General features: G+C 40.6%; 1 protein-coding gene across 1 annotated transcript; it reads left to right on the plus strand.

Annotated features, from left to right (window-relative positions):
- The first annotated feature begins 20,853 nt into the window (after positions 1 to 20,853).
- muc3a (mucin 3A, cell surface associated) lies at positions 20,854 to 41,758 on the plus strand. Its single transcript, XM_047384912.1, has 11 exons — positions 20,854 to 21,075; positions 25,538 to 25,596; positions 25,769 to 25,811; positions 25,938 to 25,987; positions 29,015 to 29,133; positions 29,241 to 29,300; positions 30,750 to 30,927; positions 31,370 to 31,531; positions 34,552 to 34,646; positions 39,713 to 39,771; positions 39,859 to 41,758. Exons 2-11 carry the CDS (start codon positions 25,538 to 25,540, stop codon positions 39,901 to 39,903), a joined length of 870 nt encoding a protein of 289 aa, XP_047240868.1. The 5' UTR covers positions 20,854 to 21,075; the 3' UTR covers positions 39,904 to 41,758.
- The last annotated feature ends 30,331 nt before the right edge of the window (positions 41,759 to 72,089 follow it).

Genomic DNA, 72,089 nt, shown 5'->3' on the forward strand with positions numbered 1-72,089 from the left:
TGCTGTTAAATAATATGCTAAGTTGGTTATTCTTTATGAGAATGCTTTGTATGAATATTGATTATTTGATGTTGTTTTATACAGTTCTCACGGCATCGTTGGTGACACTTGTGTTCACTTAAATGCCAGTAAACATCAAGAACGCCTTGTGTCCTTTATTCAACTAGGAGGGAGTTAGAGAGAGAACTCGGTCTGCTCGACATGAGGGGTGGAGATGAGGAGCTGTGCATGTCATCCACTAAGCAGCAAAGAAATTAGGAAGATTCATCGCACTCTAGCATCAAATATATAAGACTGTCCATACACCAGTAACCTAAGCACCAAGCAGTTTTGAAGTTTTACAAGGACGATCTGACAATACATTTAAAACTAGTTAAATGTTTGGAAGTGGGTCAACCTTGTTAATTACTTTAAAGACAAAACTGCAAGTACTGAAAGTATTAAGCTCAAGGTTCCATCCATTTAGGATTTGTCCGTCATTATACATATTTGTGTTATTTGGATGCTAAAGGTGTTAAAGAATTAAGTGCTCAGTCATATATGTTGTTTTTTTAAGGACACAGTTCATCACGTTTATGCAATTTAAGGTGGTGTGCATTCACACTGGTACCGGTATGAGCAGAGCCACACCCATTTTTCTGCCATCTGTAAATGTTGGTAAAACACAGTCATTTTTTTTTTCTAAATACCTTGGAGGAGGAGGCTTTAATGTTGATAAAACCAGTGTTTTTCCAGTGTTTTTCACAAATACTTTTGGTTTTACAACACTTTAAGCACAATTTGATGCTTAGGGGTCCTTCAGGCATATCTGAGTCTACACGTAAAATGCTACAGGAAACATAAGCTTTTTTCCCCATCCCATCTTTTTTGGCAACAATGGAAAGTAGGGAATCCCACCTTTGCGGGGGCGTATTGCACATCTACCAGTGGCGATTGCTCTAAGACTGCAAGGGAAGCTCAGCTTCCCCTAAAATGTCAAAAAATAAGTGATCAAATATATACTGTTTTGTGTACATGTCATTGACTAAATATGCGCTACAGCGCACTCAACGTTTGTTCAGAATCAGCTTCTTATCACTGGTAACGACGCGGCTTTCCTCTCACTCATTCCCGCAGCTTCACCGTGCTTTAAACAGTGAGTTCAATAGCGAAGCAAAAATGCTGGGCTTTGTCCCACCCATCGGACGCTCAGCGTCTCTGGAGGTCCAAGGGGCAGTGGACTTGCCTTGGCTGGCCCGGATGCTCAGCTTCTGCATGATGATTGGATGATCTGTTTTGCATGGCAGTGAGCTTGAAGTAGATGTTTCTTCAAACAGTAACATGGATTTTTCAAGTAGCTGAAGATGAGAAACTGCTTCTTATGGACCCGGATCGCTTGTAAGTTATGGTGTTACTTTTTATTTCCAGCAACTTTACATTACATATCAGCTATTTCGACAAGGCTTTACCGTTTTTTACATTTGTAACTACTGTTGTGTGGAGCGTCAGTATTTTTATTCGTGATTGATTCAGCCGATATAATTGATATACTATTCTGAAGGTGTAGCAGTTTTTATTTTACTGTGGCCGCGCACTACGATCAATTAAATGTAGTGGAAACCCTGTAGATGTTATATCATTAACACTTTACCAATACCACTTTACTGTCATAGAATTACATCATTGCTTTTGTATGTTTTTCTATTATTTTTTGTGTACTGTAGGAAATAATTTATTATCTGTATTTTTACAGCCAGGCGGAGGCTGGACAATCTGGCACAGTTGGACCCAGCCTTCCACGACTTGGGTTGAGGCTATATCCTCTTATTCAAGGCGAGAAGTCTATTCTGCAAACTATTATGTTTACATAATAAACCTGATGTGTAACATTACAGTGTTACCATTGTGTTCCTAAGCTTATTATGATTCAATGTCAGATGCTATGGAAGCAAATCGTTACCATATTTCAAATGAAAAAGCATTTTCAGAAATGCTTTTTCATTTTAACAATGTAGCTGCATTGTTTGACTCATAAATGAAATTAGTTATCAATAATCCTATTTGCATTTTAATTTTCTTCTTCAAGACTGCTCATTCTTTCACTTAATTAAAATGAAAAAGAAAAAGACATTTGAGATTTATTTTTCAAAATTTACCCCAGCAAATAGATACCAAAATTCAATTTGAAATGTAAAATTTGAAAATGAAAAAGCATTTCCGGAAATGCTTTTCATTTTAAGAATGTGGCTGCATTATTTGACCCATAAATAAAATTAGTAATCAATCACCCTATTTGCATTTTCTTCTTCACGACTGCACATTTTACGAAGAAGATGAGGAGTATGAGCCATCTGCCCATCAGCTACATTGTGCCTCAAGGCCCATGAAACGCAAGGTAGCATATGTAAAAGGAGAAAAAGGAGCAGCTCATCCAAGCCAACAAAGACAGGTAAACAACCCTCGAGGCTGGCAAGTCAGGCAATGAGGACAAGTGGTGAGGAGCTCACCACCCGGAACATAATCAATAATTCGCATGTGTTAAGGAACAATTTTAGCTGGCAAGAAATTCCTGTGGTCACCAAGTTTATTTATTTAGTTTTTATTGCTAATTGTTCTTGCACATTTATTAATATAGTTTTTTATTGATGGTTATTTTATGCACATTTGTTTATATGGTTTTTATTGGGAATTGTTTTTGCACATTTGTTTACATTGTTTTTAAGTGCTATTTTTTTTTTTTTTCAATAAAATTTCTCCAGTTGGAAATACAAGGATATAATTTAGTTCAATTTTTTTTCATTATACAAATTTAAAGCTGTGCACAATTGTAGATTTTGATGACATACAGGGTAAATGTCAAGACCAAAGGCTATGGCATATGCAGGAGTCCTACAATTGTTCTTTCATATTTATTTATATAGTTTTTATTTAAGGTTTTTTGCACATTGTTTATATAGTTTTTATTGATAATTGCTTTTGCACATTTGTTTACATTGTTTTTTACTGCTAATTCTTTATTTCAATAAAATTCCTTCAGTTGCAGATAAAATGATACAATTTATTTCAATGTATTTTTATTATATTCATTTTATGCTGCGCACAATTGTGTATTTTGATGATATACAATGTTGGGACCACAGCCATGAATGAACATGGATAAACATGAGTGAATGTAGGTTACAACAGTAAAGGCCAGTATGAACTTTTCTGGAACTTTCAAATTGAATTGCATTAACCTACTTCCCGCTCAGCCCTGGAAGAGGTGGAGCCAGAGCTAGAATCTTTGACCCAAAGACACCATTCCGCCCTGCTCGGCTTCATTCTGGCTGTGGAGGGACCAGACCACACATCCGTTGAAAGCCTTGAAACTCGCGGGCCACTAAGGCTTCTACTTTGAAAATCCTTGGATCCAAAAGTGACTACGATTACGGCGATCATATGCAACAAAGTCAAGTAATGATTTGCTGTTTGAGTATCTGGCATTCATTCATAAAGAAGATGTAATAAGACAAGCGTGGCTGGACTTTTCTTCTGAGGCCTCCAGAAGCAGCCCTGATTGAAGAAGATTTTCCCCATAGCCTGGAAAAGAAGGAACCGAAACTGCAGGATCGCACTCCTTCCTGCGTGCACGTCCAGGTAGCGAGAGCTACCCCACTGAAGTTGCAACGTGCCTTTGTTGTACAGTTCTGCCGGCCAGCTAAAACTCCCTCTGATATTGAGATTAGCTGCAATGCTAGTCCCTTTAATGCTCACTTGTTGATTACTGGGACAGCTCTGCTTCCTTCAACCCGTCACTCAGGAAACCCTGTCTTCAGAAGGGTTTACGTAAGAGGTAGTGTTTGGTCAGAGAAGATTAGTTTAGATTGACATAATCTAAATAATTATAAATTCTACTAAGTGCTAGCAGGCTAGCTGCTCAGCTAACGTGTTAGGTGTTGTGTTTTTAAAGTTAAAATAACTTTATTCAAAGGGTGAGTTTTAAACAAAGATCGGCCATAACGCGCCGTCAATGTTTAGGCATTTTGATCCTTTTATTGCTGGCATTTTAAAAGGTACATGTTCGACTTCAAAGAGCTATACACTTTCTTTTCTTAGCTTTAACCGCTAACGGCTAAGGTAACGCGTGGCTTATGACCGTCATCTTATGAGCCCACAGGCTTTGTCGTCACCAAGTTCAGGATCAGAGGAGGGTTGCAGCTCAGCGTGAAGAGCGAGGAAGTCAGTGAGTGAAGGTCTTTAAAACAGAGCCTTTGACGGTGATTGGCTGAAGAGGAAATGCAGACTCAATGCTGATTGGTTGGAGCGGAGACGCAGGGTGGAGTCACTGGACGGCGCAGAGGAGGGGGTGAGTCTTCCAGATTAAATTTTCGTCAAAACTAAATTTAAAAAAAATTATGTTTTATCTGATCTTGCATTGTGAATGATTGTTTGAAGGTATACCAATTATTGCCTAAGTTAGTTCCAAGACTAACTTAACTAATGTGGAAATATAAATGCCTTATTATTAGTAGTGTGGAAACATAAATGCCTTATTATTAGTGGCTAAGACTAAGATATATTTGTGACTTTGCTGCTTATAGATTGATTTTTATTAGGAGTTTTAGTTATGCTTTTGATTGTTAGAAAAAACCTTAACAGTAGCCTCTAGTTATAACACAATGAGTGTTTATTATTCAAGGTTAAAGCTTGCATGTCTTTTCTGTCTGTATCGTGAGAAGCCGGCAGTGTATTGGGGAGGCATGCTACTCCTCTCTGTGCAGACCGAATGTATCTCTGTTTCTTTGATACTGTAACAGTAGATGGTGAAAAGAATGATGATGGATGGGGTAGAGGTCCCTGGTTACCGTTGTCAGATCAGGTAACTGTGCTGGCAGAAGTTATGGAAAAACATGAGAAAAAGTCAAAGAAGGAAGTTCAGAAAACTATAGAAAAGATCAAGGAGGTGATTGTTGAAGGAAAGGGAGGAATGGATGACAGAGAACCGTTAGGTAGATGGTTGAACCGAGAATATAAGAGGCATCTGAAGGATAAGGACAGTTGGTTGATTAAAGCTGATGAGAAGGGACGACTTGGTGGAATAAAGTGTAAAGTTGAAGCAAAAGATGCAAGGAAAAGACAGAATGGGGCCATTTGTTGGTTTGGTGGCAGGGATTGATCCACTGCAGTAAGGACAGAACACAAATGAAGCAGTCAGAAAAAACAGCAGTACCCCCGCCGAGTGTCGCTCCCCCCTATAGTCTCACACTCACATTCAGTGATAGATGTGCAAAATGGAGAAATATATATTAGAGGAGACACAGAATCACTGTGGGGGACTGAGGACCCCTCTAAGTGGCAAGGGATAAGACCCTGAGACCCTGAATTGGCAGGTGAGGGAAGGCAGTCAAGCTACTTCAATGGTGAGACTATAAGAGTAAAATTAAGTAAAATGGAATTCCAGGGAGTCAACAGAGGGTTGATTAATAGGTGTCAGGCCGGGTTTGGCATCACAGCGGTCGGACCAGGAGAGATTGAAAAAGAGAGTCCCGCTGAGTGGAAGAGTTTGAGGCCCTCCGTGCGCACAAGCTATATATATTCTGTTGTATTTCCATTTGTTTTATTTGTCCAACTGGATTTACTGTGCATATGAGTGAGAAGAGAATAAAATTGAGTGGCTGCGAATGGCTGCGAATGGCTGGACTTGAGTGTGAGTGATTGTAGAAGTGGTGATTTTATTATAAACTGTACTACCATAGCTTAATGCACTTGAGTGTGAGTGCTTGTGGAAGCGGTGATTATATTATAAACTGTACTGCCAAGTTTGGTTTTCAGCTCTGGTTATGCTTTTGTTTCATGTTTTTCTAGTTTATGTTAGTTTGTGTTCAAGAGTCTCTGTTTTGCTCCAGCCACGTTTTGTACTTCTGTCAATTAACGTTATCCACCTGCACCTAGTTAATCTGTCTTCTTGTTTCACCTGGACACACTCCATATATACACACCTGTCCTGTTTATTCCTCGCGGAAACATTCTCAGATCATGCTCATCATGCTGGTTGTTTTGTTCTTGCCTCCTGCTGTGAGTGAGTTTTTGTTTTTTTTGGTCATTAAATCCTTTTTCACTTACCATCACGCTGCCTGCTCGTCTGCCTTCTGGGGTCCCGTTGCTCAAAGCCTTAACAGAATGTTTCCGCCACGCATGGACCTCGCAGACAGTATGCAGGAGAGCGCCAGGGATCGATGGGTCCAGCAGCAGATGGAGGAGGCGATGAAACATCTGCCCACCGACCTGCAGGATGGAGAGGGATTATGGTTTATAATCCGAAGTAATCTTGGAAAATGCATCCACTTATCTTCACAAAAAGGATAACAAAGATGCTCAGGCAGAGGATTTTGTCTGGGCTGAGTTGGGCTCTGTGTTTTAATCTTGAGCTTCTCAAAACACAAGTAAAGGCTCTCAAAGAAGTGTAAGCTCTGTGAACAGTTCAAGCATAAGGTCACAACGGTCAAGTCTTTCCTCTTTTAGAAGACATGTGGCTGCAGCAGAGCTGGCTGCCACGAAGGCTACTCTAAAGTGGAAGAGATAGAATGTGAACAACAAGAACTTGAAAACCTTGAAGAAGAGGAATTCGGGATATAAAGAAAGAGACTAAGTTACACTGCAATTCTGCCTAGAATTTATTTGATCTTTTTCTATATTCCTAGGTCTTAACTTTAAACGTTTATTTATATGTCTAACTAGTAGGCAGAATCCTTTGCGGGAACATCATAAATCTTAAAATCTTTTTTTGTCTAAGCAAGGAGCGGAGAACATAAGGGGCTCTGAGAGAAGATTTAGAACCTGGCAATAATGCTGTTTAGGACCCATTCCTATGTTGAAGCTGTCTTTTGAGGGATGACAGAAAACTAGATGTAGGAGGCGTGTGTATGCATGCATATATGCATGAATGATGCATTGATCTGTGATTCAGATTTGGGCTGGAAAAAAAGAAAGTCTATTTGTGCTAAACGAAGTCTGTGTCACAACAGTCCTCCCTAAAGATGTGCACATGCATTGGCAGGTGACCACAGACCCCTAATTACACCTCAATAACTAAATTCACATTTGAAAGAATGCAGAGTGTGTATATATATTGTTGGACCACTTGTTTGCTGAATATTGGACCATTTGCACGTTGCTGGACGCCACTATGCCTTTCCAATGTCATCGGCCATTTTGTACCGCAGGATAGTCTGTCCTACAAAACCCAGCGGCCCCTGCGGCTGATAAGACGGGGGCGTTGCAGCCCTGAGGCCACCGTCAACTATATAACAGAGGATGAGATGACCCACCATTTTGCTTTTTCAGCTGGAGACCAGACCAGCAACTGAAGCGCATCACTTCTGGAGAAGAGTCCCAAGTGGATTTCATTTATTCTAGGAGGTGACTGTGGCTCAGTAGGAAGAGTAGTTGTCTTGCAATCAGAAGGTTGTGGGTTCGATTCCAGCTTCCTCCTGCTATATGTCAATGTGCCCCTCAGCAAGGCACTTAACTTCAAGTTGCCTGCTGACCTGTGTATGAATGTGTGGGGGTTAGTGAGTGTGATTGGGTGAATGTGGCTCTAGTGTAAAGCGCTTTGAGCGGTCTGTATGACTGTAAAAGCGCTATATAGGTTCAGACCATTTACCATTTATTCTCCTTCGTTGGCCAACGAAAAATTCATGAACGAGGTTTCTGGAATGAGAAGGCCAGAAATTTCACTTTGCCGACTGTGCATTTCACTGAGCTACACTTTCTGGCGGGCTGTGCTCCCAAAGCTTTGTTCAACACCATATTCCCTTGTCATATTATCTCTTTACCCATAATTGCTGGTTGATTCTATACGCACTCGCTGCTGTTTTGTTTTATTTTGTTTAGTTGGGTATTTTACCCCCTTTTTGTGTAGAACTTTGCATGTTTGATTTGGTGAAGATTATTAAATCGGAAGAGCGGATTGTATCAGGCTGTGATTTAATAAATATTCACATAGATAAAGAGAAGGTGTTTTGTGTTTATTTTGTGCAAGAGTGATTCGTCAGTCAAATAAGGTTAAAAGTTCCCCACGTTTCGGTAGAAACGGTTGATTAAACAGTGACATCTCTGGTAATAGTTATCAATTATTACTGAGTAGTTAACTGTTGTAATTATCAAAGGCATTGAGCCACACTTACAACACCAGAAGACATCCCTGGTCTTCAATTCATAAATGAGGATTTTGGTTAAGAAAATAATTTTGTCAAATTATGATTGTTAATTATAACTCTTGATAAATATTAATTAATAGATAATCATAATTCCAACAATATATACATACATATATATGTGTATATATATATATATACTGCTCAAAGAAATAAAGGGAACACTTAAACAACACAATATAACTCCAAGTAAGTCAAACCTCTGTGAAATCAAACTGTCCACTTAGGAAGCAACACTGATTGACAATCAATTTCACAGCTGTTGTGCAAATGAAATAGACACCAGGGGGAAATCTTTGGCGATTAGCAAGACACACTCAATAAAGGAGTGGTTCTGCAGGTGGGGACCACAGGCCACTTCTCAGTACCTATGCTTTCTGGCTGATGTTTTGGTCACTTTTGAATGTTGGTGGTGCTTTCACACTCGTGGTAGCATGAGACGGACTCTACAATCCACACAAGTGGCTCAGGTAGTGCAGCTCATCCAGGATGGCACATCAATGCGAGCTGTGGCAAGAAGGTTGGCTGTGTCTGTCAGCGTAGTGTCCAGAGCCTGGAGGCGTGACCAGGAGACAGGCCAGTACACCAGGAGACGTGGAGGAGGCTGTAGGAGGGCAACAACCCAGCAGCAGGACCGCTACCTCCGCCTTTGTGCAACGATGAACAGGAGGAACACTGCCAGAGCCCTGCAAAATGACCCCCTGCAGGCCACAAATGTGCACAAACAATAAGAAACCGACTCCATAAGGATGGTATGAGGGCCCTACGTCCACAAATGGGGGTTGTGCTCACCGCCCAACAGCGTGCAGGATGCTTGGCCTTTGCCAGAGAACACCAGGATTGGCAAATTTGCCACTGGCGCCCTGTGCTCTTCACAGATGAAAGCAGGTTCACACTGAGCACATGTGACAGACGTGACAGTGTGGTGAGACCGTGGAGAGCGATCTGCTGCCTGCAACATCCTTCAGCATGACCAGTTTGGCAGTGGGTCAGTAATGGTGTGGGGTGGTATTTCTTTGGAGGGCCGCATGGCCCTCCATGTGCTCACCAGAGGAAGCCTGACTGCCACTAGGTACCGAGATTAGATCCTTAGACGCCTTGTGAGACCATATGCTGGTGCGGTTGACCCTGGGTTCCTCCTAATGCAGGACAATGCTAGACCTCATGTGGCTGAAGTGTGTCAGCAGTTCCTGCAAGGTGAAGACATTGAAGCTATGGATTTGCCCGCCCATTCCCCAGACCTGAATCCAATTGACCACATCTGCACAAAGTGCCGGGGCCCTGGGCTTCCTTCCCGGTAAGCCCTTGCTAAAGTCCAGACTTTCCTGTTGGTTTGAGTGTGCTTGTGTATAAAAGGTTTTCCCATAAAAATATGCAAAAGCGAGTTTGAGGAGCCACAGACCTGTCCCCCTGGACCTGAGACAGACACGGATGAGATCTGAGCCACAAACATCCAAAGGCCCCCCAGAGCACAGGAATCCCAGGAAAACCACCGTTGGGACTACTGCAACCTCCCCCCCCCCCAAGAGCAGGGGAGAACCACCCAGCAACCACCGTGCAGAAGCCCCAGGAAGCTGCCGCGACTAGCCCACATACACCACCAGCAGCCGTCTACGCCAGAGCAGATCCAATCATGGACCCAAAGACCTGAGACCCCAGGGACACATCACTCCCCAAGCAGAAGCCCGACAGAGCCCAGGGGCCCAGGCCCCGGCAAGCAGCCACCGGGAGTGAGCCGGCACATACCAAAGCACCCAGCTCTGGACACTGAGAACCATAAGTACACAGCGGGCAGAGACACCAGTCACTGGCAGGGACTGTGGCGTGGAGGAAATAGGCCCCACATTTGATGGGGGGCCTAAAATGATCCAGGAGAGGGAGCAGTCCAAGACCCAACCTGACACAAAAAAACAGGCACACACAGTCACAATCACACATTCCCACCCTCATGCGTACACATAAAGACACTCACACCCATGCACCCAATGTAAAGACATACAGCAATGGACGTCATGCATTTACTCACACTCCCCATACATACTCTGTACTCCCAGGTACAGGTGCCGATAGCCCCGGACCCAGGAGGTGGTCCCCTTCTCTCCGCAGTGGAGACAGGCAGACCGCCCCAGCACCAGCCCAGCCTTTGGAATTTCTAGCTGATGCAAGGGCTGGGCAACGTCTAGTTCAGATTACATTATCAGTTATGCAAGCAAAAACAACCGTTGGGGATGGTCATTCAGAGCTCAAAGCCTGAGGGACAGAATAGAAAAGGTATTAAAGTTATAAACACTGAGAAATTTGTTTATATTTAAAGGAAATAAAGTATTCTATATTTTATTTACTCATTGCTTTATTTATTTACTTAATTTTTTTTATTTTGTAAGTGCATTGTATTTTACTGGAAAATTAATTAGCAATTCTTTGATTTTTTTACTTATTGATTATTATTTAGGTCGAGATTTTAATTCTTGATCCTGTATGTTGAATTTAAACTGAAACTGTCTTCATAGCTTTTCTTTTGCAGCTAAATGAAACTTACCATTGCCACATAGCAATAAATGGCAACGTGCTGATCAAAGGTGCTTACTGGAAAATTGGGAACCGCCCAGAGGGAGGTGTTGACAGGATGTACGGACTGATAAGAGTTTATAACCTTAGGAGAAATGCTTTATCCATATTTGTTGCCAGTCGTTGGCTTGATGTTGGATGACATCATTAGTGCAATATCACAACTAAGATACCAGAGAGATGTAAAAAGGCACCTCCTCTCTCTTTATCACACACACGCACACACAGATAAGGCAAATATATTTGCAAGAATCAGCCCTAACTGTTTGTGATATCATGTTTTACTTTTCAGTTCTTCAATTTATCTTAAGAAACCATGAGTCATTGGGCAAGAGGCAGGGTACTCGCCAAAGTAATCTAGAAGAGACATGTTGATAAATTTCAAGAATATTGTACTTATGTCTAACAGTGAATGTCTGTTTAGTAACACAGTAGCATCCATTGCAGAGGTGATTTTCTCAAAGCTAAGCATTGATGTTAACAAGCTTCGTAGCTTCTGTGAAAGAAACAGAAACTTGTTTAGACCAATCTGATGAAATGACTTAGGTGTCTCACACACAAGAGCAGAGTAAAATATAGGATGGTATCACTGCTTTGTTTCTGTTTCACATTCAAAATATTTCAATAATGAGAATAAAATATTAACCCCATAGGCAATTTTCTTATCCATTAGTCACCAACCTCTAGCCACCAACTTCTGTCTGACTAGAACTGTAATATTATAAACAATTTTTGAATTCAATATTTTGCACAGTTTAATATGTGTGAAATACACAATCCTTAAACCCAAAATGACTAAAATAACACCATGTTGTAAAAAATGTTTTAGAACGCAACAAAATAAGACGTGATAAGAAGGGTTGTGTTTGGTCTGGAGAGGTTGGCCTGCCCGCCCGGTTACCCGGTTGGTGCATATTTCCCTCTCATGAACTGATATGCTGGGGCTGCTGGCACAGCTGGGTTAATGTTGCGCGGGGCACTTGCCTTGCGTTGTGTGGTGGGGGGCAGGATGCTGCGGGGGTGCTTGCAGCAGGGTTGTGTGTAGAGCTTGCGCTGTGTGGGCGTGGCTTTTCGGGGATGGAGCTCACCTGTGGGGGTGGGCCATGGGCTGTATGGAGGGATTCATGGTGTTTGCGTTCGGGGGCATGTGTTTGATATCTGTGTCCTGGATGAGGGTGGCCCTGTGGGGAAATTCATGCTGGGGTTCATTGTGGGTATGGGGCTCATGGGGTTAGGATCAGAATTCATTGGGGGATTGGGACTGTTTCATCCTCTGGTTGGCGGGCTTGTTTGGACCATGTAGACCCCTCTTTTGTACATGTGCCCCTCTCTGGATAAGGATGCGGGTCGTTGGGGGCTGGGCTCGGGACAGGGGGTTTTGGTCTGGGCCGGGTCACTCAGGTTCAGGTACCAGTCCAGGCTAGCCCAGCCCATGTTAAGATGCTGGGGCGGTCTGCCTGTCTCCACCCCTGGAGGGAAGGGCACCACCTCCTGGGTCCGGGGGCTTGTTGTTTGTCTTTATGTTGGGTGCGTGAGTGTTTTTATGTGTATGGATGAGGGTGGGAATGTGTGATTGTGACTGTGTGTGCCTGTTTTTTGGTGTCTGGACTGGTCTTGTACTGCTCCCTCTCCTGGATCAGTTTAGGCCCCCCATCAAATGTTTCCTATTTCCTCCACACCACACTCCCTGCCGGTGGTTGGTGTCTCTGCCCGTTGGTGTACTTGTGGTTCTCGGTGTTCTGGGCGTGGTGCTTTGGTGTGTGCCGGCTCACTCCCTGTGGCCGCTTGCTGGGCAGTCACGGCAGCTCTCTGGGGTTTCTGCACTGTGGCTGCTGGGTGGTTCCCCTGAGAATCTCCCCTGCTCTTCTCTGGGGTGGGGTTGCAGTAGTCCCAACGGTGGTTTCCCTGGGATTCCTGTGCTCTGGGGGGCCTTTGGATGTCTGTGGCTCAGATCTTTTCCATGTCTGTCTCAGGTCCAGGGGAGTGGGTCTGTGGCTCTTCACACTCGCTATTGCATAATTTTATGGAAAAACACAAGCACACTCACACTCAGTCCCACAGGTGTTTAGATTCAGGTGTTAACAGATACACAAATGTTCTATAATGAGCCACATTTTCCACAAAATACATCTTGCATTCATAAGTACCATGCACTTTTTGGTAAAAAAGCTGGTAATATGAATGTTTCTGCAGGTGTAAAAGCAAGCAGGGTGTTATCTTGTAATCTCTTCTTTCTTTCCTCCATCTCTCCCCTTTTCCTTTTTGCCCAACCTTTTTCTCTTTCGTGCTTCTTATTTTTTTCCTTTTCGTTTCTGTCTCCTTGTTTATAAACATCAAGCAGAACTTTAAAGCATTAGCTGTAATGCTCCAGTTGTGAAAGAAAATCTGTTGGGCTTTTCTTGGCACACAAGCAACAATTCTGTGCGCCACTCTGCCGGACTGGACACGGTTAAGAAAAAAAACTAAAAATGCACACCACGTGGTCTTCCTTGGATGGTGGTTTTGTGAGCTGTTACTGAAGTGAATGATTTACTAGAGTTAATTGACATAGTATTTCAATGAGTAGGAATTACATGGAACAATGAATGCAGTAAACTTGTGACATGCTCAGTGATTTTTCTTTTTTATAACATGTTCATTGCTCTTATCTCAGTTCTGGAACCTTTGACTTTGCACAACACCTGGATTATGGGTGGGTTCATTGTCATAGAATGTTTATCCTCTGAAGTCAGCCACTTTGCAGAACGAAGTTTCATGTGATATGTGGTCACTTCATGTTGTAAACACTAGGATTTCAGATTTAGGACATTAAATTATTTTCTTTCATTAATCTCTAAAACTGATTGGAATACATTCAGATGATGGAATTTTCTTTACTATTGATGATCCCAGCTTTATGCATTGGCTTTTGTTCTGCTGATGGTAAGATTAACAGCTATTTCTGATTAACGTTTTCTATAATTCCTTTATTTATGTTTGTTCAAGATTTTAAGAAAGGACACTATTGATAATATATGATGTATCTGGAATGATTTCTGTCCAGTAATTATTTTTCAGGTTACATTTAAACCAAGGCCACAGCTAAAGTTTGTTTTAATCTTTGTTTCTTTTAAATGACCTATTAGCATTTAATCAGCATAACTGTGTGACAGCCTATGCAGTGATGTGCCAAGTTTTATTTTTTATTTGTGTTATATAACATTTGCCACGTGTCCTTTGCAGAAAACACGCCTTTTGTTTGCAATAGCATTTTAGCTAATTTATTTAAAGAAATAAAAAAGAAAAGATGTATTTATTGCTGATCATTCCAAACAAATGAGCCATTATTAAACGTCAAAAAATCAAGTTTTATGTTATGTGCTGGTAACAAAAAGTATGGTGTGGAACAGTATAATGTGTATATGAACAATGATAAATAGAACTAAGTTTTATCAACTAGTCTTTAGGTGTTTTAATTGATGACTGGTTGTCCAGGGGGGGACAGGTTGATTTAGTATATAAAGTGAAATACTGGATGGTGGATTTACTGATTGGTTCTAGCAATTCTTTTCTAAACAATTCTTCACTTCATAATTACTTAACCAGACAGGCCAAGGATCTCATTTTACCCTTGTTTAAAACATCACGCCTAGTACGTAGGATTTTCATCATTTGAAAGGAGTGAAAAATTTAATACAAAAACACTTAGATTTTTTTCACCTAAGTGCTTTATGTATATAATTCCTTTACACTTCATATGTATATATTTTTTCTATACTGTATATATATTATAATGCATAAAGTAATAAATTAAACAAAAAAAAATATTGTAGGAAAAAACAAATGTCATACCGAAAAATATTTCCATTACTGATTAAATTGGTTATAGTACTGAGATTAATGTTACTTAACAGTGTTTTCCAAATCTTTCATGTTAGGGAATTTCATTAGGGTAAAAATCAATCAAAAAGTCCCTTCATATATAAATATTAGGTGCTCATATGTACACATACCTTTGTATATGTGTACAAATGTGTAATCATGAGTATGCAAAAGTATTTTCAAACCTAGTGTTTGTGCGTTTTCTGATGGTACACACTGTTTTACAGTACGCAGAAATATATACCTATATTTCACTTAAAGCATCTTCTCCGAAAATATGTTCTAAGAAAGTGTACTAAAATGCAATTGTTTAATGGGTTATTAAACGGCTTAAAACGGCTACAACCAAAGTGTAACATTAGTTATTATGAATTCTGGATTAAACCATAAAAAGCCTACTAAAAAAGCCAACAAAAGACTAGTGTTTCCTCATAGTTAACATTAAGATTTCTAATTTAAAAGCTGGTTGTAAGCTTACACTGGTAAGAAAAAGTCCTTACTTTTAAATATTTCAGATAGTCAAAAAAAGGGCTGCATGGTGGCGCAGTTGGTAGCACTGTTGCCTTGCAGCAAGAAGGTCCTGGGTTTGATTCCCAGCCTGGGGTCTTTCTGCATGGAGTTTGCATGTTCTCCCCATGCAGGTGTGGGTTCTCACCAGGTACTCTGGCTTCCTCCCACAGTCCAAAGACATGCCTGTTAGGTTAATTGGTAACTCTAAATTGCCCTTAGGTGTATGAATGAGTGTGTACATGGTTGTTTGTGTGCTGCCCTGCAATGGACTGGCGACCTGTCCAGAGTGTACCCTGCCTCTCGCCCATAGATTGCTGGAGATAGGAACCAGCTTCCCTGCGACCCACTATGGAATAAGCGGTAAAAAGTGACTGACAAAAAATTTTAAAAACAAAAGGGAGCCCTGGAACAGCAAAACTCTTTTTCAAAATCTGAAAGAATAAAATGTTAACCCTCCTGTTATGTTCATTTGTCAGGAACAGCAATGGTGCTTCCGGGTCAGTTTTACCCGGTGCATGTTTAATTATCCAAAAGATGTCTGAAACCAAAAAAATCCTAACAAGCAGTGTAAATATTTCATTACTAACTCCTATACTAATTATTCTATCAATATTTAGTGCAATGGTGTTCCTTACCTATAACAGGTATTGGTTCAATTAGGACAATTCACTCGTTTTTCATAAAAAATAGATGTTCAAACTTTTTTAATATTTCACTACTTTATTACTTTTGAAAGACCAACATATAAAACACAATAGTTTTACATAACATTGAAACATAACATTGCAATTTTGTTTTACATACATGCACTGTGAACCAGAAATGAACAAAATCGCAATACAACAAACAAGCAATCGCATTATGAACCGCTTTGTGTTTGTGTGTGTGTGTGTGTGTGTGTGTGTGTGTGCATGTGTGTGTGTCTGTACATCTACACAGCACATGTGACATGTCATCACACTGTGCTTTGTGCAAATCAATTTTGCACATTTCGCACAGGTCATGCTTGTCTTGACATCGTCAGATGGCCTGCAGACCTGGCACCTCTTCCTCTTTCCTTTTGAGAGAAGCACCTGTTTGTGAAAAAAATGTCACAGATTATGTTGTGCCCCCTGAGACCCTGTGCCATGTCGAGCACAAACCTTGTGCCCTGATTCTTCTCTGGGGCTCCACCAACCGTCTTTCCAGTGTAAAGCTGCATGTTCAGTGCATAGCAGGTGTTTGCATCACATGCTGTCCAGATTGTTATCCCATATTAGCTGGTTTGGAAGTCATGTATTGCCTAAATGGGCACCAACCTCTGAATGCCACCAGCCTAGAAACAAGTGGAACATGATTACTTCACTATGGTGTCTTTTTGCTGATACCAAGATACACGACACACTCTCATACACTTATACACACACATGCTCAGACACCCACACATACACACACATACTCACACACACTGACTTACTTACTTACCTCATGCACTGGTGTAGTACTTGGTGCAGTCCTCTCCTATATTTCCCTCACCGTGGTTGCAGCGGCTGGGGCCTTGGCAAGTGCTGGCTCTGTTGACGTGCGGAGTCACAAGCACCTTCCCCACCTCCTCAAGAAAGATGTGCCTCTTGTACAGCTTTGACACATTCCAGTCAGGAAAGATCTCAGTCCAGATGACAAATGTATTGTAGGCCGATACAACTATCAAGTTATAAAAGATTACCTAACGCCAGTGCACCTTAGGCCAGTCATTCGTTTGGTGCTGTAGGACCCTGTTACTTTGTCCAAGTTGGTGCCATTGTAATCAAGGATGCTGCTTGGTTTCTGGTCCTCTCTTGTGCTGATTTCAGCATTTTTGTGCAGAGTACTCACGAGCACAGCCTTTTTTCCATTTTTTGGGTAGTAAGACACCAGGACTATGGTGTCTGTGAAGGCAAACATGGAAGATTGAGGGGCCCTGTTCTCGTTTACCAGACGCTCAGCTGCGATTTCTGCGCTATTCTGACCATTGTGAGGTTTCTCTTTAAAAGCACCTGTTTGTGAAAAAAATTGTCACAGGTTATGTTGTGCCCCCTGAGACCTTGTGCCATGTTGAGCAAGAACCTTGTGCCCTGATTCTTCTCTGGGGCTCCTCCAACCGTCTTTCCAGTGTAAACCTGCATGTTCAGTGCATAACAGGTGTTTGCATCACATGTTGTCCAGATTTTTATCACATATAAGCTGGTTTAGAAGGCATGTATTGCCTAAATGGGCACCAACCTCTGAATGCCATCAGCCTTTCATCCACAGTGATAGCAGGGCCTGGGAGTAGTGGAAGTTGCTTTACCCACTGGTCCAACACTGTTCAAATAGCTGCCAGCTAGTCTCTCTCCCGTCGACCAGCACTTCTCTCCAAAAACACGTCTTTCTTCTAGATTAGTCATTTCCAGAATGATTTTCTGTATTGAATCTAGCATGACCAGCTCAAAAGTTGACTTGATGTCAGTCACACGACTCACTGCCATCCTAGTGGGCCCTGGCACTGTCTTTATTATGTTTTCTGCAGACAGTTTTGCCTGGTGCATATTTGGGGATGAAAACCACTGTATTTCAAAATTTTTTGACATGAATGTTTTGGTAGATGGAATAGGAATAGCAATTCCTTCATCTGGTTCAAAATCATAATCATTAGAATCAGGATTTAGCTCAAGATAGTCTTCGTCTTCAGAAACATCCTTCTCTATTTTACTGTCATGATCAATGATAACTTTCAAAGCCTCCTTGACTGTCATCCTTTTGCTTCGGCTGCTTATTTTGTAAAGGTCTGCCTGACAGAGTGTTCTGTTGGTAATACTCCCATGCAGAGAATCTTTTATATGTTTCGCCACTCCCTTGTTGAGTGTCCACTGAATGCGGGTGGAGTTTTCCCGTGAGAACATAAATGTCCCCGTCAAAAGTCACAACATCTACACCTGTGTGTGTGTGTGTGTGTGTGTGTGTGTGTGTGTGTGTGAGAGAGAGAGAGGGAGAGAGAGATTGGGGTAAATATGTCTCACAGTTGCAAAGAAAGAAATACTCTGACATTTCTGACAACCTTTTACCTCCAGTTTGACTGCTGGGTCAGATGTGATATAAATGTGCAGGGGGTGGTTGCAAATATGTGAGATGAACCATTTTCATATTATATGTTGATTACACTAAGGCAAGCAGAAGAAGTTTCATACTGAAAAAATTTTTTTAACTATTTTTCCTAGATCGTCAAACTTTAAAACGGGTCAATTTGACCCATAACATAACAGGAGGGTATTGAAATTACAACAAATATGACCAGAACACCTGCAACATGTTGCTAGAGTGGAGCCATTAAAATGACTAATTAATGAGCACTTATTAAAATTTTCTCTCTTAATTAATGGGGTCAAACAGTCAAGATTGCTTGGCAGGATTTAGAGAGTACACATTTAGGAATACAAAATGTGTTTTGCAATTAAAAATAAATATTGGGGCTGCAGGGGGATAAGGGATCACAGAAATTTAGAATTACAAAAATAGTTTTTCTGATATACCTAAAAAACTATATTTTCTCAAATAAAAAAATTTAGATAATTTGTTTCCCTTGTCTGTCCATTTAAAGGTGTGCCATTATCAATGTGATCCTTAAATTGTTGAGGAAATATAAAAAAAAATTTAAGATCCCTGTCATTTTTTTTTCAGGCACATATTCACAGACAATTGAGACCATTTCAAAGATATCTGAACCTCATGGTACTAACTGGTCACAAGATATGAGTGGCTCAACAACATCTGACACTGCTGGGTCTACTTCAGCATCTGAACCCACCAGTCCCTCGGATACGGTAACATCTGAGCCTGTTGAAACAACGAGTCCATCTCAAACATCTGTATCCCCTGACTCATCAACATCCCAGCAGGCCGATACTACTTTACATTCACAACAAACAACTCCTGCACAGTCTGAGACAACTGAACCTGTTGGTTCTACTTTTTCACCAGAACCAACCACTGTTAGTGGCTCAACAACATCTGACACTGCTGCGTCAACTTCAGGATCTGAACCAACCAGTCCCTCGGGTACGGTAACATCTGAGCCTGTTGAAACAACGAGTCCATCTCAAACATCTGTATCCCCTGACTCATCAACATCCCAGCAGGCCGATACTACTTTACATTCACAACAAACAACTCCTGCACAGTCTGAGACAACTGAACCTGTTGGTTCTACTTTTTCACCAGAACCAACCACTGTTAGTGGTTCAACAACATCTGACACTGATGCGTCAACTTCAGGATCTGAACCAACCAGTCCCTCAGGTACGGTAACATCTGAGCCTGTTGAAACAACGAGTCCATCTCAAACATCTGTATCCCCTGACTCATCAACATCCCAGCAGGCCGATACTACTATACAATCACAACAAACAACTCCTGCACAGTCTGAGACAACTGAACCTGTTGGTTCTACTTTTTCACCAGAACCAACCACTGTTAGTGGCTCAACAACATCTGACACTGCTGGGTCTACTTCAGCATCTGAACCAACCAGTCCCTCGGGTACGGTAACATCTGAGCCTGTTGAAACAACGAGTCCATCTCAAACATCTGTATCCCCTGACTCATCAACATCCCAGCAGGCCGATACTACTATACAATCTCAACAAACAACTCCTGCACAGTCTGAGACAACTGAACCTGTTGGTTCTACTTTTTCACCAGAACCAACCACTGTTAGTGGCTCAACAACATCTGACACTGCTGGGTCTACTTCAGGATCTGAACCAACCAGTCCCTCGGGTACGGTAACATCTGAGCCTGTTGAAACAACGAGTCCATCTCAAACATCTGTATCCCCTGACTCATCAACATCCCAGCAGGCCGATACTACTTTACATTCACAACAAACAACTCCTGCACAGTCTGAGACAACTGAACCTGTTGGTTCTACTTTTTCACCAGAACCAACCACTGTTAGTGGCTCAACAACATCTGACACTGATGCGTCAACTTCAGGATCTGAACCAACCAGTCCCTCAGGTACGGTAACATCTGAGCCTGTTGAAACAACGAGTCCATCTCAAACATCTGTATCCCCTGACTCATCAACATCCCAGCAGGCCGATACTACTTTACATTCACAACAAACAACTCCTGCACAGTCTGAGACAACTGAACCTGTTGGTTCTACTTTTTCACCAGAACCAACCACTGTTAGTGGCTCAACAACATCTGACACTGCTGGGTCTACTTCAGCATCTGAACCAACCAGTCCCTCGGGTACGGTAACATCTGAGCCTGTTGAAACAACGAGTCCATCTCAAACATCTGTATCCCCTGACTCATCAACATCCCAGCAGGCCGATACTACTTTACAATCTCAACAAACAACTCTTGCACAATCTGAGACAACTGAACCTGTTAGTACCACCATGTTACCACAGTCAACCAGTCCAGGCTTGTCCACATCTTCTGGCGGCATGGGGACATCAGGATCTGAACCAACCAATCCACCTGGTACAGTAACAGAGCCTGCTGGCACAGCCATAACATCTGAAACAGCTGCTTCCAAAGATCCAACAACGTCACAGCCGACCAAGGTTCCTGAAGTCACATCAACGTCTTTTTTGACAACTTTAACAGTTACAACAGTGAAGCCTTTGGATTGTCAAAATGGTGGTACTTTTAATGGATACAACTGTACGTGTCTTCTTGGGTTTTCTGGAAAAAAATGTGAACAGGTTAACCCTGTTGTGCCAGGTATAGTGAATTGCAAGTTTTATTCCTCTGCCATAGATTTCACTTAGCTATTCATATCAGATATCCAATAACATAAAATGCAAAGATTATTTCATTCTTTCATTTTTCTGCAGCTGCATTTAATCTGAAAGTGATCGCCAATGTGGTGATCAATGAGGAATATCATGAAGATTATAAAAACCCCTCATCACTGAAGTATAAAGCGTTTGTAAAAACGTTTCAGGAAAAGGTAAAGTAGATCCACATCTATGAGTAATTTGACATCACAGGGAATGCAGTACCATTTTTGAATGTTCAGTTGTTATTCTGATCTGCAAAAGCTAGTTATAGCTAAATATCATTTATGACACTTTCAAGCTGATCATTTAATCATTTTCAAATAAAATTCTGCCCAAAAAGGACATTTTCTAAGCTCAATGTTATTGAATAATTAATTAATGCCGCATGCTACAAATGTACAAAAATGTAGTAAATGTACAAAAATGTAATCATATTTCTAAAAGTTTAGTGGTTTTAGTGAGACTGTCATCTCAAAGCAATGGCAGGATTTCAGTAGAACTCTTGAAAAATGTTCCATGTTCTGTTACCTTCATCTTTCTTTGGCACCCCAGAGACTAAATGTACATCCTTCAATCAAACGAGGTGTGAAAATTTTGACAGGTGGGTGGGACTTCCGGTGGCAGGACTTCCGGTGGCGTAACCGGATATCGTCATTAACCAGATGTTGTCATCACAACGAAGCGAATCTTTCTAGTTGTATTTTTTTAGATGTTTTTACATTTAAAAAAAAAAAAAAAAAAAACATGTAGTTTCTCCACTTTAAAGGTCACTCAGGTTAATGCAAGCACATAACACAAAATTCTGATCAAATTAAAGGTCACTCAGGCTAATGCAGGCACATGACACAAAATTCTGATAAAAAGAGAGAACCTGACAGAATTATAAATTAATTTTGTTTTAACGCAGGGGTTATTTAGATGGATGTTTTTACATCTAAAAAAACAAGAAAGACAAAAAGTAGATACAGAACCTTTCTTCCTCCGCTCAAATGTATGAGTAATCTAATCTGCACCAGCAGCTTGTAGAGATGATCTAAAAACCGAGAAACAAATGAACTGAAAACATAGTTAAAAAGTAAGCCAAACATGGAATTATCTAAACTTTTATGAGTGCTCAGTATGCTGTTTCCAAATTAGAAATGGATTCTACAGCTAAAAGACTTTGTTTGGAATCATGAGAGACTCCATTTGGTAAAAATGTCACAAGAAACTGAAAAAATAAAAGTTATAAAGTCCTCAGACATGTCACTGTTTATTGAATTAAGGCAGACATCCACAGCTGTTTCTTGTGTATTGTCTCGGACAAAGTCTTCACATTGACTGTAGTCAAAGACGACCGTGCTCCTTCCTGGCCCAAAGTGTCGAGCATTGTCTCCGTCAATACACATCCACTGTTTATTGAATAGGTGATCAGACCTCAGACATCCTCAGCTGTTTCTTGTATATTGTCTCAGACAAAGTCTTCACACTGAAAAGACACACGTCTTAGAAAGTATTAAGAAAAATCCTCCAAGCTGCACAGCATCCGACACCGGAGTGGAGAGTCGTCCAAAAAAAAATCAACTGTATCCACCACAAGAGGAATAGTTCCCCAAAAAGAATAAATCAGAATCAAAAGTAACAGAGCTACTCCAACCTGCTGCCACCTTGAGCGGCGTAATTCTAGAATATGATGAGTTACTTTGTTTTGGGGACGTACACAGCAGGCCACTGGTGAGGCAGGCCACTGGTGCATCTTCAAAACTCTCCAGGAAGACACCCTTTTGCGATGGAAACATTTGGCGGGCCAGTATATTCAACTGCAGTTTGTCTCTAGGGTTCTTAAACAACACCATATAATTACAGTTCAAACTAATAGTGCAAATGAACTTTCCCTGATGAAAAACATTCTGAGTCAACATCATGATGCTCATTTTACGATGGTGACGAAACTGTGTAAAGACCTTCATCACGTTTTCATCATCTGAGGCTTGAGCAATAACATCGTCTAGAATTATCAGATGATTCTGATCAGGAGGAAACAGGTTTTCATCTTCAAAAGAATGAGGCAATCCTTCCACAAATTTAATATTTTTATTCATCTTCTGCAATTCAGCCTACATCGGCTGAAAAGATGTGCAAATCCACAAAATATTTTCTGGAACAACATCCATGGCATGGTTACAATTTTGCAACCACTGGGTCCTATAATCATACATGAGAAAGGAGCTCTAAATCTAGGATCAAAATCAGCAGAATGCAACATTTTTATTTTTTTATTTTATCTTTCTTCTTCTTATGCTCTGATAACCAAAAGGCAGAGTTCCTGTCAGAAAAAAGGCATCTCTTGTCATACACCAACCAAAACCTTTTAACAAATGCAGCATTTCTTAATGACACCCTCACTGGACCCCGCTAAGTAACCCTCAACCAGCCCTTTGATGCTGCCAAATTGACCCTCTCGCTGCATTCATGCGTCTGAGTGATGCCTTTAGCACATATCACTAACTTTTTCTGGTTTTTGGTTTGGTATGCTCTTGGGTCCTGTTGATGCAAACTCCAAAATGCTGTCTCCCGCGAGCTCGTCAGTAAGATCACGCAGATAATTTCCCAGCTCCAAAGGAGTTTCACCACTTTTTGTCACATAAATCAAACTGTCTGTGTCAATATAAATCAATCTGTCCTGCAATTGCTCCATGCTGCTGAGAAGTTTTAAACGAGCATAAGCGGTGGTGAATGCTGCAATAAACACATTGTTTACATTGCTTGGGGGAGAGATGACACATTTGCTGTAGTTCCACTGCACTACACACATTTCAGGATGGATTGAAGAAATGGAAGTAGTTAACCCTGTATTTGCTCGAGAATAGGAAGCTGAAAAACTCATCAGGGTTAGTGATGACTGTGGTCTGAGACAGATCACTTCGCTGCGCAAACCTTCCCCAAAAGCTGTTTAAACACAGTTTTGCTACCTGTCTTTTGGCAGGGTTCACCTCGATTTTGCCTGCGTCTAATTGGATACCCTGGTGGAGTTTGTAGTCTGCTACATACTTTGACTTGCTCTCCTCATCCACTGCTTCAGAAGGGTAGCCTGAAGCCTCCTGCTTACCCTTTAAAAAGCAATGAATGTAACCTTTAAAGATTGTGTCACTGGTCTTCTCAAAATGCCAAACTTCTGTGATTTTGGCAAGGCAATAACCACACTGCAACGTTTTACAAAACTCTACACTCATCCACACACCTGTCAGAGCTCTGTTCTCATCATTATGCCCGCAGGGACCTGACTGGTTATTTATTTCAGCACATGTGCGGCAGAGAGTAAACACAAGTTTACCTTGGGATGTTCTGTAAGTCAAAACAGGGAAAAAGAGACCTCGTGGGGGGTAGACCACAGCTTTAATGAGGCCAAAGTAGCTGCTGGGGTCATCAAAATCTTTGTAAATGATGGTGGGGTGCCCGAGTGGAAAAACGCACTTAGCATTTACATAAGGGTACAGAGATGTGTAATCCACATAGTATACAGTTTCACCTGGCCTCGCTGTGTACCTCAACCTCATAGGGTAGGTGTGACCACCATATAGAGCATCTTGGGGTGATAGCGGCGCACAATTCAAAGCAGACAGGAAGTTAAGTATTATTTTAATAAATACATGTTTTAATAATAATATTATTAGCAGAATTAGAGATCAATAACCTTTTGGACTATTGGTCCTTTTGAAATAGAACGATGAACTACTAGATGATGGCGGAAAACATTTATTTACTCACAAAATTGTGAACGAACAGACAATGTTGAAGACCAAAGAAAAAAAATAGCAGTTGTGCTATTATTTATCAACCCCTCTAAGTCCCACATGTACCATTAATACAAATATTAATGTGTGCATGAGCGTTAGCGGCGTGTTACAGCTCGTTGGAACGCGAGCATAACAAGCTATGTAGAAAACATTGCACAGTGGTGGCTAGTTTAAGGGATATGGGGACAATTTGGCACATTTATAAGGACTATGTGGACATATTTTTTGTCGGTTAGTGAAAGGAGATCATTGGAAGACATAGATAAAACTGAATAAGCTCACATTACTGGACTGTCAGCACTCAAACCACTTAGTGAGATAAAAATTAAATCACAGATAGCCTCAACTCCAGCTTGCTCTAGGCCTGCTCTGGCCCAACTCAGTTTAAGAATAGAAAAGCAAAACACAAAGAAATAAAATAAAAAAATGTTTATCCTGAACCAATTTTCTTTGCGCAGACACAACCTCTTATGTCAACTGTTCATATGAACAGTAGGACATCGAAGAGGGCTATTGAATTGTATGGCGTATTTTACTTTGGATCCAAGGTTTCTTCAAAGATGCAGTCTTTTATTTGGCCAGCCAGGTGAAGACATTCACACTTGTGTTGTCCCCGATGCAACCTTTGGGAGGGGTTGTGGGGAAAGAGAAAGAGCTGTGATTGTGCTAGTTTTATATCCCTATGACATCACAGGCATTCCAGGTGAAACTCCTTCCTGTGAACTGTTCATAAAAATGGGTTAAACTGTGCATTCTGGGATCCATGGTTTTACCTGTCTCTTGTTCTCTGTGAGTAGTTTAATCATTTTTGTTCCTTCCACGGCGGACCCAACAGACATTACTGTTTCTTTTTCAGATGCAGCCACAATATGAAATGGTAAAACATTTCAAAGAAGTTATTGTGACTAATTTAAGGTAAAAACAAATTCATTAACAATGTAGTTTCAAATGTTTGTAATATTATAGTTATGGTCATTCCAACAGAATTACTTCAGTAATATGATGTGAAGCAAAGAACAAAGTGCATATAACTGTTGGTAAATTGCAAAGTCATATTTTATGAGATTCTCGTGCTTACTTCTCGTAGCCCTGGAGGTGATGCTACAATATCAGATCACATCGTGAAGAAGGTAAAGCTGTTTAAAGATTTAAAAGGAAACTAAAATCTCAGTAAAACTAAGTCTCTTGAACCAGAGATTGAGTTTTATAACCAACTAATATTTGTTGTATCTTTATATATTTTATCTGTATTTCAGAGAAGATCAGTTGAAGATAAGGATTTCCACTATAAAGCAAGAACTACGGGGTAAATAGTGTTTAAGTATTTTCCAAGACCATGAAGTGAGAACATTTTTGTTTATTGAGAAAATCAGTACTAAATAACCTAAAGAAACTGCCTATACAGAGCACCAACTGAAAACATTTAGGGAAAATCAATAAATTCAAATAACCCAGAGTATCTGAACCTTGAGTTGAGCTTGTTCACAGGTGCAGTGAAAAGCTATCATTAGTAGAGTCCAGATACATTGTTTCTGGTTTAGTCTCCACCTCATGTGCTCATCAGTTATACTGCATTGTGTGAATGCTGTAAAGCATCCACACAATTAGGACACAAATGTAACTTGAAAACATGTAAAACTATTAGGCTATTAGACTGTTAGGCTATTGCCTTAAGTTTGAGGATGTAAAAATCCTAATTAAAAGTTAGATATTTTATATTAGATGAAAAGTTCCTGTTTCTCTTTATTATTATGTAAATGTAACAATTTTTTGGCACCTATCTCCTCCTTCATTCTTTGTGCTATTTCAGCCATTCAACTTTTAAAATGTTCAGCTCATTTAGGACATTACAGCTATGACTTTTGGTATTAATACTTCTTATACTTTTTAATAATTCAGCTTTTTGTGCTGATTTTTGGGCCATTGAAATTTTAAAAATTCCGCAAAATTCAGCTTAAACTTTGTGCTCTTTCACAGCTTACTACTTCTACATACTTTCAGCTAGAAATCCTATTCAGCTTTTAAAATGTTCACAAGCCATTAAGCTATCTTCAAATAATTCAGCTTTTTCATATCTGTTACGATTCTTCTACCATCACGATTTAAATTTTAGGCAAGATCTTTGACGTTTTCGATTTTATTATGTAATCCTATGGCGGAATTCGGCAGTTGCTAGAGTGTATGCTCCAGGTTTTTGAATAACCTGAGAAAGAACAACCAAACTCTCCTCACTCACTAAATTTTCACTCTACTGACATAAACTATATATCAAAACGTAGGATTCTCTTTCACGATTCAGAAAATGTCACCCTCATTGACGTGGGACTAACAGTTTTCCGGCAACATGCCCCAAAGCAACGCAAAGTCAACACACAATGAATGGGCCACCTAATTTGAGAAAATCTTTAAACTCACATGTTTTCGGATCGTCGCCTCTCCTAAACCGTTCGATGTACAGACATGAGCTTTGCACCAATTAATATTCACACCTTGCTGGTGCTCACAGTGAAGGAATTATTTTGACATCTTTTACCATTTAGTCATAAAAAAGGTTTGTTTCAGAGTACTGCCCTTCCTAAGAAAGTTTCAAATTAAAAAATTTGTAAATCATCGACTTTATTTCACTGTCACATCTCCTACACGGATTACTGTTGACACATGCAATTCACCAGGATTGATCACCGATGCCTGCAGATACCGACTGTCCAAAGATTGTTTGGTTACCTTTTACCGTTTTCTCGTGAAGTAGGTTTGGTTGAGAGTGAAAAATCCATCTTTAGTCAGGTTAAAAAAGGTCAAAATGATCCACTTTTCACAGGTTCACACCTCCCAGACAGATTCTTGTAGAAATTTGAAAAGCTCCATGATTGTTCAGCAAGGCCTGCTTATTCATACAATGCATGAAACAAATTGATAGCCCTTATAGTTTTCGAGTTATTCAAAGTTGTTCGAGAGCATGTTCAGGCAGTTTTGTCTTATTCTCCAATTTTCTCTTTCTTTTCACCTAGTGTTGTGCCTTTATTGTTATATTTTCAAGAAAAAAGTGTTAATATTCTCGTTCCACTGTCTGTTCTGCGAAAAACGTTCCAGGAATGACATTGATAGCCCTTACGGTTTCCGAGTTATGGGCGGTAGTTCGGGAGCAAGCGCCTCCATGTTAAAAGCCCAGGCCAGGGGGAGACGATAGTGTGGTGCTGCGTTAGAAAAGCTGCAGGTGTCAAGTTACAGTGACGCTCTTTGCTGATTGGCTGATTCACTCCTCACTGTTCTATTTATAGCTCTGTGTATCTCTGTATTTGTCTGTGTTTGATACTGTCTAATTCTCTGCCTCTATTCTCTCCGTGTCACAGACTTGGACCCACACACACACACACACACACATTCATGTTTAACGACCTGTTTGAGGACTTTGCATTGACTTCCACTCATTTTCATTAATTTCTATGGCCTAAACCGGACCCTTCCACAAATTCTTTGACCATCTTCGTAGGGCAATTTCATAGACTTTTGCATATAGACTGTTGTAAGCATTATAGATGGATTACATTAATGTTATGCAACCAGCCAGTGATTGCCCATATGCTAATGTTAGCATTTAAGCTAACGTTAGCATTTAGACAGATTTTCACTTAAAGGGCTAAATTAAGATATTGAATGGAGTAAGTTAATGTTACTCGACATGCTAGTGTTAGCCCACATGCTAATGTTAGCATTTAAGCTAACATTAGCATTTAGGCTACTTTTCAGTTATAAGCCTAAGTTACGATATTAACATGTTGGCTAATAGTGAGATACTATTAGGCTACATGCTAGTGTTAGCCAAAATGCTACTGTTAGCATTTTAACTAGCATTTGCTTTTTAGCTAATTTCAGCTTATACACTGCTGTTATAATATTCTGTTTCAACAACTAGTTTTGAGGTAACGTTAACTTGTTAAGCTGTTTTTTTAGCTCATAGCCTTCCTACTTGAACATGACCATTTTTCTTTGCCCATGTTTCTGCCATTTATGCTAATTTATCAGATTTCAGCAGATTTTCTTTAGTCAACGTGAGCTTCTTTGTGCCAACTCTTCTGTTATCTGTTAATTCATTGAATTTTAGCCAATATAGTACTATCAACCTAATCTTTTTCTGCCAGGTTTCAGTACAGAAGATTAGCATTTCTGTTTCCTGCTCATTCATTACATTTCAGAAGATTTTCTGCAGTTTACTTAAGCTTCTTTCTGCAAGCTTTCAGCTAGAGAATTCAGCTTTCAGCATTCACACTGCATTTTTGCAGGAAATGCAATTTTTCTAGTGTTAACTAATTTATATAAAAAAATTCTCCTTCAGTGTAAACGTCTCACATGATGTGGTTTTGGAAATTCCAAACAACCAGAGTGTTCAGCAATATCAGAATGGCTTAAAGGGTGTTGAAAACGTCCTTACTGAACTGCAAAATTGTCAAATAGGTAATATAGAAAATTATTCTTAAAGAAATTATAGATCAATTAAATCTTAATTGATACCTATTTTTTCTGTTGAGGTCACGTAACGGTTTTCTTCCTCTGATTTTTAGATTGCCCTTATAACATCACAACAAAACCCACAGTGGTGGGAACAGAGATAAATAAGCAAGGTAAGTGTTAAAGAACTGTATGTGCAAATTATTTATTACTTACTAGAACATAAAATTATCAGATAATAATTAGTGTATGGCTGAACATTGAGCAGAGTAGGGTTAGTGCAGAAAAAGTAACACTGTCAGGTTTAAACAACCTAACAATATTTATAACAACACAAAAAGAAGAGAGAGAGAGACAAAATGTTAGTTATTTTACTCGTACGAGGAGAACGATCAGAAACATGTTCAGTTACAAGTCCCCAATCATTCTGAACAGCATCTGTCCGCCTCCTCTTTTTATTGTCTTTCGGGGGTCCCTAGTTTACAAAAACATTGTTCTCTAAAGGATGGGGGAAAACAACAACTTTTAAAAAAAGTAATAAAGTAAATTTTTTTTTAAAGTTAGTCCTCTTCTCCTTCGTGAATATTCTTATTTGACCTAAAGCTTCTTATTTCTTATTGTGGATTCCCTCCTCACTTTATCTTTCTCTTCTACTCTATCCTTCAAATTTGTAGAAAACATGTAAACTAATCTGCTGTACTTGAGGTCCTCATGTCTAATCAGTGTATTTTCTATTAAGCTCATATGCATTTCATTAACCGGTGATGTATTTACAGTTTTTATGGTAACTTACAGTACAGACAAACATTAAAATGTTACACCCCTAGAAAGGTATAAAGGGACTTAAAATTTAAGTGAACATGCATAAAGATGAACAGGATCAACTTTAATAATTGAAATCTGTGTGCTACCAGTTGACCTTGTCATAAACTGTGGAGTGGTGGTGAGGCAGGCTGTTACAAGAACACAAGGAAACGTCAGTAAAAATTGTTTCTGCGTCAAAGACAGTAATGAGCAGCCAATTTTTACATCCACACTTTGAGATTTTACTACAAGGGGTCATCACCCCTTTTTATATGATGTTAGTATTGGCAAATAGTTCTGCAGCAACTTTTAAACACCATCTAGGTTCTTTAACTTGCATCTCAATGTATTTTTAACTCACCTAAACCATGGGTGAACATCCAGAAACTGCTGTTAATTACACCAGAGTTTAATCAGTAGTTTGATTATTTATATGATTGATTATTTATATGATTGATTATATATATGATTGATTATATATATTTTTCCCAACTAGCTTAAAAAAAGTTTTTTTGTATTTTTGTCCACATAAAAAAAGAAAAACATGATAAAGCAAATTCTGCCGCATGTATTAGCACTGTTGTCTCATAACAAGGTCTTGGGCTTGGTTCCTGTCTGGGGTCTTTCTGTGTGGAGTTTGTATGTTCTCCTTATGCCTATGTGTGAGTTTATGCTTGTGTGTGTCTTGCCCTGTGATGGAGTAGCAACCTGTCTAGGTATACCCTGGCTCTCACCCTCTTATCACTCCCATGGGGACTGAAAAGATTTGGAAGGATTAAGTTTGCATGATCTTATTAAAATCTTCCATGTTTTTCTAGCTTTATGTGACAGAGCACTGGAGAACTCGGATTTTGCTAAATACTACTCTTATTCTGAAGACCTGGAGACAGGAGTGATCTTTTGTATAAACAGATGTGACGCACGGCATCCAAACCACAAAATATGCAAAAATCTGGGACTCTGTACACTCTTCAGAGATGTGGGAGAGGTCTGCAAGTACGTTGATGTGCATTTTTATACTGTTTTCTCTGACTGTTTAACCAAACTTAATATATTTTCGAGCAATGAAAGAGCTCTTATGTGACGTATGAAACACTCATGAAATGAAAGGCCAAAATAGATTTTCCAAAGCATTTTACAAAGAGATATTTGTTTCCAAGTTTAATTTAAGACATCTTCCTGTATTCCAGTTCTGTATAGTACACTCAAATTCATGACACAGGTACATGTAAAAGGTCACACAAACTTAATTTCAGCTAAGGGAGAAATAAAACTTTCAGTTAACAGGTTGTAAGAATATTTTGTTTTCATCGTTTGTGTTTGTTTTTAATTTTATTAATAATTATTTTTATTTATGTTTAACTTAATATGTAACTATCCTATTGATTCTTCACCCTACCAATTATTTATCTAAATGTTGAAATTGTTTCTTTCTCAGGTGTCAAAATGTGGATTCCATCTGGTACTTGGGTAGTAACTGTGACATGCCTATACACAGGACTGCGTTTTATGCAGGGTTAAGTGTGACCCTTGCTGTCATGTTAGTTACTGTGGGAGCCCTGGCTGCATATGCTGTTATCAACAAACACAAACAGACAAAGTAAGCTGTGATCTGATTTTTTTGTTTTTTTGTTTAGTAAAAACATGACAACACTAGCAATAGAGGAAAAAGACTGTCTAAGTGTTTTACCTTTAATATATCCATGAAACTTGACATGCTTCTTATTGTGCTACAAATTAGCAACCAGTGCTTTCCTACAAAAACATAAAGTTTAGTGATACATCATAAGGTAGAGCACAAATTCAGAAAGATGTCATAAACCATTGATTCTGAATTGAAATGCTGGGATGGAAGGGAACCTTGGCTTAGGAACAATTGAGAGTAATTCATGGGTTTTTGGCTAATACAAAATAAATTCTGTTCTCTTTGTCAATGATCACACAATTTGCAATAATCTTCAATATTAATCCCTGTCAACATTAAATCTTTTAAAAATACAAATGAAGCATTTCTTACTAAGTGCTGCTTGCTGTAAACGCAATTCACAGAGAATGAAACATTGTTCACCTTACTTTATCATTGTGACCTGCACACCAGAGTTAAAAACAAAACCTGAAATTGTGAAAATATTTTCGTTAACTGAAATAAATAAAAACTTGTAATTTAAAGGGAAAAAAACTATGACTAACTGGAACTGTATACTATGATTAAAAAAACGAAAATGCACTGAAATTATAGATGTAATTTCCTTTGTTTTTGTGTTTAGCAATTTATTTCTAAGCCTTGCGAACTGATGTGAAGTGGCTTTTTTTCCCACATAAGCAGTTAAATACAGCTATCACCACTGTACAACACCCCACAGTCCCTGTCAGCCTTTATATTTTTGCTCTCCACTTTAGCCTGCTAAATGAAGACAGCAAAAATTGGGAGAAAGCGACAGAGTCCTGTCTAGGATTTCTTCAACTATGACTGCAAGAAAGATAAAAGCAAGTGTCTTGTAGTAAAAACAGCAGATACAATATCAGAAAGAATTGCTTCTCAAGGGGAAAAACCTCACAAATCCCAAAGTCAATTTGAAAAGCATGCACAAGAGGGCTAACTGTGAGTACCTTGACAAGGTAGCCTCTCTGAGTATCGATGACCTGAAAGAGAATCCACATCATGACCAGGTAGCACCGGGAAAAAAAACAACCATAATGGAGGGCTTTCACTGTCGACTGTGACATCCACACGAATATGTGATTGAGATTAAGTTTACATTATATTGCGTAGTATTTATTTTATTAGTTAATATTATTATGTTCATGTGTGTCCTTAGTCTGGACTGTTTTCAGCAGCTGCAATATTACACAGATGTTGCACTTAAGGCTGCTACCTTGTAGACTGTTTTTTTCAACAGGAACTGAATACATATTTGAATTGGTATCTTGTGTTGAAACTTCATTACCCAATACATATATACAAAATTACATAAATACAATACACTGACCTTTTTCAATCCTGCACCTAAAAATTCATCAAAGTATGAAAAAAAACTGAAACTAATACTAGAAATGCTAAAAACTAAACTTCAACTAAGCAATATTCAATTCAACTCAGTTTATTTAAATAGCGCCAATACACAACACATGTGGTCTCAAGGCACTTTACAAAGTTAATTCATACATATCCCAAGTTAAATACATAGATTTGTTTATTCTAATTATCAAACAATGCAGTCAAATTTAGTTTATTATTCAAGTTAATTAAAAACTTTTCTATCTATGGAAACCCAGCAGATTGCATTGATTCAGTGGCTTACGATATTCACTCCTCCTGAATGAGCATGTAGAGACAGTGGGCAGCTGCTTGCATTGTGTCGTTGACTTTCAGCAATCCCTCATACTGAGCATGCATGTAGTGACAGTGGAAAGGAAAAATCTACTTTAACAGTAAGAAACCTCCAGCAGATAAAGCTCAGTGTGTGCGGTCATCAGCTATGACTGACCGGGGGGTTGAGAGAACAGAGCATACACACAAAAAGAACACAGAATGTCTGATCCAGGTGTACTTTCTATGTAAAACTAAAAGGTTGAAGGCATTAGTAGTCCATTTAGTAGTTTCATCTAGGAGAGAAAGACAGCTAAGTAGATTAATTCGAAGTTAGTTTTCAAGTCTAGGGTAGGAAAGAGAGCACAGAATTACAGTAAAAGCTCTGCCAGTAGCTATGTCTAGGAGAGAGACAGGGTTAAACACTGAAAGACAGTGTATCATGGCTGTAAAACCAAATGTATCATCTGGAGAAGGACAACATTGAAATGTTGGCAGCAGCAGCCCAGCCAATGCCCACCCCCAGGAATGTGTACCAGCAAAACACAAACCGAGGCTAGGTGTATAGCTTCTAGGAAGAGAAAAAACAGAGAAAGAACATAAAGTCAAAAGTTTAAACAAAAGCAAATAACGCAAGAGCTGTAGGAGAATGTAACATTCCTCAAGCAGCAAAGGTCACAGCGTTGGGACTCAAACTCCAAGCAGCTCTGTCAAGAACTCATAGCTTCTGAACATAGTGCGCACACATACCTCTACATTATGCACTACAAAACATAGTTTTGATAAACAGTATATTACTTCCAAGAGTGTTAAATTTTCCAAAAGATCATAAAAGTCCATGGGTGGTCTTTTCTGTAAGGTAGAAACAATGCTACATTTACTCAAAACTGTGACTTTAAGAAGCAAGACCAACCAATATGACCAAAAAAAAAAACCTTATAGTTTGTTGCTTCCCAGCACACAAAGCAGGAGGCCATAAATGCCAAATACTTTGTTTTTACCAGTTTGCTTGCATTGGTTAACAAACTTTTATTCTCACAGTTGATTGTATTGACACTTAATGTGTCATCTTGTTATCAGTCTACACTGTAGGAAACAGAGCTCACATGGCTCCCATCCCAGATCGTTAGATCAATAAAATGTTTAGGTAGTTGGATGGATGGATGAAAAGATAGTTGGATAAGTGTTTGCTGTTAAAGGTTATGACCAATAATATTACTGTGAATTCCCACTGACTTTGAGCTGAGCAACAATCTAACATGATAAAAATTTTCTGTATTCTAATGTCCAGTTAAACAATTTTTTTGCAGAAATAAAGACATGAAACAGAAATTGGTGAACGAATGGCTGGATGATGACTTTCAGTGGTCCAGACCTACAAGCCCATCAGGCACACATGGAGCTAGTAAGTTTCTAATCCATTGCAAACACACTATGGGGCTGATCTTTAAAAGGTGTGCATGTACAAAAACATGTGCAAACGTGATTGCCTATGCAAAGCTAATATACAAACCAGATGCAAATCAAATTGTGTGTGTAAAATTTGCAGGACAGCGGGTGCAAAATCTTTAGCATGTTTGACTTAATGAATATCCAAAATAAATGTAAATGCACCAAGCCTGCAAAAATCTCTGTTATGTTGTCACTGTGGTGAGAAGGAGGTATAGGTACAATGACTGACAACAGAGAAAGAACCTTCTGTGCATATTAGAGGTTGCACTAGACTTTTTCGTTGTCTGTCATTTTGACTGACAGGGATTATGTTGGTCATTTTTACTTGTCACTTTATTTTTTAAAGTGATAACAATTAAATAATAAATAAAATGTATTTTCATTCATTTTAATTAATATTCAGTCCAAACACGCTGAACAGAGAATCCATATCAACCAGATGATTGCATTTAATCTTTTTCTTTCCAGTGACAAAAAAGACTGACTGTGGTCCCAGACTAACTACATATAAACAATAAAATTAAACGATGTGGTTGCGCTCACACCAGTCCACAAAGTCCATGATGACTGACCAGTACTCTAGCTCGTTCCCCTCAGACACACAGCCCACAATAGTTGACTCGTCAGAGAACTTCTGGAGATGACAGCTGTCCTTGTTGTAGGTGAAGTCCACGGTGTAAAGGGTGAAAAGAAATGGTGACAGGACAGTACCCTATTGGGCCCCAGTGCTGCAGACTACCTCCTCTGACTCACAGCTGCGCAGCCTCATGTACTGTGGCCGGTCAGTGAGGTAATCAATGGCACAGGCAGCAAGGTGTTCATCCACTCCGTCTTTCAGGAGTTGCGGGAAAACTAAACCTGTTGAAATTATTCCTCTCTGTCCCTGAGTTGAAAGCTCTCCTTTTCTGGTTCAGGTTCGTTTTAAGCTCAGGGGTCACTCACATTACCTTCTGGGTTGGCACAATGCTGTCCACACAGAAGTTAATATAGTCCATGATGCTGTGGGTCAGGCCATCAATGTCCTCTCCATAAGAGCTGCACAGCATGCCCCAGTCTGTGGTGTGGAAACAGTCCTGCAATCTCTTATTGGCCTCCCTCAGTCCACACTTTCACAGACCTTTTCTCTGCTCGCTCTTTTCTCATCTTGGATGTGTATTGAGGAAGCAGATGGATGAGGTTGTGGTCGGATTGTCCAAGCGGGGGGAGGGGGGTGGTGGTGTAAGCGTCCTTCACGTTAGCAAATACTAGGTCCAGCGTTTTGTTTCCCTCGTATGGCATTTGATGTATTGCGTGAAGGTCGGGAGAGTGGCGGAGAGAGAGGAGTGATTAAAGTCCCCACTGATCAGCAGGAGGGCCCGGAGATGCTTTGTCTGTCTGAGATGGAGTGGACATTTCCCATAATCACGGAAGGCAGACATGGTCTGTAGCTCCGGTTCTTACGGCCTCCTATGCAGCATCTGCACCTCCTCTGTATCTCTGCAGGAATCTTTGGCTTCTCTGCATGGTGAAATGCAGGGCCGCAGAGCCCCAGCAGTTGGTCCAGTGTGTAGAGTGGGGCCATAGTTTAATCCATATTGGTTCCCCAGTGTGAACTTAAAGAGTGCTGACAGCAGGAAAAAGTCAAAAACAACAATGATAAATGTAGGCTTCACAGGAGCACCGCAGGGGACTGTGCTCTCATCGTTCCATTTCACTCTGTATACCTCAGACTTACAGTACAAGACAGACTCCTGTCACCTGCAGAAATACTCGGATGATTCTAAAGTTGTGGGGTGGATCAGAGATGGACAAGAAGATGAGTACAGGGACCTGGTTGACCACCTTGTGGCATGGTGTGGAAACAGTCATCTCACGTGAATAAAACAGATGACGGTAGATTTTAAGAGAAACAACAATAGGTTAAATACTATTTCCGTCATGGGAGAAGAAGTGGAGGTGCTGGAGGAGTATAAATACCTTATAAATACCTAGGTCCTTCAGTGTTTCCAGCAAGATGCTGGAAACATTTCTTGCTGACTTGGTATCAATGCAGCTTTTTAAAGAAAATAATGGCAATAAAACGTTATCAAGAGACAAACTATTGTTCTGTGACTGACCAAATGTTGTTTTGAATGTTTGTCTCTCATACTGTTGTTGTCAGAGTTTTCATCTTGTACAAACCCGTGACCAGCTGCAGCATTTCGATATCCCATTGCAGGGCAGGGCAATATCAAAATACTTATTCTTTAACAATATCTTACGTACTTTAAACATGTAAGAAGAAGGAATAACCAATTAATCCAATATCAGGACCATTGCTTGTGCTTTCTATTTGCACCTAAATACACTGCCTGGCCAAAACAAAAGTTCACACACTCTAATATTTCACTGGACCATCTTTAGCTTTGATTACGGCACACAATCACTGTGGCATTGTTTCGATAAGCTTCTGCAATGTCACAAGATTTATTTCCACCCCGGGTTGCATGCATTTTTCACCAAGATCTTGCATTGATGATGGTAGAATCTGACCACTGCGTCAAGCCTTCTTCAGCACATCCCAAAGAACCTCAATGGGGTTAGGGTCTGGACTCTGAGGTGGTCAATCTATGTGTGAGAATGATGTCTCATGCTCCCTGAACCACTCTTTCACAATTTGAGCCCAATGAATCCTGGCATCATCATCTTGGAATATGCCCGTGCCATCAAGAAAGAAAACATCCATTGATGGAAAAACCTGGTCATTTAGTATATTCAGGTAGTCAGCTGACCTCATTCTTTGAACACATACTGTTGTTGAACCCAGACCCGGGGTGAAAGTGAGCCGGTATGGTCAGGTACTGTGTACCACTAAAAGATTCTGCGCCGGTACGCAGAAGAGGGAAGAACAGCTGTCTGCTATGAAGCCATCATCCAGAACCAGTTACAGTTGCAAAAATTCACGAGCGCACAAGATCAGATCCACTACCAATAGGCAGTCTAAAACACGACTTAATCTGTTTATAAATATAGCTTTTTTCCCTTCATTCCAAATAGTTTCTGAACTGTTCTGCTATGCTGGAGCCTCAATGCTCTTGCTTTGCTTCTCCCCCCTCGGAGCTCGAGGCTTTTGTGAACAGCCAGCCTTTAAAACGAGCACCGCTACGTTTAATGTCTGTCTGCTCGCTGCTAAATATCCCAGTTAAAAGCAAAGGGAGAGTAACTAGTTGTGTTTCAGGTTATTTTGCTGAATTACAACAACACAGTACAGCTCGAAATGACCAGAGATTTCACATACGCTACACGAGAGTGCTTACCTCCAACTTGCCAAGGAGATTGATGCGTTCGATTTAATGGACTGGGAGATTTTACACAGGTTTTGCACAGACATTAAAAACCGCTACTTGCATTAGGACAGGACGAACAATAAATCACTTACCATCTACAGACTTTTAAATAAAAACTGCGAAAACAACCGAGCTCTCAAATTTTTTATTTAAATGAAATCAAGACGGAAACTGAAGATGAAAAGTTATGCATCAGAAAATGGTTTATCATTGTTTCATACATGGCAGTTCTTTAACAATTGATATATATATATATATATATATATATATATATATTCTACATTGTCAAGTGATTCTAATTTCTGCCTTCCTACAGTAAAGTAAAATATTGATACGTTTTAATTAGTTTGAGTTTGGACTTTGCTGAGAGAGAGAGAGAGCTCTCGAGGTGGCCACAGATGAGAGTAACAATTAACACACACATACACACACACACACACACACACACACACACACACACACACACATTATATATATATATATATATATATATATTCTTCCATTGCTCCAGAGTCCAATCTTTATGCTCCATAGCAAATTGAAGCCTTTTTTACAGTTAGCCTACTGATAAATGGTTTTCTTAAGGCTACACAGCAGCTCAGTCCTGATCCCTTGAGTTCCCTTCGTATTGTGCATGTGGAAATGCTCTTACTTTCACTATTAAACATAGCCCGGAGTTCTACTGTTGCTTTTCTTTGATTTGATTTCACCAAACGTTTAAGTGATCGCCGATCACGATCATTCAACATTTCTTCCTTGAAGATGATGGGTCCCAACTATCCTTCCAGTTTTTAATAATGTGTTGGACAGTTTTTACCCAATTTTGGTAGTTTCTGCAATCTCCTTAAATGTTTACTCTGCTTGATGCATGCCAATGAGTTGACTCTTCTGAAACAGACTGACATCTTTTCCACGACCACGGGATGTGTCTTTCCACATGGTTGTTTAAGAAATGAGAAGCAACTCATTGCACCAGTTGGGGTTAAATAACTTGTTGCTTGGTGAAACATAATCTCCCATGCAGTAATTATCCAATGGATGGCTTTTTTGGCCAGGCAGTGTACATTATATGTTTGTGGAACTCTGAGAAGCTGAAAGTGTAAAGAAAGTCTTAGAATATTAAATGCACGCAATTTTTGTTTTGAATTAACCTGATTTATTCACACCTAGTAATCTGTAAATAGATTAAGAATATGTAAGCAGAGCAAGGCTGAAGGTTAAAATTGTGTATGTAATATATTCATTCCATTTGACCTGATTTATAAAGTAAATCTTTCAATACACATTTGTGATTTATATCTCTGGAGAAATTACTCTTTTTGTTAAGTGGTTACCATAAACCAAATATTTTAGATGAACATGCAATGCTATTAGACCAAGAAGGGCACAGATAGGAAACCATAAGACATGCTGAGCAAATTAATGCCCCCTGAATTATGAAAAGACTTTAACAGTGCTCTAACATAACCTGACAAGCATAAAGTAAAATTTATTCTGGTGGAATGTGATACAAATCATGCATTGAACTTCACGTTGTTGTGCCATTTCCTTTGGATCACAAAAAAACTTTCCTTTAAAGAAAAAGATTCCATTAAGCACAGGATCCAGCAGACACAGCCTTTCACATATGCCAGCAATCGGTCCAGCCAATCAGTAGGCATGATTTTACTGCCATCAACCATGAACAGATATGGTTCCTCTTTTTCTAATCCAGGTTATACCAAGCCTGCCAGTAGACCCTTACCCAACATGGATTTCCAAAGCAATCTGCCGGTTAGTATAGACAAACATGATTTTATGGTAAAATTTCATCTTAAGACTGTCAAGTTTGTTTTATTTGTTCTTTTCTTTTTTCCAAAGATGAGGATCCTCAGGCCTGAGACCCGGACATCCTGGGATGCCTAAGCACAGCATTTATTGATGAAGGAATTATTATATTGTTTTTTACTTGCAAAATTAGCAAGGTGTAACTTTATTTCATTTGTATCTGCCTCGGATAATTTTTTTAGATGCTATATTTTAGATGTTTCTTCTATAAATTGTTTTGTTTAGAGATTTCTCAAGTTAGGTCTTAGATATTGTTGACAATATGACCAATATTTAAGTACCCATAATCAAAATCCCAAACTAGTTTAACATCTCGAAGTTTGTTTGAATTGCATGCCAACTAGGCCAAGGGAATCTTTCCATAAAATGTGTTAATACAAAAAGCTATGACAGGTTTAACCAATATTCCCTGATTCACAGTAGCCCATGAACAAGGCAAGAAGTAGCATCAGCTGATCAGACAATACAAACAAATGAGATTGGATCTTGAAGCTTTTTTCGAGTGTGCAAATCATTCTAATGAACATTAGCTTAACAAAAATGAAATGACAAAATTTCTGGAATATTCCTTTTAAGCATTAAATCACAGATTGTATGCATGTAGAAACATTTTGCTGATACCTTACATAAAACATTCATCCATTATTCTTCTATACCGCTTATTCCATAGTGAGTCACGGGGGGGGGGCTGCTGCCTATCTCCAGCAGTCTACCGGCGAGAGGCGGGTACACCCTGTACAGGTCGCCAATCCGTCGCAGGGCAACACAGAGACATACAGAACAAACAACCATGCACATACTCATTCACACCTAAGGGCAATTTAGAGAGACTAGTTAACCTAACAGTCATGTTTTTTGGGCTGTGGGAGGAAGCCCCAGTACCCGGAGAGAACCCATGTATGCACAGGGAGAACATGCAAACTCCATGCAGAGAGACCTCCGGCCAGGAGTCGAACCCAGGACTACCAATTGCGCCACAATGAAGCAATATTCCTTTGAGGCATTGTATCACAGATTGTGTGCATAGGAACATTTTGCTGATATCTTACATAAAACATCTAACAGTATATTTTCTCAACAGCGTTGCAAATATAGTAACTATTTCCATCCATCCATCCATTTTCTATACCCGCTTATTCCGTACAAGTGCCTATCTCCAGTGGTGTATTGGCCAGAGGTGGGATACACCCTGGACAGGTCTCCAGTCCATCATAGGGCAACTATTTTCTTATAGTTTATTTACAGATCATAAATTGTAGGAATAACCGTATTAATAAAATTAATCCACCCAATTGGAAGTATGTCTAATACCTAGGGTAGGTTAGTGACTCGAATTCAGTAATTAGATGTTTCAAGACCAACAAAATAGGAAAACTATTTAGTTCGTACTATGACTGAAAAGACCAAATAAATACTTTCATGGAAAACAAACCATTAGATTTTAAAATATAGGTAAAAGTGTTTATGAATTAATTTAAGATTTATACAAAATAATTAGTCTAAGATTGAAGACTGTTATTTTCAGCCAATGACGATAGAAATCGGAGGTAAAATATGGATGAGAGCACAGCACTAAGTTTTACTTTATAGGATGGTAATGCAAAACGTTCTTGTGATTTTGCACATTATATTGTCTGAGCTTTAAATGCAGTTTATGTTGATGTTGAAGTTTCACTGTAAGGCTATTTATAATCTTGCTGTGGTGTACGATACATATTTAACTGCATATGTTTTTGTTATTTATTGGGATATGCATGTCAAAGTTTACTCAAAGGCAATATGTAAATGTGTTTGGTCCACACCATGCAAAGCTTGCTGCTTTCCAAACATTTGGCTATTGATCCTTTAATGTGCTTTTTCAATCCACTACAGCTTCAATTGATTACATTAGCACTATATCTTTATAGCCATAATAAAAACATTTTGGCAGTGACATGTTGTTGACGACTGTTTTTTTTAGCTTCCTGTTTAGTTAAGTTTGAGATTTTTATTTTTACTTATTTCCATGGAATAGTTAAAAAAAGTGTAAAACATTTTATAAGTTTGAAGCTTATAATTAGAAAAACAGGCTTTACCCTGCCTCGTGTATATTGACTGCTGGAGTTGGCTCCAACCCCTTAACAAATTAACTGAACAACTGAATAACATCTTCAGTGTGAGCAGCACTGGATAGTATAGCCATTCCAAAAAAGAAAGTAAGGTCATTGGCACAGGTCTCAGATGCATGCTTATAAGGCGTATTGTGTCACTTCATGTTTTTGCTGTTGCACTTGGTGGATCTGTTTGGTGCTTCAAACTCTGTCGATTTGATCAAAATGTTCTTTACTGTGGCATTTCCGAGTTATTCTAACACATAAGCATATTTAAAAAACTATATTCTGTTGCTGCACTTTACTTTTGGGAACCCTTCATGTTTCACATGTTTTTTCTCAGCGTGGTGAGCTTAGCATAAGCTTCAGCACTACTATGGCTACCCTGCCTGTCTCTCCTGTTGTTTCTCTGTCCGAGTCCCCTTCTTTCTCCTGATCTGTGTCAGCTGTTTAACCTTCTGCCACCTTTAGTGATAATGGTGCTCATAAAAAATGTAGTATTTTTGGAGGTGCGGGTGTCGGAATTGGAGGCTGGGATTTTTTATAAATAAAATAGATTCCAATAAAAATGTTATCATCCACATCCTCCTGAACATGATTAATTCATCCTTAGTAAATGAGGCAGCATTGGAGGAAAACCTTTTGGATTTTAAGCGGGGAGCATGCAGAATATCTTGATTTCTCCGGCATTCCTTTGTACACAGAAGAAGATCCAGAGACCACGGTGTGCAATTTCCCTTAGCAGTAGCTTAAGATCCTAAGCGAAAGGTGCGTTAGGGACCTGCATGGAACAATCAACATTGTGAATGATCACTTTCCAAAGACGATCCTGGACCTCTAACGCGTTCTTTTTCCTGTGAGCAAAATGCACATCACAGAGGGAGCTCACGTTGTAGCTACAGTTAAAAAGCTTTATTTAAATGAACAGTTGTTCAATAACTGCTGGTAAGATTGAATAGTAAACACGGATTAGATAATAGGTAAAGTTCATTGGCATTTAATAAGTTTAATGTGAATGCGCAACTTACTGTTAATTTTAAACATGCTGTGGTGCAGCCCCTGTTAAAGAAACCTGGCCTCGATCTGACCGTGTTGGGGAATTTTGGGCTCATTTCTAAGCTTTCCCTACTATCAAAAATCTTGGGGAAAATAGTTTATTCACAGTTAAAATCCTTTCTTGATGAATATGTCAGAGTCTGAGTCTGTGTGTGTGTGTGTGTGTCTGTTTGGTGTTCTTGTCTTTATAACCATTCAGTGTTTCACAGTTGGTGCTGGAGCTCTCAGGTGACAGGTGTCTACTATCTGCTGATTGCTTGGAGGAATACTCCCAGCACTTTGATGCCAGAGTGTTTGCCTTAGTGGTAACAAGCTCAGCCTTTACTGATTTTTTTCTTCGTTCATTAACTTCAAGTAACTTTGCATTTTGTTTCCATGCAGGTTTTTACCTGAGGCTTTGTTTACCTTGCTGAGTTCCGACTTCGTTCCAGAGTTTCTCTGAGCCTCTGGATTCTCAACTACTGAGTTAAGGATCTATCTTATGGTGGATTTTTTTCCTCTCTACCGTCTCTACCTCTCGGACACGGACCAAGCTGGCAGCTTCCGGTTTTCTCCAACTCCTGGACCCTGGCATCAGCATACCCTGTGCCTTCCTCCATCTCAAACATCAGCACCTGAGCTCCCTTTGGCTGGCATCAAGATCACAACGAAGAAGACAACTGAACAATCTTCCCTCGCAAGTTAAGACTCTGAATCTCTCTCTCCCTAGTGGTTCAAGCTACAACAATTTAGTAAGCCATTTCTCAGATCTAAGTAATCAGTTACTTCATATCAATCGTTTATTCACCAAACCATTATTCTTCCTTCCCGTACAGTTGGTGTTTCCAGTCCTCCCTAGATTACTTTGCTGACAATGAAATCTGTAAAAACTTTCTTTTCTGAGTGTTCTCTGTATGTGGGTCAGATCTATACCGAAAATGACAGAATATAAAATCATGGATGTGTTCCAGTCCGGTTTTAAAGCACTTTGTAGCACAGAGTCAGCCCTGCTGAGGATTTATAATCTCCTGGCATGTGACTCTGGTGACTATGTCATCCTTTTCCCGCTGGACCTAATCACTGCTTTTGAAACAGCGGATCGTAGCATTTTATTTTCATGCTTACAGCACCAAGTAGGTATTGGTGGCACCGTTCTGAAATGGCTTAGTTCCTATCTGGCAGACAGAACATTTTCTGCAAAGGTTGAAGGGTTTGAATCATCTTCTGCTCCTCTGTCATGTGGGGTCCCCCAGGGCTCAGTTTTAGGGCCTTTGCTCTTTTCTCTGTACCTTCCTCTGGGTTCAATTTTTTGTTGTTGTGGAAAATATGGCATCTCCTTCCATTGTTATGCTGATTGCCAAATCTATGTGCCTTTAAGGCGAGGTGATGCCTGGTCCATCAAACCTCTTTTATCCTGTCTTGAGGATACTAACACTTATATGGATTTACATTTCCTTAATTTTAATGAAAAAAGACTGAAGTTCTTGTGTTTGGACCTAGGGGAGCATGTCAGATCTCTCCTGTTAATTTAGACCCCCTGGCAATGTCTATTAAGTAGCGAACCTTGGTTTTAAGATGGACAGTAATTTTAAACTTGATAGTCAAATATGGGCCACCGTTAAGTCCAGTTTTTACCATTTAAGAAAAATAGCAAAGGCCAAATCTCTTTCAAGGCAACAGTTGGAAACAGTAATCCATGCCTTAATTTCATTGTGACTCGATTACTGTAATTCGCTCTATCTCGGAATTAGCCAGTCCTCGCTTACACGCCTGCAGCTGGTTCAAAATGCTGCTGCACGCATTTTAACAGGAACACATAAAAAGGAACACATTACCCCTGTTCTGGCTTCGCTCCACAGGCTGCCTGTGTACTTTAGAGTCCATTTTAAAGCCCTTTTGTTTGTTTTCAAGGCTTTACATAGCCTTGCTGCACCTTCTTTAACCGAGCTTCTTCACCACTACACTCCTACTCAGTCACTTCGGTCCGCTGACCGGCTGCTTTTGGTCATTCCTAGTTCCAAGCGGAAGCTTAGAGGGGATAGAGCCTTCTCTATTGGGAACCAAGGTTATGGAATGCTTTACCTTTGCACCTTCGATAGGCCTCTTCACTGTCCATTTGTAAAACTCATTTAAAAATGTATTATTACTCATTGGCCTTCAGCCCAACTAGGACTTGATTTTACTCAGATTTTATAGGTATTGATTTTATTTGTTTTATACTTTGGTTTTTACTATGTTTGTATTGAGTTTTTATTTACATTATTGTTGTGCTTGCCTTTATTTTATTTGACGTTCAGCACTTTGTTTCAGCTGTGGCTGGTGTTAAAGTGCTTTATAAATAAAGCTTATGATGAACTTATTGTGACTGTGATTTTGATGTGTTCTTCTCTCCAACCCCTCGTTTCTGTTTTCTTTCACTTTCACACAGACACACTCATTTCACATACTTATTTTAGACCCTATACTAAGTGATATGAACTCAGTAAGACTTGTCCATCCATCCATTTTCTGTACCCACTTCGTCTGTGCAGGGGAGCTGGTGCCAATCTCCAGTAATCTAGGAGCGGGGTACAGTCCATTGCAGGGCAACACAGAGATACACAGAACAAACAGCCAAGCACATACCCATTCACACCTAAAGGCTATTTAGAGAGACCAATTAACCTAACAGTTATTTTGTTGGACCGTGGGAGAAAGCCGGAATACCCGAAGAGAACCCATGCTTTCTAGGTGAGAACATGCAAACTCAATGCAGAAAGACCCAAGGCTGGGAGTCGGACCCAGAACCTTTTTACTGCAAGGCAACAGTTCTACCAACTGCACCACCAAGCAACCTTTGTCACTTGGAATGTACGTGGAATTGGAAATATTAAAAAGGATAGAATAACAGATTTACTAGGAAAACTTAAAGCAGACATTTTCTTACTTCAGGAAATCCACATATCCAAATATGAGCCGAATACACTATGTATACCAGAATTTCCTGATTTTTATTTAGCTATATGATATGAGGATATCTACTTTATTTAACAGATGGATACAGTTTACATGCAAACATGAACAACAAAAACATGAATAAATAATGTATACGTCATAAAGTTGATGACTCCAACTTGTATCACAGTCAGAAAACTCTGTGATGAAGGATGTATGTGAGGAACAAATTCATCCTATTTACTTAAGCGACCATGCACCGGTAACTATGACAGTAATTGAATATATATATATATATATTCCATATATTGTCACATTATACCACAAACATAAATATATTTTATTGGAATTTTATTTTAAAGACCAACACAAAGTGGTATAGAGTTGTGAAGTGGAAAGAAAATTAGATATGATCTTGTTTTTTTTACAAATAAAAAACTGAAAAGTGCAGTGTTCAAAAGTATTCAGCCCTCCAGAGTCAATACTTTGTGGAACCATCTAATGCTGGAATTACAGCTGCAAGTCTTTTAGAGTACGTCTCAATCAACTTAGCACATCCAGTGACTGAAATTTTTGCCCATTCTTAAAAACAGCTCAGGCTCAGTCAGATTAGATGGAGAGCATTTGTGAACAGCAGTTTTCAGACTTTGCCACTGATTCCCGTGTTGTGATTATTAATATGAATATATTATTTAATATTAATATTTTATTAAATAATAATTCTGTCTGTTAGGTGTTGTCCAGTGAATACCGGTGCAATAAGGGAGTGGTATTAGATGTCAGGTTCAAACAACCTAAAATACTTATAACATCACAAAAAAGAAAAGAAAGACAAGAGAATTAGTTTCTTACTCGCTGCGAGGAGAACGGACAGAGATGTTCTTCTGTTACAAATCTCCTACCGCTCTGAAACACATCTTGCCGAATCCTCTCTTTTATTATCTTTAGGGTGGTCCCTAGTTACATGAACGTTGCTGCTCTAAAGGGTGGTGGAAGACAAACAGCAGCAACGTGACATAGGTCATGCACACCATTATATTGTACAAACACACTTGCATAGTCTCCGTAATCTTAAAATATGTGCGACCCTTGCTCAGCACGATCAGCTGTTATCCTTGTGATGAGTCCCCAACTGTGACTGCATCATCACGATTCCACCTTTCCTCCTTGCCTGCAAAAGAACTCATCACATGTTTACTTACTGCATGAAAGGTTATTGTTGTGGAATTTTCTTATCAAAGTGGGTAGAAATTGACTCACAAGAAGAGAAAATCCGGACTTTGTCTTTATAAGTTTTATTCAAAGGCATTAAGTGTTTGAAGACCCTGTCACTGAGGTTAGTCAGTTAAGCAGAGCCCCGATCAACATTTACACACAGTATTTATACCAAACATGACAGTGTTATCTGATCTTCAAAGAGTCTGTGTTTTATGACCCCAGACCCTTCTCGGGTTCAGAGGTGACAAAGTTATCTAGGAACCCATCTGTCCTTCCCAAGACATCACCCTAAAGCATGAGTTTTAACCATTAAACTTCTGATAATGGCTTTACAGCTTCCTCCTCTAACACAGATGTTCTGAGGAGTGAGGTAACCTAAAGGTCATACACTTTGGAATGCTTACTGCAAGAATTTCCATCACATTATAAAGGTCAAATAGTAAAGGTAATAAAGAGGAAATGTAAGAAATCTATATAGAATTATTCCAACATTTCCCCCTTGTTTATCTTATATTTGCTCATATTCTCATATCACTTAAACAGCCACTTCTTTTGGATTTTTAACTGTAAGATAATTTTTTATGAGCACAAATACAATTACACTCCGAGGCACTTACTGACATTTAAACCACAGAATTATATAGAGATGGATCTGGATATAGGTCAGAAAAGTGGTCAATTGGATCATCATCATCCTCATCATCCTGATGCTTAAGTAGCGGATAGAGCTGGGTAACTCTATCTTCCATAGGAGAAATAGCTGTGGTGATGAGACGGTTAAGAAGAGAACGAAGGCAGGGAATACAATAACATCCACACAATGTCAAAATTCAAGCAAACACTGCCAAGGAAATTATTACTGATGATACTAAAACTTTATACTTTCCAAACACATCCAGCCAGGAGTCCCATATTGAGGTGTCTACTCCAGAATGCTCCGTCATTTTGCCATTTAGAGATCTCAAACCTTCTGTGGCTTTGGTGAGGCTGCCATCAGCAGCAGTGTTGTTAGGTATGAATGTGCAGCATTGTTCTCCAAACATTGCACAAACTCCTCCTTTTTCAGCTAACAACATGTCCAAAGCAATTCTATTCTGGAATGCCATCAGGGAAGTTGAAGCCAACTGGTCATGGACAGCATCAAATCCGCTTTGTGTCCAATTTCCTGGTTTTTGAACATTGTAGTGGATATAGTTGATCCTGTCTACGTTTTTGTTCATTGTACACCACCAACAGATACTTGATTCAAATCCTGCGCCTACTTGATCGGCTAATTTATATTCATCAGGCACTCCTCGAGGTACCCCTATAGCATCGATGTACGTAGGGTCTCCCTCAGTCTGCCAAGATGCAGCTCTGCGTTTTCTATTACACCAGTCATGTGGTATTACACTAGATAGTCCATGTGTTACTTCATCTACTTACATAGGATATACCAAAACTGGTAACAATAAGGTAACTAGAGCACAGAGTTCCGTTACATTTGGAGGTAATCAATCAAACAACCTGTCGTCACTACACCACCACCAAATGTCTCCTCTAGAGACTGGTTTAAAATACTTATTTACTTTTACAGTTGTAGTAAACCATACTGCAGTGAGATTTCCTAATTTATTGCCTCTCTCTGTCATATTTATACATGTGTAGTTTCCAGTGGTGACCCGTTTATGGAATAACAGTTTACTTTTATCTGCTCTAGTTACAGGAAAAACAGAATCCCAGTGCTGACATGTTTCATTAGGATTAGTTTGATTCATCCCTTCCATCATACAGGGTTGTGGTATTACAGCTGGAATTACCTATAACAAAGACCTGGGCCCCATACACACAACACAATCTTTTTTAGTCATGTTAGCTGCTTGTTCTACCATCAATAACTAGTTATTATTTGTTCCTGATACTCCAGTAATAACCTGGAACCAGTTGAGTTTCCTGGCATAATTTTTACTCTCTCTGGTCTTAGGGGAGAGAGTTATTTCACTTTTTACTTCACAAAAAATAAGGTCAAAGTTTGGGTCTGACCCTGAAACCCGGGCCCACAGGAGAAAACCCCAACATTTTTCTCCTGATGAAGGGTAGTCGGGAGGAAATAGAGAGTTATGCGTGAGGTTAATGGTTACTTGGATTGCATTATCACCTTCATGGAGTCTAAACAATTTCTTTTGATGACTAGCATAAGCAGTAGTGCCCCACTTTGGTTTCCAATTGTTTCCTTCATCAGCTACCATCATGGACCCTGAGGTGTCTCTTCTGTCATTAGTTAAGTATAATCCTGTCCTTTCCTTCCTTGTTTGGTCAAGCTAATGAGTGGAATCAGCACCACAGCTATGGTATTAGATTTCACGCACACTTGAATGTCATAGGTATAAGAATTAAGTTCAGTACACATAGTTGGGTTATCTGGCCTTCCTCGGTTTAGCGCTACTCGTTTAGTGTGACTCATAGCAGGTGTTGTTATATTTTGATTTATCTTGACTGTTTCCCAGAGGTACCAGAAAAATAAGAAAGTCAATATGAGGAAAAATATAAATGCTCAGCAACGGACTGCATCACTAATCCATCTAAGAGTCATGTTATACCATTTTGTTTGCTGAATGTTGGACCATTGCCACGTTGATGGACGCCACCAGGCTTTCTGGCATCATCGGCCATTTTGTATCCCAGGACAGTCCGCTGCTACAAATCCCAGCGGGCACCACGGCTGATAGGACGGGGCCGTCGCAGCTCTGATGCCACAGTCAACTATATAAAAGAGTATGAGACGGCCCACCATTGATGTTTCAGCTCGGAACCCAGACGCGGTTACCGGCATCTGAAGCACATCATTCTGGAGAAGAAAATTCCACCTGGACTTTCATTCATTTTCCCAGTTGGCCAACGAGAAAACTAAACAAAATAATTCTACTCTGAGTTAGGAATTTGGTATAGCTGTGGTGTGCAACTTAAAATTAAATTCCGGTAAAGGCAAGAGGCATCAGATCTACCTCCAGCGTCTGTTAGGGGCGATCAGCTGTTACCACAGCAACCAGATTCCTGCTACAGGTTTCTGATCTGCCCCCAGTGTCCGTTGGGCGTAATTACAGTGTGAACAACACTCTCCCAGTCAAGTAGCAAGCAACACCTACATCTGGTGGCCATTGAGTAAAATTGCAGTTGCAGCCGGATTTTTCCAAATTGCAGACCTGCACTTGGTGCCATCTGGTGGTCATTAGTGAGAATTGCATTTCCTACTCTGATTTTAATCACTTAGTTCATTAACACAAACAGATAATTCCACCACCTATGATCAAAGGCCATAACTTAAGTTGAAAGTTGAAGTTATTGATCATTCATTACCACTTTTGGATAAAATTTAAGCGTTTTTGCTGGGTTTTATTGTGTGAAGTATGTTTGATTTGACTCATAAAAACTAACTTAGTTGTCTAACTTTGTAGGCCAACTAGAAGGTAAGTGATCCATATTAGAAAACACTAACATTTATTTGAAGCTAAAAACAGCATTGAATGTTTTAGTTTTGTTTTCCCACTTTTCAAATGTTATTTTAAAGTTGGTTTTGGGTTATTAAAATTTTTTTTCTCTCTTCCTTTCCTCCTTTGTGTGTGTTTGCTTGATTTCCCATTAAAGCATAGACTTGGATAAGCCACAGCTTGAACGGTCAAACCTTTTTTAAGCAAACCCATACACCTGCAAGATATATATATGAATCAGACAGCTAGATTAGGTCCTGTCAGGATCAGTGGTGCCTGTAGCCTAACCATGGCACACAATCCTACGGTCTTTTGTGGAATATTAGTGAGCAGTCTATGGTCTCCGCAATAATAGTAGAGTCCTGATCTTGCCCAACATCCAATGCCCTTACCTGAAGCGGTCCTATTACACCAATCTAAGAGGATCTGTCCCACATTGATTTTAGGGTTTTGAGCAGTAAAATTAAAACAAGTATAAGTGCCATTCCCTTTTTGAGGGGTAAATGGTCCTGTTTTAGTGTTATTTGGGATGGGAGGAAAAATGCTGGCTAATGTGGTGCAGTTAGCTGGTGTGGCCTCCTTAGTTTGTTGTATCATACAATTGTAACCCCACGTGTCCTCTGGATACAGAGGTGCGGGATCGGTGGTAAGATGTGGTCGGGCCGAGGCACAGGCCACACACTCAGCTTTGCTTTGTTCTTTTGCTGTTTGTACTATCCACTGAAGCCAAAGGTTATCTTCAACATATCCTGTGGTCATTTGGATTACCTCTATAGGTTTCAATGCGGAATAATCAAGTTCCATCACCTGGGGTTTATTTTTTGGCCTAACTGTTGGTGGGACGGTAATTATTTTGTCTTGGTGCATAGACGGTGTTTGAAAATTAACATTTATTGGTCCCCATGTGTCTGTTCCTGACTGCCATACTGCAAGAGTAAACTACTCTACAGAGGGTTGAGTGCAGTTAACGTGCATGGAGAGCATAAGGGGGTTACATCCGTTGGTAATGACTCCACCTAGCGTGCCGCGCTGGATGCTGATATTTGTCAAATTACCGGGTGCCTTTTTATCAGGAGTCCATCCAGAGCCCGTCCAACTAGTCACCCCGCTCCAAGAGCCACATGATAGGGGACTGGACAAGGAGTACCTCCGTTGTTTACAGTACTTAGACCATCTTTCGTCCATGCATAAATAAATGGCATAACCTTCCCACCCGGTTCCGCCATTCCCGCAATTCACTACCAGACAGAGGTCAAAAGAAAAGGTGGTGGTGGCCCCACAAACATAATTGAGCTCTACCCCCTCGATTTTATCCATACACCAGTCCGCTTTTCCCTTATTGGTTGCGTGTTTGAACATTTGCTCAATTTGGCGGCTGTCAGAGCATGTCTGGAATGGAAGTTCACAAAACAATCCAAAAATCAATGTAACAATAAAAAAGGAAATAATGCATGAACCTACCAAAATCCAACCCCTATGGGGTAGGGTTTTCGCCTTTTGGCTCATACTTTCATCAAAGTACTTAGTACAAGTCCTGGAATATACAATGAGCGAACAAACCCTGTAAATAGAAAAATAGAACGTTTTTTTAGTTTAGTTCTGTTCTGGGTGGGAGAGCAGCTACAACCACCCTGTGAGAGGGAAGCTCAATCACTTCCGCCTCTTCTGCTGTATGCTGTCCTGGTCTTCAACTCCCAGGTGTAGACAGACCTGGAGCCTGGGATTTATACCAGGGGATTATTCTGCCCCTATGTGGGTATGAATACTTTTGCAGATTGTTGAACCCAAGGTGTAGACTAACCTATGGGTATGATGACTTCTCCTCACCCCTAGGGGATTATTCTGCCCCTTCTGTAGGGTGAGAAGGTGGCTCTTCTGTTGTCGTGTTCTCTCTCAGGTTTTCCTGGACCTCAGCGAGGGATCTCTGCGGAGCGTCTGTCGCTGTACACTGACTCCAGTGGTACCAGGTGTCGCCTTTATCCTTGAGTCTCACCGCATGTGAGGTTCTTTCTGTTACCCGGAATGGACCGGTCCACCTGGGTTCTGACCACTTCCTTTTGATTACCTTCAGCAGGACCCACTCAGCGTCGGACGTGGTTGGCTGGGGTCCCTCGGTTGGTTTCTCTGGAACCGGTTTTGAGAAGGCTGCAACCAAACTGTGGAGAGATCTGTAATAATCACAGTGAGACATAGAACTTTCACATTCATTTAGAAAAGGTAGTCTGGTTTGAGGACCTGGAAATGGTCTGCCTGTCTTCAGTTCGTGAGGGGTCAGACCATGTCTCTGATTTACAGAGCTCCTTTCGGACATCAGAGCTAAAGGTAAGGCTGTGACCCAATTCATTTTAGTCTGTGCACAGATTTTTGCCAATTTTGTTTTGAGGGTCTGCTTCATTCTTTCCACCTTTCACTGGGACTGTGGATGGTACACTGTCCCAAAGGAATGTTTTAGCCCCAAAAACCTTTCCACTTCTTTTAGCTCCTCATTTTTAAAGTGTGTACCATTGTCTGATCTGATTTTTGCCGGAAAACCGTGTCTTAGAATGTAACAATTTATTAAACATTTTACCACAGACTTACTGTCTTCCTTTTTTGTTGCCCAGGCTTCTGGCCATCCTGTGAAAGCGTCCACACATACCAACAGATATCTGAACCCATTCACTCTCTCAGTCATATCTGTATAGTCAATGATGATTTATTTCCCTGCAATAGTATCCACTGGGAATTTCCCTGGCGCTGGCTTCAGGGTAGGTTTAGCATTGAACTGTCTGCAAACTTCACGAGTTTATCCAATGCACTGCCATTGGTTTTAAATAAGGATGCCACCAGTGTTCGAGATTTTTTATCATTTGTGTGGTCCCTACATGCCCCATGCCATGGGCTTCTTCCAGGGTTGCTGTAGTGAGTCCTGGTGGCAGGATTGGACGTCCGTCTGGACTCCTCCAAAGTCCATTTTGGTCCTCACTGCCTCCTCTCGCCTTCCAAACTGACCTTTCTTCTGGTGAGGCCCTCTTTTGTAGTTTCACTACTTCCTCCAGAGTGGGTTCCGGTCCACCCTACTTCTGAACACAACAATATGTTTCTGGGTTGGTAACCTACGCACTGTTTTGCCGCCTGGTCAGCCGCCTGGTTCCCTTGTGCTATTCTGGTGTTACTACTGTCGTGTCCTTTGCATTTAATAACCACCCCCTCCTGTGGTAGTAACAATGCTTCAGCCAACCTTCTCATTTCCTGTTCATGCTTAATGGGTTTTTGTCCTGCTGTTCTAAACCCTGTTCTCAACCATTGCTTTAATTCAACATGCACTGCACTTGAAGCATATGCTGAGTCTGTGTAAATGTTTACTTTCTGTCCTTCTCCTAATTCTAGGTCCGCTATCACTGCCAAAACTTCAGCTCTCTGTGCTGATTTTGTGTCTGTCAGTCTTTCCGCTTTCACTGTCACAAAGTCTGTCCCTTTGTCCTGCACCACTGCATAAGCTGCTTTAAGTCCTTCTGTGTCATGTCTGAAACAGCAACCATCTGTATACAGATTTCTAGCATCTATCAGAGATGTGCTTTGTAGGTCTGGCCTGATTTTTTCATTAAACTCAACTTTTTCTGCGCAGACATGTGGCTCTCCTGATGTCATTCTGTCTGCCATGTTTATGCCTTCATGTGTGTATGTGATGTTAGGAGCTTCCAGCACCCTGCTCAGTGTCTGTTGTCTCAGTGGTGATAGTGTGAATGTTTTTGAGTTCACAAAAGCCACCACGCCATGTGATGTGTTAATATGAAGGGAGTGTCCCATAACTACATGGGCTGTTTTCTAGATTATTTTAGCCATCCCTGCTGCATGTCTGGTGCATTCATGATGCCTTTGTTCCATGTTGTCAAGTATAACACTTATGTACATAAGCACTGTTCTTATTCCCCCTGTTTTCTGAAACAGCACGCCATTGGCTGTGTGTGCTGTTACAGAAACATCCAAATAGAACGGAAGCGTGTAGTCGGGGTGTGCCAAGTGTGCAGCTTGAGATACGTTTGTTTTGAGAGTGATAAAAGCTTCTTCAGCTTCTGTGGTCCATTCCAAGGGGGCAGTGAGATTTCTCATGCCCTGTTTTTTCATTAAGTCTCTAAGGGGAGCTGTGAGATCAGTGTAGCCAGGGACAAATGATCTGCTGTAACCTGTAAGGCCCAGAAATGACAACATGTCTTTCACAAAGAGTGGTTTGGGATGAGAAAGTACTGCAGATTGGTGTGTAGGTGACATACCAGTTCCCGGCTGGGAGACCACACGGCCCAAGAAGTCCACCTGTCTTCTGCAAATTTGAAGTTTAGCCTTACTGACTTTATAGCCTGTCTTGGCTAAATGGGAAAGAACAACAGCAGTAGCCTCCAAACATTCAGTTACAGTAGGTGTGGCCAAAAGAATGTCATCAAAATGCTGGATGAGTGTAGTATGAGGTGGAAGTGGACAGTCCTGTAAGGAGTCCTTAAGAACTTGGTTAAAGATTCCTGGGGAAAGAGCAAAACTCCGGGGCAAATGAGTGTATCGGTACCTATGTGATCCATAGGTGAAAGCAAAAATATCCCTGCATTCTTCAGCTAAAGGCAGGCAAAAGAAAGCATTTGCCAGGTCAATGCATGTAAACCATGCATGTTCAGGAGTAAGATTAGTGAGAGTAACATAAGGATTTGGAACAGGGACAGTAGGTGTGGACAGTGCTGCATTAACGGCCCTCAAATCGTGTGCCATTCTCCATTTCCCTGTTCCTTTTTTCTCAACTGGTAAAATAGGTGTATTCCATGGGGAGGAGTCAGCCGACTCTAATACACCGGCATTCCACAGACCCTCAATTGTGTCCTTAATGCCCAGTTCAGCAGCGGGTTTATGAGGGTATTTGGACCTCTAGATTGGTTGATCAGACGTAAGCTGAAAAGTAATGGGAGTACAGTGTATGAGGCCCACGTCCGTGGGACCTTCTGCCCAAAGTGTGGAGGGCATGCTTTGTACAACTGCAGCTGCCAGTGGGTGATCTGATTTTTCTCTACCATGATGTCTGTCTAACTGTACATGTTCCAGGGTGCCTACATCTGTGGAATGATTAAGAATGCAAGTGTTCCCTGAAGGTGAACAGGAGAGGTTAGGAGTGGAAGAAAGATGCCAATCCTGTAGGGAGAGGGAGCGTTTTAACACACCCCCTAACTCACGTGCTTCATGTCCTGGATGTAGGGCTAAAGAAACGTGCGGAACGCCATCAGACCACATTTTAAACCAAACATCCTGTTCTTTGGTCAACCTGACTATGCCTTCTGGAGCTACATAAATATCAGTGGTGACAATATCCCATGTCTCACCTTCCAGCTCATCAGCAAAGCTTTCCTGGTAACATTCACAGTTATTTCTGTCATACAACAAGGTGACATGCGGGGGGTCAGGAGGAAAAATGTAGGGTGCCAGGGTGGAGATCCAGGATTTCCACCAAAGAAAGGAAGAGAGAACACCTCTGCATGCTGTGGTTTCTGGGTGTAGCAAGACCCAGTAAATGTCAGCCATAGGATCAGACAAGGGCTGGATTAAATACTGTCCATGTGAAAAGTGTGTGTTGCTGCCACATGAAAGTTGGGTGCCATTAGGAAGATGCACCTGCAGTCCGTCTGAACCACACAGAATGGTTGCGCCCATTTTGATCAACATGTCTCTGCCCAGTAAATTTACTGGTGTGTCTGCGGGCACTAAGTAACTGTGGTTCAAAGTTTGCCCTCCTATTTCAGTTCTTAGGGGCTTGGTGTAAAATAGGACCTGTTTAGCCCCAGAAAACCCCAAGACAGTGGTAGTCCTTGTGGAGAGAGTGTTGGGAGGGGCTTGTTTGATGGCTGAGCATGTAGCCCCAGTGTCCACTAGAAAAGGAAGACTTTGTCCATACACCGTCACGGACAGTAAGGGGTCCTCAGTCCCTCTGTCCGGGGGGTTCTGTGGGGACCCTCAGTGGTGGTCTGGCCAGAGACTGGGCTCATCCCAGGCTGGCAATTGGAGTGAAGGATGCTGCTGTTGGCCTCCACGTGGTGGACCACCTCTTCCCCTTTGTGGGTGTCTCGCAGGCCCTCCCCTAGGTCCATGCCATCCATATTCCACATGTGGACCGCGTTTGTAGGGACAATCCCTGCTCCAATGGCCAGGCTCTTCGCAGTAATAGCACACATCAGCATTCCACCACCTCCGTGGCGGTCCTTGCTGGAATCCCCTTCCCCTGGGCCCACCTCGTCCTCTGAAACAACCAGCATGTTCCTGATGAGGACCAGAGGTCATAGGCCCCTGTGCAAACGCGTCCTGGTGGCCAGGAAATGGAGGAGCTTGTGGTGGTTGGGACACAGCACCTTCATACATTATTTTGGTGGTTTTATTCTCCTTTTTCTTTTCCCCTGCTTTTTGTTTTGCTTCAGCTAACTGCATTTTTAGTAACTGAGTCTGCAACGCTTTAAGTTCTTCCTCATCCTTCTTATGTTCCTCTCTTATTTTAGATAAATGGTGAATTAAATGACGATCCCACGTTCCAGTATCAGCCCCTGGCAAATCCGGATTGTCTTCCATGTTGGTTTTAACCTGAGTGGGTAAGCCTCTCAGCACAGCGTCTCTGAACCAATCCCTCTGTGACCCCTCCTTGGCTGGATTGGTTCCTGTTTGTGTTTGCCACATGAATTTGCATTGATCCAAATATTCTCTTGGATTGGTGTTTGGATTCCATTCAAATTTAGGGATAGTGCGCCCCCTGGTTACAGGGTATAGCTCCCTCAGCACGTCCCCTATGTCTTGGGCATGGAGAGAGAAATGATCTGTGTCTGGGAAGAGAAGGGAGCGAGCACTTGCTTCAACCTCTCTACAGCTGTGTGGTTTCATAGAACGTGCTGCAATTGCACGGTAGTCCCCTAGAGCTAAAGTGGTGCCTGCTGTAAGAGAATCTAATGTTTGCAACCAAATAGAAGCCCCCTCCATTACGGGTGAGAGCTTGTCGCAGAGTGTGGTAAGATCCCCCAAGGAAAACGGCTTATATTTGCGCTGACCCCCGGACCCAGGTTGATGAAGGAGGGGCAACTGCTTTTTATAGAACTCAGGCTCCCCTCTTGATGCCACCTGACGGAGGACGCGTGGTTGCATGGTTTGAGTTTCTGGTTGGGGGGCACTGCACTCAAGTGTGTCTTCTGGTGGTTCATGAATGGTTGAGACGGCTTCATCATTTTCCTGGGCCTCACATTCTACACTAGGAGTGGGTGAAGCCCAAGGAGTAGATGTCCGTGGTGGAAATATTCTATGAGGAAGTGTGGCATCAGGCCGCCATTCACCATACACAGCAACAGTCACTGAGCCTACTTACTTAGATGGGGCAGGTGTTGCCATGGTCATGCTTTGGGGTGAATAATCTGTGCAGGTTGGGGAATGGTGTTGAGATGGGAATTGTTGCACCATCCAAGATTTCTCGCATTTTTCTAAGCTTAAACCCATCTGGGCTTACTTGAGTATAAGAGCCAACAGAGAGTGCTTCAGAACAAGCTGGATCAGTTACAGACAGAGAGTCTTGTGATTCAGATAAGAAAGAAATTAAGTCCTTTTGTTCTTCTTGTGGAGCTGTAGGGGCGGTACAGTAGGTGAGAGCAGCTTGTGGGCTGGACAACCCATGAACAGTTACATGCCCTTTTTTGACATCAAGTACAGGGTACACCCCTGTGGGAGGAGATGTAGGAGGGGAAGGAGGCTGAGCAGAGCTAGAGGGAGGAGGTGCATACTGTGGTGGCTTGTCTGTTACTTCCTCATTTCTGTCAGTGTGTGGTTCTGTATGTGTGGTGTCAGGTTTATCAAACATTGCATATTTATCGCCCTGCCATATTAAAACAATCTGAGACCAAAATGTCTCATCTTTTGCTGCCTTATTTTTTACATCTTTCCACTTGCCTTTAAATCATCCACTATCTTTGCATTTTTCCTCCGCCAACTCTCTGTCTTCCTTAGCCTTTTTCATATTCAGCCAAAACCATCTGCCCACGTTTTTTCTGCTCTTTTCATCAGTTCCATTTATTTCAACTTCCTCCTGTATTTTCTGATCCATTTTTTAATCAACTTTTCAGCCTGTTTTCCATCCTGAGTCTGCTGTACCAGTTGTCTCACAACATACACTTGTTCCTTAAATATTTTCCACACCGGTGCCTCTACACCCAAACCTGAGTCATCAATCTCCCTGTGAAACTCTCCGTCCATCTTTATTCAGTTAAAATTCACTCGCTCCAATGCTTCTCAATCGTACATCAAAACAGCAATCAGTTATCTGTCCTTGTTAACACCGCGAGGTTGCCAGACAGAATAACTGCATTCACACAACAGCAATGAAGAGTTCTGCCGTCTGCAGGGCGTCTCTCCTTTCACACTCTCATACACTCTGCCTGATAACGTCTGTTTACACAGATTATACCTTCTGTGAACAGCTCATGTATTGTTTATGTGTTTATGTTTTATGCAACTTCTATCTATTATTGGAGTGCACTAAATGCGCTCCAGTTTCTAACTAGTCTTGCTGAATTATCCTATTCAGCTCATAGGTTATCATGCTGGTCTTGTTACAAATGTTATTTATAACTCACACTCACACTAACTGTTACTGATCTCACAGGCTCATCCAGCCTGCTCATAACTTCACGGGACTTTTGACTATGTGTTTTAAGGTTTACCACATCTGTAATCTGGTTTTATTGAGACAGAACTCGAATAAAACACAGCATTCAAACCTTTGTGTTTTGCTCGATCTTAGCTTTCTGACCTTCCTCGGGACTCTATCCCTATTTTAAAGGACTCAAACCTTAAGAAAACTGTTTACACTTCGGAGGTCCCCACCCTCCGGGACTTCAACCCAGCAAAATCATGAATTCTCATCAGAAAACATGTGGAGTTGCCAAACTCAGGAAACAGAATTCATAGTATCTTCAAACTATGGGCCTCAAACCCAGCACTAAATCAAACAGAATTTGTAGTATCTTCAAACTACGGGCCTCAAACCCAGCACTAAATCAAACAGAATTTGTATTATCTTCAAACTACGGGCCTCAAACCCAGCACTAAATCAAACAGAATTTGTAGTATCTTCAAACTACGGGCCTCAAACCCAGCACTAAATCATGAATTTTCGTAAAAATACATACTGGTCTACACATTTTAAATTTAGCAGAACATTTCACTTACTCAGACATCTGACACCAATAATTTAGGCCTATCGACAATGCCAAAACAGCAGAGTTCATTTAAACAGGTTCTGCCTTACCTTCTGTTGAAAGTGCGGGGGTACCCCGGTGTCAGAGTCTTTTGGTGAAGTTCTGATTTAGCCGAAAGTCCTCGCTTTTCCCAAATCACGTCGGGGGTCACCAAGTTGATGGAGTTGATCCCAGGAACTCCTGCATGCTCGTTTGTTTGGTAAAGCTAAGACATTCTATACTGTTACTAATAAACACAAAGTAATAAAAGAAACACGGAGACTGCGCAGTCTTTAGATGCCTGTACAGGGAGAAGCTCGTCCGAATACTTCTGAAACTTCTGATTACTTCCCCCAGAACAGCAGTTTTTATTCAAAAGCAAGGCGTGAACAAAAATACATTTTAGAGTTTCAGAGCTGTCTGGCACTCTGACATTCAGCTGACTTTTCAGCACTTCCTATTTTTCCACTTTTGACCTTTATCTACAGACATATGCAGAACTCTTACACATACAGAAATATCTTCTGTTGTGAGGCAGAAATCTTACAGAGAAATATCTTCACTGTTACTGGGCAGATGATATCAAAATCCAACACACACACAGAGAAGCCTGTTAGCAGGCCTCTAAATTACACAATACATTTTATTTCACACATAACTTGAGCATAGCAATAGAGATCCTATACGTATAGCATGAATATTTTCCAACACTGAACAGCTTAGCCTGTTTGGGTTGCTGCTAATTAATTTAGCTATCATTCACCACAGAACAGCTTAGTCTGTTGTGTTTCTGCTAATTAATTTAGCTATTGTTGAAGCACCCTCCCAAGGGGAGTTCTGCATGTTCGTTTATTCACTGTAAGCTGAAAGAATTCACAACATATTAGAATAAATCACACGGAGACAGCTGTATATCATACCTGGGCCCAGGGGAAGCCCTCTCATGTGGTAACACAACACACACCACGACGACTTCGAAGCTTCTCACTGGGGTCCTTGGTTTTATTAAAACACACATGAAACTGGGCAACGCCCTGTTCTACAGTTTTTTCACACATATAGTTACATACATACTTTCCGGCTTACCATATTTAGAAAGTCATTATCCTGCTTACTTTTCCTGCACCTGCACTCTGCTTTTCTGCTGATATGAGAAGGGAGTACCAAGCCGTTAATCTTGTCCCATCCTTCCCCCACCAACAGTTCCACATTCTTTTGTGCTCCACCAACTTCAAGGCCAAACTTGTGCAATATCTATTCTGCAGGCCACACAATGTTTTACACTTACATGTTATACATTTTATTTCACCCTGGTTATGAATATAATAATAATAATGCACACATATAATATATCTCCACAATTTCCCCCTTTTGAAGTCACCTATGTGACTTCACAACTACTTGGAGATGCTAAATAAAATATTTTAAAAAGTCATTACAACCTGTGGAGCAGAAGGAAATTTTTGTCATCATGCTTTTTGACCCTGCCTCCAATGCCATGCCATGTGCCCAGGGACTATTGCCTGTCGGGCCTTTGTAGTCCCAAGGATGCTTACAACCTTCTAAATCTTGACAGGGAGTCGTGACCCCTCTAAATGGAAGGGGTCGATCCGTGCTTTGTTCCATAGTCTTTCAAATTTTGCCAATATAATATTCTACCGTCCTTCTGTTCCCTAGACAGTAAATAATTAGCACCCTAAAAAGTTTTCGCACCCTAGACAGTAATACATATCATAAATTACACTTACGGGTTAATCTTTGTCCTCCTCCTCATTAGCATCCACAGGTAACCATAATAGCTACAAAAACAGCAATGGAAATAAACAATGACATAATCAACCCTTTCCCGGGTCCAAACATGCCCATCATCCAGTCTTCTAACGGATTGTCTAGTCCTGAGTTCTCATGCATAGTGGTTGAAAGTGTTTTTAACCCTTCTAAAGCTTTTGAGACGGAACCATCAGGTGCAGTGTTGTTGGGAATAAAAGTGCAACACATATCCCCAAACATCGAACAGACGCCCCCTTTTTCTGCTAACAACATATCTAATGCCATTCGGTTTTGCACAGCCATGAGGGAGGTTGGTGCCAATTGTTCGGACAGGCCTTCTACTGCATCCCTTGTTAAGTTAGCTAGACGTAAAACATTGTAATGGATGTAGTTGATGCGGTCTACGTTTTTATTGGGAGTAACATGGAACAAAGCTGTTATAATGGGGATGTTTTCAAAGCCTGCTGAGACTTGATTAGCTAATTTATATTCATTAGTTCATTCGTTTTATGATATGTCTACGCCTTCTCCTAGTTAAAGCTGTGCTTTGGGCGTGTGTTGAAGGAACATACTTAAGGTCTTTTCCTAACAAGAGGAGAGGTGGCTGCAACCTAACCATGGCACACACTCCAATAGTATTATTTTGGATCCTAGTCAGAAGGCGGTGTCCTCCACAATAATAATAAAGTCCTGATCTTGCCCAAGGACCTATCACTGTGCCTGACACCGTGGAGTTGCACCAATCGCGAGGAATTTGTCCTACATTTACCTGCGGGGTTTTGGAAGTGAAGTTAAATCAAGTGTATGTGCCATTTCTCCGTAGAGGGGTAAAAGGGCCAGCCCTGGTTTTGTTGGCAATGGGTGGAGCACTGCGTTTTGATACTTTATTGTCTGGATGACTGGAGCATGCTTGGAAAGGCAGTTCAAAGAACAATCCAAAAATCAATGTAACAATGAAGAATGCTAAAACACCTATACCTACCATGACCCAACCCTTAAGGGGCCTGGGTCCTAGATTTTCACCTCCCATTCGTTTCGAAGGTACCTGCAAAGGAAGATGAGGATTAACAATATGGTGAAACACAAAAGACCTTTTTATTATTATTATTTTTTTTAAAGTTCAGAGTGTTCAGTTCAGTTCTCGGTGGGAGAGCAGTTACGACCACCAGTGAAAGAGAGGAAAACTCAGTCACATCCGCCTCTTCTGTGCGATGTCCTGGTCTTCACTCACAGGTGTAGACTGACCTGGAGCTAAGTGGTCTCACCAGGGGATTATTCTGCCCCTATTTGGTGGGACCACTGATTTAACGGTGCACCTAAGGTGTAGACTAACCTTTAGGTGTAAATGAACGCTTTCTCACCCTAGGGGATTATTCTGCCCCTTGAATTGGGTGAGAAAGATCTTCTGGTGTGCTGATGTTGTCCCTCAGGTTCTGCTGGACCTCTGGCAGCGATCTCTGTGGTGCCTCTGCTGCTGCACAATGGCTCCAAAGATACCACGTGTCTCCTTTGCCCTTGACCCTCACCGCATGTGAGGTTCTCTCTGTGACCTGGAATGGACCCGTCCACCTGGGCTCTGACCACTTCCTTTTGATCACCTTCAGCAGGACCCACTCAGCTTCGGACATGGTTGGCTGAGGCCCTTCGGTTGGTTTCTCTGGAACCTGTTTTGAGAACTCTGTAACCAAAATTAAGTTGGTGTCTGAGGTGTCCTGCCAGTCCCCAACTGCCAGAGAGTGCTTTACCACTCCTCTCAATTCCTTAACTTGATACTCAGGATGCAAAGAAAGAGAAAAATGAGGAACAGCTTCATCTGACAGTAAATACTATTCTGCTTGGTCAGGTGTTGAATCAACTGTTGCAGCCACACCCTCAAGAGCCACATAAACATTTTTGGATGAAATAAACCATGTCCTACCTTCTACTGTTTTATTAAACAAATCTGGTACCATTCAGTGTGACAACGGTCGTAGAACAGAGTGACATGGGGCGGGTCAGGCAGAGAGGTGTAGGGGCAGAGACTTTGAATCCAGGGTTTCCACAGCTGACACACCGAGAAGATGCTGCTTGGAGGTTCGGTCAACAGTGTCCAGTATATGTCAGCATATTGCTCTGCAACTGGCTGTAAAAATATTGTCCATGCTGAAGCATTTGTCCACATGCCAAAGAGGAACCATCTGGAAAAGTTTTCGTTAACCCATCAGTACCACACAGCACGGATGCTCCCAGCTTCACTAATAAGTCTCTGCCCAGCAAATTAGCAGGTGTGCTGGGTGAACACACAAAAGGGTGAGTTACTCTCTGAGTCCCAATCTGAACAGGAAGAATTTATCCTGAGAAGACCATCACAGAAACAGTCTTGGTAGAGAGCAGTGGTTTAGGAGGTTGCTGTGTTATGGTGGAATAAGTGTTCTCTCCCACCTTTGCAGGCAACGTGGGATCCGCTGTGCCCACGCTGCACAGTTGTAGCACACATCTCCCAGTGCCCCGCTGGCTCCACCCCTTCCTCTGGGTGCTCCAGACCATACACCGCGACCAGCCGACCACCAACATGCCATCCGCCTCCACAACCGGGGACACTGTACCTGTAATTATTAAAATGGATAGGGTGCAAGAGGGAGTAACCCCCTCCTTGCCACTGATCAGTCATAGACATAGGGTTGTGTGCTGCTGCAGGAACAGGTAGAGCTGCAGCTAACCTTACATTTTCAGTTATATCACTTTTCTCTTATTTAATTTTCTCTTTGGCCTCTTGCAGCTGCAATTTAAGGAGCTGATTCTGTAGCTGCTCTTTCTCCTCTTTTCTTTTTCTCTACCTCCTGAATTATTGTTTTCCTTAATCTTTAACTGAACCCCTAATAATTTAGAACTTAGTTCTATTAGTTTATTTACAAAATGAGTTCCATTATCTAACCTTATAATCTGTGGGATACCATACGTTGGGAAGAAATGTGTAACTAGGTTAATCTATTACCACTAGACAATACTTCTTCCCCCGTGTTTGCAACAAATTTTGCATGATCTGCGAAACATTCTTTGCATAGTCAGAAAAATGTATAGTGTAGGATTAATGCTTTACCAGATGGGACATATTCCCCCCTTGACACATGGGTCTTCCCAATGTGTCACTGTAGCCACTGTCCCTATTACATTTAAAAATGAGATCACTATTTTTGGTAGTTGCTATTATTTTAAATAATGCTTGGTTTAGTTCTTATTAAAAATAAAAACTCACTCACTGATGAACACAAAAAATGAAGGGCATATTATATCTTATAATCTTGATTTATCTTACCCAGTTTTATAGATACAACATACAGTTTCAGTCAGCTTTGTATTTAGTTCAAGTAACTAAAGTTTGTTTCAATTAACTCAAGTTTTCTCTATTTCAGTCCAGTCCAGTAATTCTGTTAAGGTTCGTTTCATCTTGTGTTAAGTTCGAGTGTAATTTGATCATTTTGAACCTGACTGGAAAAAGTCTAAACGTCTGTTAAAATCTTTTTGTTTTATCATAGAGAACTGACCTAATATTATTATGGTTATGTTGAGGACTCTAATTTTTACATAACATGAAACAGACATTTATTTCACAAAAACAGAAAGTCAAACAGACATTTGGCCACAAGAACGTTTAAATACCCTGTTTGTAAAAGAATTGTGAAAAATTTAAGATGGATCTATGAACTTTCTTATGGTTATCAGTATTTTTAATACAGGTAGAACTTTTGCTATTTTTATATGATTTTTCGGAAAAGATTCTGGAAACCTTATTAAGATATAAGTTTGGCAAAGATCATCAGAACATCAGACCTTTATTAGCGCTTTTAAGGTCCCTCAAAGATGTATTACAATGAAATCAGTCATTCCCATTCACACACATTCACACACTACTTACTTATTTCTCTGTCAGAGTCATTTTATTTGCAAAAATTTGAACATAATTTGACTTCTATTATTCTTAAAATGCACATCGTTTCCTCATAACCCCTTTTGTTTCCACTAGGTCTGTTTTGAACGCTTCAATTCTTTTTATTCACCAAGAATAAATACGGTGGTCTTAGTGGGGTCCACCTTAAAGGTATTGTTTGTTGGGTGTCATGTTATCATTGTCAGGTCAGTAAGGTTCATAAGTCAGTCAGAACCTTGGTAATTTGTTCTGTGCTCATAATGTTTCATAGATCCAGCCTATGATTAGTCAGCAAAACTTCCACCTATAGGAGAAAAATTGATTGTTAATGAATGAGCTGCATTTCCTAGGAACACTGTCTTCCTCCTGGATGAGCATCACCTGTTGAAAAACCTTCATCATTGTTTGTTTCACATATTCAATCAGATCTTTATATTATACCAGTAGGTGAAGTTGTTAGTATCTCATGTAGACTGACATATACTGTTGCATTTGGAGAGGATCTCAGATTAAATAAACATAGTTAGAGCTTCAATCCAGGTTCATTTTGTGTCTGCAGACTTTAGCCAATTTTTCTTTTTTTTTTATACATAAAGAGTAAGATTCAAAACATTTTCAAAAGGCAGATTGTGGCAGAATGTAGACAAAACTATTTATTGATTGATAAGATAACATTCAAGCACACAATCACCATATTAAAAGACTCTACTTCTAGAGAATCACTAAACTTCTGGGGACCGGTTTTGGCCCGCAGACCTTGAGTTTGACACATGCAGGGTAGAGTTACAATTTTTTTCAGACCTTTCAGCAGAGACAGGCTTCTGCTGTTTGCAGAAGTTTTATCTTTGTTTTCAGGCAGCTGCATCTCTTTGTCAAGGTCGTTTCACAGAGCTGAAATTTAACTTCTCTCAAAGAGGAAAAATCAAGAATGCAAACAATCTGAGCCAAATATGGAATTATTTCCCTGTAAAATGAATCTTTTGCATTTAATCATGGTATTGTTGGTGGTATAACATTTACCACTCAGAAAAGTATTACCACTCAAAAAAGTATTGGCATGTCTGGAACTGTCAATTAGCTTAATGCCACCAGGGAAAACTTTCAATCTAATAAATCACCAATGATTCTGCATGCAAAACTAATTCTTCAAACCAGTTTAAACTATTTCATTAACCTTTTAATAGCAAAACACATAAATCTAAATGTCATGCTACATCCTTAATTATTATACAAAAAACATGTTTTCAAGGCAACATCACTACAAGCATTTTGATTCTATTGTCTCTTAAACAGTGTTAAAACTCAGGAAGGGAGGTGCTGAGCGTTACCATGACAACAAAGGCATGAACCAACCTGGTAGGTGGGCGGAGTCAGGCAGAACTAACCTCTGATGGACAGCCTATGGGCGGGACCACAGTTTCTTCAGTCCAACCCATATTAGTGAACCTTAAACTGCAAAACTGTTAACATGTACCTACCTCAGAAACAAGCTGCTTCATAACTCTCCTGAAAACTCAAAGTTTTAATCAATCTGGGATTTAGAAACATTATTCTAAACATGGATTATTGTTTCATGCAACATATAAACAAACATTCATTCCAACAAACACAAAGACAAAACATCAAAGACAAACAAATGACCAAATTTGAAGCTTCAAGAATTAAAATAAATTTTTAACAATCTCTTTTCAGAATATGTTTTCTCAGCCATATCTTTTAATGCTATAATTTATACATTTTGTTCTGACAATCTTCAGGATCCTTTTTTAAGATGAGTGCACAAACTATTTAAAAGCACAGCAACAGTTTTCTCTTAAATGAATCCAAATTCACTGATGCTGAAACCTTTTGCCAATTCTTTGTACTGTAACTCTGTAATAATAATAACTACAATCTTGAGAGTTATTGTCATAATTCTCTTTTTGTTTGGCTCAATTTAATAGCAGCTGCATTCAAGACTTTTTCTGCTCAGGTTAAATGCAAAGAAGTATTCTAAGCCGGCGTTGACATTTTTATGGTATACCCAAACAAACAAAAAACTGCAGTGTTTGATTTAATCAGAAATTAAAATAATAAGCTTGAATCCAAACTGGACCTTTTTCCACATAGTGTTTCAAAGGGAAGACACACATAATTTTCCTTAATTTGGCTATTTAAATTTTGAGAGTTGGGGAGAAAATTATTACTATAACCCCTCTTTAATAATCCAAATGCTGATAAATGTTCCATTATTTTATGATTTAGTAATCTGAAATTACTCTGTGTACCTTTCTACTCCTATGTATTGTTTTAATCTTTAAACCTTAAGAAATCAAACAAGGAGACTGGAGTTTGAGCCGACCATCCTCTTTATTGTTGAGAGAGCCTTTATCTGTTTTTCTTCTCCTAAAATGAACAATGATGTTAACTTTCTGCAGATTGAAGAGAGGAGTGGCTAAATATTCCCAGACCTGTTAGTGTATTATTTCTGCTTGGACAATAATCAGATTTAAAAATCACTTGTTCGCAGCTCCTAATTTACCTCAGATCATATTTGCTCCTAACCCAGTTCATAATAAGCTTCAGACATCATTATGCTAAAAAGCCAAAAACAAAACAAAAATACAGATCTCTTTTAAAATAAAGAAAAAGCATGCTTAAAAATCTTGGTACTGTGGTGGAAAAAAACTCTGCGGTTCTGAGAGCCTATTCTATGCAGAGTCTTTTAGGAAACATGAGATTAGTTTAATTTTTATGTGGTACCACTGTCCAATCAGAATCTTTCTTACCTTCAAAAATAACCTAATTGATCATCTCGCTCAGTGCACACAAACACATTCCAGTTCGTATTTCCTCAATTCAACACAACAGTCTGACAGACACTCGCACACAGGAAATATGCACAAATATGCAAAAACAATCCACTACAAGCCACTTCACCCTATATACAACAAATGCATTTTATTTTCGCTTAAGTAATTAAAAATCCAACTGCATTTTTAAGTCAGAATGTGTGTTCAAATATTTAAAGTCGACTGCACTCTAGATGGGGACTTTAACCCTACACACACAGCCAGTTGTGTAATTCTTCTGTGTGACCACTAGATGGGGACTTTAACCCTTGTAAAATTTCTGAGTGAACCATTCATCTGTTTTCTTTAAAATAATTCAGATGAATTAGTTCTTGGCCTCTAACCACAGCCAGTTATTAGTGCCTTGCCAGTTGCACGGGACTCTGACCCAGCATTATCTCATTAATTTGTCAACTAATGAGTGGAGCAGCCACGCTCAGCAATAAAAGGACTTCAACCTTTTTGACCTTTGACCCAGAGGACTTCAACCCCTGGTCTCATCTCAGATTTTTCATCTCTGACTCCATTTTAACACATTCAGTTAATGCACAGTCTTTAACAGTTTTACAGAGTAATAACAAATCAGAACCACTGAGACCTGGTTTAATTTGGCCTATACATAAATTCAATCGGAGAGTTTAATGAAAAAGGCTCTGCCTCACCTTTTGACGAATAATTATGGGCGCCCTGGTCTCAGAGGTTTCCGTCTGTCACACTCTCTCTTTGTCCAAATCCCTAAGTCAGCCGTGAATCACGTCGGAGGATCACCAATTGTTGAAGCACCCTCCCAAGAGGTGTTCTGCATGTTCGTTTATTCACTGTAAGCTGAAAGAATTCACAACATATTAGAATAAATCACACGGAGACAGCTGTATATCATACCTGGGCCCAGGGGAAGCCCTCTCATGTGGTAACACAACACACACCACGACGACTTCGAAGCTTCTCACTGGTGTCCTTGGTTTTATTAAAACACACATGAAACTGGGCAACGCCCTGTTCTACAGTTTTTTCACACATATAGTTACATACATACTTTCCGGCTTACCATATTTAGAAAGTCATTATCCTGCTTACTTTTCCTGCACCTGCACTCTGCTTTTCTGCTGATATGAGAAGGGAGTACCAAGCCGTTAATCTTGTCCCATCCTTCCCCCACCAACAGTTCCACATTCTTTTGTGCTCCACCAACTTCAAGGCCAAACTTGTGCAATATCTATTCTGCAGGCCACACAATGTTTTACACTTACATGTTATACATTTTATTTCACCCTGGTTATGAATATAATAATAATAATGCACACATATAATATATCTCCACAATTTCCCCCTTTTGAAGTCACCTATGTGACTTCACAACTACTTGGAGATGCTAAATAAAATATTTTAAAAAGTCATTACAACCTGTGGAGCAGAAGGAAATTTTTGTCATCATGCTTTTTGACCCTGCCTCCAATGCCATGCCATGTGCCCAGGGACTATTGCCTGTCGGGCCTTTGTAGTCCCAAGGATGCTTACAACCTTCTAAATCTTGACAGGGAGTCGTGACCCCTCTAAATGGAAGGGGTCGATCCGTGCTTTGTTCCATAGTCTTTCAAATTTTGCCAATATAATATTCTACCGTCCTTCTGTTCCCTAGACAGTAAATAATTAGCACCCTAAAGAAACCCACCTACAGGTTGAAACCTTTGAAGGTGAGCCATACCTGCGATACCCTGAGAGAACCTGCAGGTCAGATCTGGAGGATGTAGAAGCTGCTCTCCAGAGATTACCTTTCCAGGCTCATGGGGTTCCCCATACAGCCACCGAGTGTAAATAGTCAGAATAGGTTCAGTGGTGCGGTGTCCCACCCCACTGTAATCAGCAGCCACGAACAATACCTGGCTGTAGGGGTAAATAGTTCAAGGTTTAGAGGCGAGCAGCCTTCAAACGTGACTCGCAGTTCGGTCCTCTACGATCCCTCACCTCTGCCAAGGCGATAGGAGAGCTGTCACTGAGATTCAGGTGGTTTATACTGCCCTCAACCGCTGCCCAGAACCCAAGTCTGGGGAGCCCAGGGCCCACTGTTGTACCCTGAGCAGCCTCCACTGCCTCCTCTGAGGATGAGGCGTGATGCACTGACACACCCTGAGTGCAGCCGGAGGGAACTCTCCGATGATGACTCAGATGGGTCAGCACCAATCCCTGAGAGTGGGTTGCGCACCTGCCAGCTTGAGTCTCTGGCCAAAGACACAGAGCATTTCGACCCTAATAATGCAGTCAAACATTGATGATTATCTTAGGGAAGTTGAACACTGTCTTTTAGATTTGTACTGCCCATCAGCACAAAAAAAACTGAAGCTCATCTGGAAGACAACATCTAGGAGCGTCCATGTTTTCATGGAGAGCCTGACCCTGCAGTTCGAGACCGTTATTCAACCCTCTGCGAAGCTTTAAGGGAAGAATATTCTGTGTACACGGACCGGGCCTCCGCCACACTTGGTGCTTTCACCATCCAGCAAAAGAAAAGTGAAGCACCCAAGGAGTATTACCGGCGCTTGAGAGCTGTTTACCTCCAAGGACGCAATGCTCCTGGTATTGAGGAGGAACATGCTTTTAAATCCCTGTTCCTCCACAACCTTCATGAAAGTGTGTGATACGATGTTACTATGTATTGCAGAACGAAGACCATGTGCATGCAAGAGATCTGAAAATATGCTAAGATAGCGTGGGAAACACGGGCTCGCCCGACCACGGGATCAGAGGGCGAGGCTAGGGTGTTACAGGTACAGACTGAAAGAACCAGCCTTACATTGGAAGGTCAGGAAATGCCTTCAACAAAAACCCACGTTAAGAACAGGTTCAAGGAACAACGTAGGTTCAGTCAGCAGCACCGGGGGGTTGGCAATGAAGGGCAACCGAAGTCCGGTAAACCGGATAACTGCAGGTACAGCAGACGCCCTGACCACCAAACAAGGCCTGAAGGTAAGACTGATGGAAAAGGATGGAACCGACATGCAGAAGGGATAATGGGGAAAGAGATGGAGGAGGGCTTACCTTGCCTTGCCTCATGGATTGTGCCTTCTTGCCTGCTCCTTGTCTGACGGATTGGATTTCGACTGTTTTCTGCCTCTGGTTTTCTGCCTCTGCCTGTCCCTTGTCTGATGCCTCAAGCCCTGGAATTCGACCCTGTTTCTATCCCTGTATTTACGCCTCAGCCTAACCACTGGTTTAATCAGCCTGAGCCCACCTGGCTCTCTAGTCCGCCTGGAATTATTGTCAAGAGGACAATCACTACTCTCTGTGTTCCTGTCACAGCTTCAGCTGATTGCCCTGAGGATTTGGATCAGTCGGCAATCCGACATCATTCTGTTGGACGCTTTCTCATTAACTGTCTGGATCACTTCCTCCTCTGGATTCTGTGCCTCATCCCCAGACTGAGAAGGTCAGTGGCTTTATCTAACTCCTTGCAAATCCTGAGTTTTATTCAGCCACTATCTAGTCTCTCTGTTCTCAGTGGTTCCTGGAAGCTGACTGCTGTTCTCCTGCTCTCTGATCCTGAGTTTCTGAATAAACCTTTTAACTTATCACTTTGTGTTTGGCTGAATTTGGGTTCTCTGTCTCTGGTAGTGATAATTGGATGTTTGAATAATATTGTATCTTCATGATACTAACTTAACTTAACCACTGCTTTTGTACTAATATTCAAACTATATGATACTACTTTTCTCCTGCCAGTATTGTCAGTTTTTATTCTGTTAAAAAGGCTGGCATCCAGTGCCAAGACTCTTAGCTCCATACGGGTTTGTTCCTCCACA

This window comes from Girardinichthys multiradiatus, chromosome 14, assembly GCF_021462225.1.
Source record: "Girardinichthys multiradiatus isolate DD_20200921_A chromosome 14, DD_fGirMul_XY1, whole genome shotgun sequence".
NCBI lineage: Eukaryota > Metazoa > Chordata > Actinopteri > Cyprinodontiformes > Goodeidae > Girardinichthys > Girardinichthys multiradiatus.

Coding starts and splice junctions, on each gene's coding strand:
- muc3a (XM_047384912.1), top strand. CDS start 25,538: ATGCAGCCACAATATGAAATGGTAAAACATTTCAAAGAAGTTATTGTG. Junction 25,597..25,768: donor GTTATTGTGACTAATTTAAG/GTAAAAACAAAT, acceptor TACTTCTCGTAG/CCCTGGAGGTGATGCTACAA. Junction 34,647..39,712: donor ATCAGGCACACATGGAGCTA/GTAAGTTTCTAA, acceptor TTTCTAATCCAG/GTTATACCAAGCCTGCCAGT.